Below are 71,867 nucleotides of genomic sequence, written 5' to 3' on the forward strand. Positions count from 1 at the left end.
AGGCAATTTTGCTTGAAATTGTCAATGGAGAGATCACAAACTGCTTCTCAAGCAGATTTGTGCAGCAATTTCCTGTGGGACAGGAGCAATACTACCAAATGAAAAGCTATTTCTTGTGTCCACAGAGCCAGCAGGAGGGAGCTCTCTGCAGGAGCAGCCCCTCATCTCTTCTTGGCTCATTCAGAGACCTGCCAGAATGCACCAAGTTCTAGATGCCTCCCCAGCAAGTGCTAAGCACCTAAACCTTTCACTGGTGGGAGGAGAACAGCACATGCCATGTTTTAAGATTAAGAGAACCCAGTGCAATGGGAAAGATTCTTAATCAGAGGAAAACAGCGGAAACACTAGAAACAGGAATGTTACCACCATGGGACGTGACAAAATCAAGTAAGAACCAAGCCATAAAAAGATGAAATCCTGGAACAGCCCAGGGAAGGAAGGGCTGGGTTTGTTCATGCTGCTTTAGGAACCAGTTTGAAACTGCATTTCTAGCACCAGAAATTATTATTTCTGCAGGATTTTACATTAAGGATACACGCATGCATTTTAATTCCAGGACTCTTGATTTTCCAGAGCAAAGGTAGAACTTCTCCCTCTTTGTGTTAAACTACAAGTATGCTGAAATATCAAAAATTGGATCACCCGGGAGAAATGGTAAAGCCTACAGAACAACTGGGGAATTCCCTGCAACCAGAACTTTCCTAGGGCCTGCATAACTAAGTTACCTGTTCCACTTTCACACTGAGATGCAAGGTGGGGGACTAATTTCCTCAGTTCTGTTCCTTTTAAAAAAAAAAAAAAAAAAAAAAAAAGCAGCTTACAGAGGCGCATCAACTTCATCTTTTGTTCCAGTTATTGGGATGCTTTTCTCCTTTTTCAGTGCCTGGTGCTTCAAAATCAGCAATTAAATAAAGAAGCAGGATTAGAAGGAATTACTTTACATATATGTTCTCCTTACCTGCACACATTTATCAACCTCAATATAAGCTTGGTGAGAGGATTGTATTGAGTAGCATGGTCATGGATACTTGAATGGCTGTGCTGGCAAAGAAACTACACCTCCACTGCAAGTTGGGCTTCAGTCCTGCCCCAGCCCCACAACCATCTGCACTGTTGCCCAGCTTTGGAACTGGACACACATTTAGTTCAGGCCAGCCTGAGCGATCCGTGCAGCAGTCACCTCCAGCTGGTAGGGATGGGGTCTCTGCACAGCACTGCTGGGTCCCAGAGCAGACATCGGTCTGCATCACAAGTCCCACGTGTCTGCTAATTGCAAATATCACCTAAGTGCAACTCAGTATTTGACACCTTTTTTTTTTTCTCTGCCTAAACAAAAACACAACTTCTCTGCTACCCACCCCGATAAATCCATCGCCAGCACCTTTCCTGTGTTTGTTCTCTAGCATAATCAGTGGAGATTTCTGACAAACACTGTAGTTTTGGCATGTCATGACTGTCATGAAGATGCACCATCTTCTCACAACTCGCAAATGTAATGCAATAATCACTTCTTAATCCTAGGAAACATCCATGTAGAGCCCCAAAAGCTTTGGACTCTAACTTGACCTTGCAGGAAAAGATGACACAGCCCTTATCCCTAGTGCGATGTATGATACAGCCCTTTACACAAGAATATCCGGCAGTCACAAAAATTAGAAGTAGAAAGATTCTTGGGAGTGAAGACAATCAGTAATTCCTTTCTAAAAGGGAGTTTGTCTCACTAAAAAAAGTGATTGGATTTAATAAATACTCACTTTTCAAATTATAAATAAGTTAAAAATTAACTTAAAATAAGCTAGTATTTGAATAAATATGTTTCAGTAAGTGCTTAAATACATACATGCTTTTCTTCTGAAGTTTTCAAGTTAGCTCACATTATAAAGACTTCTTTAATACTGCCATAAAACTTTGTGCCTTCAGGAAATAAAATATTGCTTTTCTTAGCCCTTTATAATTTGATTCAGTTCCCATCTACTCTGATGAGATGGGTCAGATCTACCTATTATTGCTTGTAAACCTGAGGAGGAAGGATAAATAGTCTATCTTTAAGAAAGATGCTGCTTACTTGAGGCAGGTTCTCTGCCTATACTTTCTAGAAAACAGTTTTGATTTTTGTGTCTCAGTGGGTTAAAAAAATCCAACACATTTCCTAATAGCATCCTGTCAGATCGGAAGAGGTTTTAGGTTTGACCTGGAACTAGTTTCTAAAATATCCTATCTGTATTAAGGTATTTACAGTTTGCTTCAAGTCCCTGCACCTGAAATGCCCGCTTTACTTTCTGATGGGTAAGTGGTACCCTGGGCACCCAGAAAACTAGATTAATTTTGCTACACGTGAATAATCTAGTCCTACAGATCAATCAGATAAGGCAACATCAGTCTCCTCTACCACACACAGGAAAAGGACTGATTGGAAAGAGCCCTTTAGAGTTCAGTAATAACGTGGGTTCATGCAAACTGACATTCATCCAAAAACATGACCTATGAAAAAGACTACTGGAGAAGTAGGCATCTGATACAGAAGTACTACACCTGCCATGTGAGTGCTAAGTCTTTGTCAAGAACAGCTCCCAGAAGTCACTCGCTGTCCAGCAGCTGCTGCCTGTGATCACACGAACGACTGCCTCAAGGCTCAGCCCCTGCAGGCTCTTTGGTTTGGTGCACAGAGCAGCTCTGGGGCAGCCAGGAAGCCCTGAGTGGTTTTTCCTTGTGGCGTAGCCTTGTCCTTGCTATCTGGAAAGATGGGAGCTGCTCTGGGACTGGTTCGAAGATGTCGTGGCTCCACTCAGCTGGGAAAACCCACTGTTGCAAGATTCCAGGCTTGACATGGATCCCCTGGGATGGGACAAAACAGATGTGCTTGTTAAGGCAGGCAGCTATTTCATGGATAACTTTATACGTCTGACAGGAGATCAACCTGCTCTTTATAACGCTTACAAAAGTATTTTATTTTGTCCCATCATTTTCATTGTGGTCTCTAAGAATCTCAAGGTTCCTCTGTGTCACAAGGAAAAGTTATCACAGACATCTTTTTGCTAGCAAAAGGCATTATGACTTGCTTCTTGCAGTAAACATCAGAGTACAATGCATCTGGTCTCTCTGTAGGGCTGCACACACAGGTGCTGAGCAGAAAGGAAAATGAGAGAGCATTCCAAACACAGCACAGCTCAGTGAATGCAGCCACTGCAGCCAACCTGGGACCTCCAGCCTGCTAAGCATCAGAATCACAGCTCCAGCACCATTCAGTCTTAGTCTGCAGTCACAGCTGTGGTGAATTGAGGCTGTGTTGGCAGGATCTGAAGACTGTTTCCAATGCAGTTTATGCAGGTAGGGCAAGGAGGAGCAGGTTTGAGTGACTGGAGTCAGGAATTTTCTGCTACTCTGAGTCAACAGGGTCTGGCCAGGCCACATTCTCAAGGTGACCTGCTCATCTGCAAGCCTGGTCTACCTAACCCTTCCTCTGGCTCCTAGGAAAGTACTTGTGAAGTATTCAAATTACTGGCTGATCTGAGAAGTACTTTTTGCATTAAAGGAGACTAGAGGCTACCCTGCAGAGGTTGATGTACACACTTATTGAGAAAGCATGCTTCAAGTCACAACAGACATCTTTGTCAAATGCCAAATGAGATATGAATGACATAGTTAAGTTACTCAAAAAGTATCAAAAAGTTAATCAGCCAAGCACCTCCCTCACTTCAAGTAGCTGTAATCAAGAACTGAAGCACAAATTCCACTGGTGGAGATCCAGCCAGTGGCCAGACATCCAGCAAAGAGGAACCTGCTACAAAAGAGAAACCTTATTACCCACCGCACTAAAGGAGACTCTTTCCATGTAATACCACCAAGTTGGTGTCCATCTAACTTCTTATCAATGAAATATGCACCCTATAGAGGTCACTGGTATCTGCACGTTTAAAGTCACACTCAGTCCTCTCATACGGCTTCTCTATTGCAGGTTGTACAGTAACACACACGTAAACCTACCTGAAGTCCTTGGATGCAAGCACTTCATAGTAGTATATAAGCTTGCACTTATGACTGGAAACTTGCAGAGAGGCAAGAACATCATCCACCCGAGGGAGGCTAGTGCCGGAACAGGGCAGAGGACCATGCATTTTCCACTGGAGAATGTAAAAGCCGGGCCAACGAGTCACATGAGATCCCTGGAAGGAAAAGAGCACTCCCAAGTGATTACCAGGCATCTTATGAAATAACTGAATGACTTGACAAAAGTCAAAAGAAACTACTGACCTGGAGGTGCGTACATCATTCAATTCATTTTACATACCTCAGCCACAGCTCTGTAATCCTAGGTGTGTTTTTTTCTTTTTCATTTTTAATGTTATCTTCAATTAGCTTTTTATGACAGCTTATGGAATCTCTTTCCAATGGCTCAGTCTAAACCAGAACCTCCGTAGCAGTCATTTTCACAGGGAGTTCAGAGAATGATTACCACAGCAACCGCTTCCAAGCTAGACATGATTTCCCATCCCATCGATTCCTTCCCCTCCCCACCACCAGATCATTTTGGAGCATACTAGGATTGTAAGACCCATGCCAGGGCCCAAACACATCTGACCTGGATGCTCTCTCCTTCCCGACAAACCAGCGGAGATTCCATACGACTGTAATCCACGCCAAGGACCCACGTCTTATCAATGAGCTGCACGTTGTCCCCAGCAGTAGAGGTACTTGGTAACGTGGCTTCTTTATGACTTGTTTCAGGAGCTCGTTTGGAGTGGAAGAGGCTGAACACCACATCTCCCTTCAGGATGTCAAAGTCCCAAGTGATCACAGACTCCCCTTCCAAAATCTCTACGACTATCTAAAAAGGAAATACAACAAGCACGTAGTAAAACATCAGGCATTCAGATGGCAGTCAGCATCTTCCTACCTGCTCTACAAACACGCTTTTTCCCTACAAAGGTTTGTACCTCATGTGGAGCTCCTCTGAGGACGCTCGCAGAATGATAGATAGTTTCTGTCCATAACCGGATGTGATCTGCATTTTCTGTCTCTTCATCTGTTTGATAAAGTGACTTAGGAACAAGCCCACCTTCCGGAACAGTACACTAGGAGAGAGAGAGACACAAGTAAGAGGGTTCATATTAATCCAGGGGTTAAAGTACTAAGTCATCTGAACTCTTGCCAGCTGTTGGACACTGAGAATAGGCACCTTAACTTCGTATAATGTTTCACAGTGGGGCTAAGTTTTACTTGAACTACGATCATTTCTCTAATCAGTCTTAGAGAAAATGAAAAACTTACCACTCACTTTACTGAAAAAGTTACCTGTACAATGGTTTGTGGTAACCAGAGCAGCGCTACCCCAACCAGAACAGAAATTCAAGAGTCTTTCAGAAGGAAGCAGGAGGCTGGTGGGGTGTGTGTGTAGGAAGAGGGGATTTGAGGGAGCTTGACCATTGCAGATTTCACCTTCACAACAGGAAGGAAAACTCACCATGCAGTCTCCTCCCAGGAAGTCTGGGATCACCTCTTTGTCCACATAATCTACCAGCCCTCCTGGACCCTGGTAGTTATTCCCACTGTAAATAAGGAACTTCTGCCTTGTGTTCTCATTGATAAAGGGACTGACCTGCAGTAAGTAGACAGAGGACATAACTGTCACCAAGTGAAGTTAGAGGTAATGTTGAGATACAAACTAGAAGACTGGAAGGCCTCATCAGTAGGAACACAGGCCAGCAGCAGGGTGGGGCTCTGCAACTCTGAAGTGCTCTCCCAAAGTAAGGGATAACAAATAAAATACTATATCCCCTGACATTTTCTGCTTCAGATGAAATAAGTTTGCAGTCATCACGTAACACACTAACCTCATGAGAAATTTATCAAGCACATTCTTACATTGCTATAACTGTCAGCAAGCACTAGGAAGAACCATATTCATTACTTTTCTCTTCAGTATCCTCCAACATAAGATTAAACGAATCATCTTTTCACATGAACATGAAAACCCACCCACCACAGGTTACCACTACTGCACCAGGATGAACAGTTTGGGTCCCAAGTCCTGCCCTGGTAGAATGACAACCACAGGATCAAATACACAGCCTGCTCTGTAGCAAAGCTGTGGCCTCTTCAGAAGATCAGGTACAAGCTGCTTGGAAGCTTGTACTTTTTTCACTCCCTAACCCTTTGAATAAGCAGAATTTACAATGACTGGATGATTGCTATTTGTACGTGTACAACTACTTATGATCCTGCAGTCCAGATTTCACTCACCAGAGTCCAGAGTACAGGAAAGACCCTGGGTGCTCGCACTATGAGGAGTCTGCCCAGAGTTTCGGGGTAGTTGTCCTCTACAACCTCAATGATTCGAAGCAGGGCCTTAACTCCAGGCCGCCAGAGATGCCGCATATTTAGGCCTTCCAAGTCCACCAGACATGTCCAGGATCTAAAATAAACATGAAGAAAAAGACCGGTCAGAATCTTTCTTACACAGTGGCTGCTTAAGAGCCACAAAACTTTTCAGTAACATCGTGGCTTTAACAAGATCTAAAGGCAGCTGAGATTTTTTTAAATTTATTTATTTTTTGGAGATTTCCCTCATTGGCTAAATGAGGAAAGCAAGCAGTTCCAGTAAAGAGTAGATCTCTACTCAGGCAGCAGACAGCCTGTATCCAGTGAGCTTCCAAGTACACTGGATCCAAGAAAAAAAAGATAAAACAGATATTCAACCCTGAAGGTAAAAGCTATCAGTGTGGAAGAGAGTGAAGGTATACAGATACATTGCTAAAAAAAAATATTAAAAAGTATATTTTAAGGTTCTGGATTAAAATCACTACTACAGCAAGGTTAAATTCATCTGAAGGGGGACAGGAAAAAAACAAAACAAAACAAAACAAAAAAAAAACAAACAAACAAACAAAAAAAAACAAAAAAAGAAAAAGAAGAAAGGAGCAATACTTGTTTTCAAATGAAGCTGTAGAATTTATCTGCATTTAAGTCTGCTATACAAGATACCCCAAAGCCCAAACAAGAACAGCCTGTAAGACATGCACAACACTGCTCTCTGCAGTTTAAACCTAAGAACATCATCTAAAACCTTCACAGAATCATCATCTTCACTACATTCATTCCAACTTGGTAAGAATACAAGAAAACTGACTATACTAACGTGATGGGGCGGCCAAATAGGTTGGTGTTTTCCTCACACCTCTTTTGTCCTTCCTCATTAATTGACAAAACCTGAAATTAAAGACAGTATAGACTGGGATTAGCCTGAATGTGACTGAGGAAGAAAGGAGAAACCCAAAAACCTGTAAAAATACGCACCCCAGAAATATACCAGTTTGAGAACTTGCAGTGTGCAAAACAGTAAGTCTCTATGTGTTTGGAAGAAAAAAAAAAAAAAAAAAAAAACTTCTTTACTGACAAGTTATGCTGGACATACAAGGTAGAGATGTTGACAATTTACAGTGAAGTATAAGAGCCTCAAGGTCAAATGTTATTAGCTAAGCTGCATGGAAAATGGTCGTGGAAAGCTTACTGTTGAACTGCAAACTATCAGAGAACATCCTTCTGGCCCATTCGTATGATTATAAAAATTTCACTTCTGTATCCACAGGAAGACAGAGAAGCTAGGACATGCCAAAGACACTAAGCCAAAGGTATAACTTTGGTTTGCCAGCTACGAAACACGGTGATCACATGTATCAAGCAGGTAGATTGCTGCTGCACTACAGCAAGACTTCTAAACACCCCAAGGGAAATACAGTTCCTCAAGTGAGAAATTAATGTAGATCTTACATGTCGCAGCAGTGATTCTTCTCCCAGGGCTTTCACCAAACCCTTTGTGTCCATCTGGCCAAGCCGAAGAATGTAAAGTGGTCGTCCATCTTCAAAACAAACATAAGGGTTTAAAAACAATAACTGAACTTGAAATGCCCAGAGATGTAAAGGTCTTTAGTGCATGCAGGAAAGCAGTATGCAGGTGATTATCCTAACATGCCTGTTGTGAGCATGTGTGTCATGTCCCTGTGAGAGAAACTGTTTAATGGGCTGCTAGGACCATTGACTAGGCAGAGAGTGTCCCGAGTGATAAGACACTGTTTTTGGTTTTGGTCATTGGTATTCTCAATTTAGTGAGGCCAAAGAGCAACACAGCCAGACTGTCTAGAGCTAGAATCTGCCCTCACATCAAGCACAGGAGAAGAAGCTTCCACTGCAGACAGAGCCATGTAGTCTCCCAGGCTGTCACTCTAGTACCTTTTACAAATGCCACATTAAATATTTCAACAGGATAAAAATCACATCCAAAATGCCATCCTATCAAGAATATGCTGCTTTGCACTAGTTCTAGTCTGCCTGATTTGCGCACAGAAAATAAGGTAACTACAGCAATAGAGAATGGCTTTTTACAGATGTTACAACTCCTTTGTTAATGTTTAAAGCATCAATACAATCTTCTCCAAAAACAGACAGGTTACTTATAAGGTCTCATAATGCAGCCACATTGTAGAATCAGTGTAAGTGATTCAAACCTCTGTCTTGATAATGCCATCCTCCAGTGTAGTATTCATCTAGGAGGGCTGGGGGTCTCCAGGACTGTAGGATGTAATCCACCTGGTATTGCTTTCTCCAGGACAGAGACTGACAGAGCATTTCTCGAGCTTTGTCAATGTTGAAGTCACGAGCCCGTAGAAATCGAAGGATATGCTCATCTTTGGGGATCTGAGAGAAAAGAGAAATTGTAAGGATCAGGACTTGTACCACTGCTCCATGAAGCCTGCAGAGCACGCACCAGTTTTAAGACAAAGATCAAACATACTTTCCTTCTCCCTCCCTAATCCAACCCAATGCAGCAGATAGTGATAGGAGCATGAAAGCAGTAACTAATTCATAGAATCATAGAATTCACGTCCCTTTGAGAGAGATGGGCTTATTAATTTATCAGAGCATTGCACATGCACATACACAGCCTGTGAGAATCCCCTGCATTAAGCAAGCTGATGGCCAGAAGCCCCAGCAAACTCCGGGCTGGCTAAAGTTTCCCTCAGCTACCTGTCCACAAGGACAAACAAAACACTGAATGGAAGTAATACAGCTGCAAGCTTACCTTCCTGTGGGGCAAATTAGCAAAGGGCGAAAAGCATTTGTAGGTAACACATTAACCAAATTAAGCACGTGCTGTTTGGAGGTGGGTCACCACTGTACAGTCTTCTAGTGATCACCCACTAGCACCACATTTGAGGCCTCTTCTCTGCTTTGCTGCTGGTGTTGTTTGAACAGAAAAGCTTTTGACTCCTTCCACAGGCTCACCCCATCCCGTTTCACTAACTCTTACCAAAAGAAACAAATCACTCAAAGTCACAATATACCCCCTCCCAGTTACTCATCCCAACACATTCAGGTCAGTAATTCTAGCACCACAGGCACAAAACCCTTCCCAAACCACAGCTGCAGAATGGATTATTCCAACCTCCTTCCAAATCCCTTATCCTTTTCCCTTAGCTGAAAACCAAAAGGAAACCAGGCAGTACCACTAGGTAGCAGGCAGTATAACAATAATTAACGGATCTCAGAAAATTGCCAAATCTGACTAAAAGCTTGTCAGGTGTGAAAACAGATGGATTCTAGTTGCATGTACTGTTGATTTCTCTTCTCAGTCCCTTCACCCCAACTCCCCCAAAAGTATTTGGCCTCATTTGCTACATCAAGTTTCCATTAAAAATTTAAGTTCTGTAGGGCTAGAATAGTCTCCGGAGCGTCTGTACCGTGCTTAGCACAATGCCAGCCATCTGAGCCCTGCTGTAACACAAAAAAGCGTGCGTTCAGGAGTCAAAGCTCTTTTGTTTGCTCACTGACAGGCTCATGAAAACAGAGAGCAAAGAAGAAAGCAAAGCTGCCAGCAGCGTTTCACAGGCTGATATGAAGCTGCAAGGGTTACTACGAACTGATTCTGTATAAAGGTGGGTAGAGCTCAGGCAGCCTAGAGCCAAGCCTAGAAGAGGAGATGGGAGCTCAGCGGTGGACTTGTCAGTACTAGGTCAGAGGTTGGACTAGGCAGTCTTAGTGGTCTTTTCCAATTTGAATGATTCTATGGTGAATGCTGTTCAGCACAATGCTCTATTTCAAACACTTTGCAAAACTGCGTTTGTATGTCATTGAGAGAAAAGGGGCATCTTTTCCAAATAGGATCTCAGATGTATTTAGAAGAACATCCCCCAAATTTTCTGCATCATTGTAAAATTAAAGACAGCAGAATTTTCCTTGGATAATTGACATTTGCATTTCTGCTGTTCAGAGAAAGCCATTACTCACAAGACAACAGACAAAAAAACCTTCTGTAACAGTCCTGCAAATCCTATAAGAGGAAGGAGAAGGGTTGGCAGTTACACAGACAGGTTTCTTACTTTCAGTGGTTTTCAAACCCAGTCTGCACATAACTACAGGTAAGAGGCAAATTCAGCACTTATGGAACAGAGGTAGGGATCTCTGAGGGGACTTAGCCTACTCATGATAGAATTAGTCTCTTAATTATCTTTGGCCAACCAAAGCAGCAACTCCCACCTGCAAGAAAACAAAGTTTTAATTTCAGCCTTTTGTTTTACTTACTAGCAAATTTATACATACTGATCCATATGGCACAAAGCTATTCATTAATAGCTTTAAGTAACTGCATTTTTAACACTATTTGAAGATTGTGTCTTCAAATATTCAGTTTTTTTTTTTTTTTTTTTAGAGCAATGATAAATCTGATTATGGGAAGGGACAAGGATCCAGATAGTGAAATAAAAAGATAGAAGAGGACAAAAATAAGAATAGACAGCTTCCAAGAAACAGGAGATCTACAAATACTTTTTGATAGAGCAGTAAGAAAATCTCTGCTCCAAATTAAAAAAAACAGGATGTCACAGCATGATAACAGCCTCTCCAGAGAAACTGCAAATGATGTAGGACGAGCTCCTGATTCTGTATTATTCTAACAGGCAATCTGTGATTTAAGAGAAGCACACAGGTGAGCAGGAAGGGGGTTTAAGAAAAAGCATAAATAGCCAGCAGGATCCTTCCCACTTGTTCAAGACCTCGTGGGGAACAAAGCCTACACAAAGGGTACAAGGCAGCTGCCGGCTGTCACAAAGAGCACTCAGCAATCAGCTGTACCTTGCTGAGGTACCGAACTCAACAAGCAGCTGTCAGGAGGAACAAGAGCTTGTGCAGTTCATGGAGCTCCAAGCTCCCCGAGAGGCTATTGTTTCACTTTACTCATGTGCTGTCGCTTTACCTTTTCCAGCTTCCATTCCTCAGCCTCTAAGAGGGGAAAAAAACACCCACAGAACAGAACAGGCAAACATTTAGAACATGCTTTGTCCATTTGAAACCGAGACCCTTTTAGATCACAGGCATGGATAAAGTCTCACAGTTGCTCTCATCTACGGCTCATTTTCAGCTGGATACCCAATAGCTGAGATATCTCCTACCAATCACACAGAAGTCCATGCTGTTTTACTAGACAGGTCACTGTAGACCTGAAAAAAACGTGTCCTATATTTCAGAGCACAGCTATGCCTGGGGATCCCTGCCCTTTGTTTTGTGTCTGCTTGTTGCCAATTCCCTTTCATCTGACAGCAGGTTGAACTGGGGGGAGACACAGATCACAACCAATATTTAGTAGAGCAGTAGTTAATTAAAGTTGTTATTAGCAGATGATAATTCACACAGATCACTCACACACTCGCAGTTACCTGGCTGGTTGGGACACCAACCCCAGCTGTTTACTGAGAGGCAGAGCATCCTATCAATGTGCTACCAACTTGCAGGTAGGTGTTCAGACAGTCCATTAAGGGGTCCTTTGTTCTACTGTGTGTGTATATACACACATACATATCTATACATTCATTCCCATAGTCTTTGATGATATCAACCACCAGTCTCCTGGACATGGCCCAAGTTATACAACCTGCTGTTGATGCTGCCATATTCCAGCGGCCTTAGATTTGACAGGTGCTTGCTGTTCTGAATGTATCAGCTCTCACACACTGAACAGCATTGCTAGTCCATGGAGACTTTCAGATACTCAGACTTTCACACTACCTCAACTGTTCTTCTCTTCTGTCTTTTGGTTAAACTGTTTTTCCATTCACAGGTACAAACAAAACCCATAAGCACGCTCACACAAAGGGATTTTGTGGCACACTGGATTCAACAATTTTTTTTTATTTTCTACGTGGGTGAGAGACAGGAGTCTTTTCAAAAGAAAACAGGGCCTTAATATCATGCTTAAATTCCCCATACTCAGATGAAATATGCTCTCTTTGCTTTGAGAAAGACACAGCAAAGCATTCAGAAGTGCTGGCAAAGCTCCTTGTAAACAATTGCTTCTCTTGGAAAGGCCAATTTGAAAAAATAAAGTCTTCCAAAGCCCATAAATGCAGAGTGGCACCTAACCCATTCTGTGTGACTGACTGAGTAGTTATCCTTTAGGCCAGAAAGCTATTACTACTGAAATCTCATCTAGCTGTACTCCATTTTTAAGGGGGATCACTTGCTCCAACTATCTTTTTCCTGTTTTCCCCTTTTCCTATGGGCTCATTATCTACTCTGCCCACCCAATTACTCTGTTGCTATTCTTGGTCCTTTCTTCCTTACCACACAATCTCTCTGCATCAGTAAAATCTGTGGTTACACCTCTCTAAAGACATTCAAGCTGCTCTGGGTCTTTTCTCAGCCACATGCCCCTTATTGTCTTGCCCAATACAGGGACCCCCTTTTGACTGAGAGGAGCCCAAGCAGCTGCTGAACATTACAGCTGCAGCAGAGATGCATCTACCCTACAACAGCCATGCTGCTTTTTTCAGGTAAAAACAAGTTTTCACCTATACTAGGTGGCCAATTCTAGCTGTACACACCTCAATCCAGTGACCTCAGCTCCTCTATTTTAGAGGCTTACACAACATACCTCACACCACAAGGTGAGATGGTCTCTGCGTCCTGAATTCCGTGTGGTTTTGAAATCGTACATTTTAATAGAGGAGATTAAAACAAGATCAGAACAAATTCTGCTCAGAAGAATTCAGCCCCTGGCTGTACAAGCTGACACAACCTACCTGACACAACACGCAGAGCAGACTGCTGACACGCAGTAACAGAGCTAGGTGTTACCAACTGCCTCACTGATCAGCATCTGAAGACGAAGGGAGAGGGGCTGCACGATCAGCACAGCTAGCCACATCTCCCACCCCACCCTGCAGGGCCTGGGGATGTGATGCACCCACACCGGCCGGTCTGGACAACCAAGCCCTGATCAGTGCCTACTCAAATACTCAGCTGAGCCACCGTACTCTGATACCACAGTGCAGCCTTTGCAGTACTGACAGCACTGCAGCTGTACAGCTGTAGTTCATGATGCTGCTGGATCCTGCTGCGAGATCACACAGGCTGTTCTCCACCCCATGCCTTTTACTCAACCTTGCCAAAACAGTCAAGTCTCAACACACAGATTATCCATGACCCTGAGTTTTACTGTAGGCCTTGAAGGCAAAACAAGCTATAAGAACAACTGCATTCAGGCTTCCAAAGGGGTGCTCTCTGCTCTATCCACCCACCTTGCCTTTGTGCGTTTCTTGAAGCCACTGACGAAGACGGATCAAGCAACTCTCTTGCATTGGAGTCAGCTGGCCCAGATATCGCTCAATGTAATCAGCATCCAATTTGTCAGCTGGAGAAAGAAAAAAGAGCAATTCAGAGGAGACTTGGCATAGCCAAAAAGGAGATAGGCAGTTATTTCTACACATCAGGTTGCTTATGACTTGCACCGGAAAAGCACGAATGCCCTCATTTTAGCTGCCTGAGGGAAGCAAGCAAGCGAGTCTCATGGTGATTAGGGCATAAGGACACAGACGGTGTGTGAGGAATCAAAGCCAGATCGCTCCACTTGTCTCTCAGAACACTGATTTCATTCAACCCTGACTACTCCAGCAGGAGCTTTTAAAGAAATATTGTGAGCTCTGGCACTCATCTCATTAAACACTCCAAGGCCTGGGTACTTAAATCCCCCCATGTCCTAAAGATCTCACTCACAATTTCAGTGACAAGAGGCTAAAAGGCAGCTATCTGAAAATTGAAATGTTATTCTGCTTATGGACACCAGAGGGAAAGGGAGAATAATGTTAACATTTCCAACAGCAAGGGTGGTTTTTGGCATGAGGATGCCCAGTGCGTACCAGTAGCTCAAGGTTCCTCCAGCTCTGAGAGACAAAGGACAAGGGCTTTGAGCCTGCCAGCATTCAGCGATAGCCACAGATGTGCTGTCCAAGGCTTATAAGTGCAGATAAGGCTTGTATGTGCAGATGCCAGGAAGGACAAGATGGCACCCAAAAGGGAGCAGCACAGGCCAGTGGCTGTGCTGGAGGCATGCAAGCACATGAGAAGGGCTAGGAGGAGGACCTCTGAGCTAGCTCTGCCTCATGCAGGATTTTTTGGTTTTGTTCTTTTTTTGCAGCAGATACCATTACGTGCAGAATAAGGACTGGACACCCACAGGATACGCTGCTTCTGACTGATAATACAGAAATTATACTTGGTAAGCACTACACACCCCCACAGAATCCACAGAGCTAGCAAGCTGAGGAGCAGACGCAGGGAAGTATATTCAAGTTCGTGAAGTGATTAAAGCAGAAATAGAGCTACGTTCCTCTTCTGCTAGACAGGATCTGCCACTCTTAGATTAACTTTAATCTCAAAGCACAGAAGCATTTCTCGTACTCAGCTTCCCTATGGATTTGTATCCTGTTTACAGAGGAATTCCAATAGAGAGAAGTCACAAGAGAAGGCCCAGTGAGACTAGAGCCCTGGAAGGTTCCAAATGCCAAGCTTTTTCTCTGAGTTACCTTCAGCTAAAGAAGCGCTGCCTGCTTCTGAGAAATAACAACTATTTCCAATATCACCAATCTAAATCAAAAGGCTCTCCTTTTTCTGTCAGAGAAGAACCTTCTTTAGTTTAGAAGATATCTTTTTGTGTGTTGATTTGGTGATAAAGTTTGTTTCAGACATTTTGGGTGAGAAATGAGTTGGGCAGTATCATTCCATGCATTTGTCTTGGATTAATATGGGGAGAAAAACAACAAAACCAACCCTCAAAAACATTCATTTTGAAACAGCCAAAGTATTTAACTACGAAGTCACTTACACTGTACTCATGATACCTTTAAATTTCTCCAATTTAAAGTATAAAATGTTTTCAAGATCAGACCAAGCTGATTTTTTTTCTGAACTCAAAAAATACCCGTACTGCCTATACAGTTTTTCTTGGCTTTTCAGTCTGGGAGGGGAAAAAAAAAACAACTCAATTGTTTGTTATTTTCTTGAAGAAAGAAAATAATTTTCTCTCCTCCCCACCAGCAACCCAGAAGAAAAGTCTCATGCCAAGAAAATAAAAATAAAAATAAACTCATTAGTCAGTGATGCTCGAGGCATTTAGATCGCCAGCAGCTGCTACTGCCAGGACACTGCATACCATCGGGGCTGACAGCCTCTGCTGGAGGGCAGGAGCTGCCAGTTTGCTCTTTGGTAGTTCCCCGAGCTCCAGTCTCAATGGGCACAGCATCAGCATCGTATCCAACTGCTGGTGCTTGCTCAGCCGCCTGTCCACACACAGCAGGAGGTGTCCAGCGAGGGATGAATGTGATCCCTTGGGAGATCAGCTCCTTCAGGTAATGCTCAATCACTTCCTTGCCCTGAAAGGGGAAAAGCTCACATTAGGAAAAATGCCCCATCTCCTTGAAACCAGCAAGGTGCAGCAGGGTCTTCCTCAGGATAGATGACTAATGGTGGTAAACAGAACGGAAAGAGTCGTCTCCTCCCACCTGCATGAACCTGTTGGAGAAATTTCAGAATGAAAGCACTGTACAAACAGTGAATTACAGCACTGGCCAGGTGCATTGCAATGCAGTGGATGCAACCACCTTTATGACATTTTTATCCTGTTTTCCTACTACCTATCAGCCAGCCACACTACTCCTCTGCAGCCCAGGGGAAACACCCACCAAAAAAAAGTACCTCTCCCACAAGAGGCTGGAGAGGCAGTGTGCTGACTTTTACCCAGAACTTTCTCTTCCTGCATGAGAACAGTGTCCTCAGTGTCTGAGGAGCCTGGCACCACAGCATCCACTGCAATCCTCCTCTGGCACAGCCTGCTCCTTCTCCTGCACAGAAACATTTCAGTGAACAGATTGTTTTTGCTCACCACACACTGTTTTTTTCTTTGTTTGTTCTACTGAGCAATTTCTGAGACATAAGCGAGGATATAAAACTCCAGCAGGTCTATTTTACAGAAAAGAAAACTGAGGCACACAGAGCAGGCTTTTTTTTTTTTTTTTTTTTTTAATAGCACAAAGGGAAGCTGGTCTTACCCGCTTGATGTTTGAAGTGTACTGTTTCATGGCAATTTTTTCCACTGTGCTTTCAAAGCCAAAAAATGACTTGATGTCGAGAGATGCAGACTGTTCAAAGCAAGTCCACTCTTCATTCTCAGGGTGAACCTAAGCCCAAAGACATACGCAGGGTTGGATGGCAGCAGGTACCTCACATTATGGCAGGGCCATTGCCCTAGTAATGAATAAGCTGTTTAATCTCCAGAGCTATGGAGGGAAGGGTCAAAAGAATCTTCCTACAGGGCACTGACAGACCCACATCTAACAGTCTGACCAATTCTTCCAGTGTAACAGAAACGGGTCACGAACTGGACTTGTGAACTTTTGTGCTTAGAGAAGTGGTCTTCACACACACAAGGAAAACAAGCTTAAAACCCAGCACACCTGAACAGTAACATTACCAGCAGAAGCTCTACTAAAACAGCTATATATATAAAAATATGTATTTTTTTCTGGTTTTGGACTGGGAACTCAGCCACTGAAAGTCAGTTTTGCTCCCCAAAACACACACGGCAGACTTGGGAGTTCCACTGTTGGTTCAATGTTCCCCTTCCCCTGGGTTACCCTTCCATATGGTTACAATCTACAAAATTGTAGACTTCTAAACTTAACCCTTTTCTGAGGGGCCCTCTTCTCTGTAGGTGCTGCTGTTCACAAACTGGCACGAAAAAAAAATCCAGTCCACTCTTAAATATACAGTGAGCTCTATAAAGGACAAATCCTCCAGGGAAAAATACTAAGCAGCTGCAAGAGAAGGATCAAATTTCTACAAGTTGCCTGAGAGAGCATTGCAGAAAAGGAAAGATGAGAATAAACCTGCTTCCGGTGCATTCTGGCAGGGAAAAGGGAACTGGTAAAAATAGAGCAGAGAACCATCTTGAGGATGCAGACAGCTAGCTCCTGCTCTGTTCCAGGAAAGCACTCCCCTCAAAGCCCAGCTGTTAACGTTTCCTTCCGAGGGACTCAAACCGGAGGCAACACAGCCAAAACCAGCAAGTGTGAGTGTCTGAGCAATTCCTGAGTTGACCTGGCATTGATTCAGAACTGTCAGTGCCTTCCACAATGATGGAAGTTTGATTTCCTATCATTTTTGGGAAGCCCCATGTAGCCACCAACTGATCTATGGCTCAGGACCTTTCCCCCCACCCAAAATGGGAATAACTTCTAAATTATTTGCCTTGCTTGAAACAGAAGCTACTTACAAGTTTTGCTTACTCCCAAGAAGCTGAGCTGTTATCCAGTTGCCAAGAGGGCAGGTAAGTAACAGGATCTGGACTTTTGTTTAGGGAACAAAAACCACTATCTGATTGCTTCCAGAAACAGGTGAAGCTATTTAATGGTGACTGATCCCTAATAGCACAATTAGGATGAAATGACACACTGTTGCTGAAGATACCGCCATAAAGCAAGACATCCCAGGCCACAAAAAACACTCGAGACCTTTCCCCAGATATTTAGGGCAAGAAGATCATGATAAGATGCTAAAACTTTGACTTACTTGCTGGCAAGAAGTTAATTACCAGACTTCTCTGGCAATTTAGGTTTCCTCTTAAACATCCAGATCTAAATATATGTCCAAGCTCCAGAAAATTTTTAGCAACCTGAATTTCAAGCTGAAAAACTCAGGGAACACTGTCAATTCTGAAGCACCAGCCATCTTTTCTACTCTCACTCTAGGGCTTAACACTCCAATCACAGAGTCAGTCAATTTTAGGAAGTTTCTCAAGCCCCACAAAAGCACTGGAAGAGGCTCTCTAAAACCTAGTGGCCTTACAGTATCTAACTGTTGTGTTACAGTCCAGTGTTCAAATTCACTCAAACAATTTCACCCTGTATGTTATCACATGACTTTCAACACCTTCTTCACAGGCAAACAGAAAAAAGGCACTTACTGAGTAGCTGCACGTCTCAAGGACGACAACACGGTTGGCAAAAGTCTCATTGTGGGCTTCAATGCGGAGAGTCCGCTCTTTCCAGTTCACTGTGTTTTTCTGTATGAAGAAAACATACTCCACGCCTGCAATCTGAGAAGGATGAAGAACCAAATATATTTAAAAAATGGAGAGAAAGGACAGCCTTAGGAATCAGTAACAATCTGAGCCAGCCAACAACATCTCCACCCCTTATGTTCAACTTGCCTTCTTTAGCAGCCTGGGAGCATCCACATTCAGTTTACAGCTCCGTTCAATGATATGTATAGCTCCATCGTCACTCTTGGATTCGTGCAGGATTTCACTCCCTAGGAAGACTGGAATCTCCGGACATGTAGGAAAGCGCTTTTCATATGCCTGGAAGTGAAAACCGTGTAAGTTGCATCTCCTGGCCAGATAAACTTTAACTCTCTCTGAATTACTTAATTCCCTTACAGTAAGAGTCCAACAGATGTCTTTCTTCTCTGAGAAAAAGGGAGGTAAGTTAAATCAAAACACATGTAAACAAAGCTGGCACCCACTTGTGTCAGTCATCTTGCTAAGCACATCTTAACATTTCTTTCTCAAATGAAGTGGAAATAAAAGCCTATCATTAAAAAGTAGTGGGAAGGCAATCCTAACTTGAACACTAGGAATCAAATCTTCAGTGATCATAAGCAAGGCCAACTATGCTGATTTCTGCTAGTTAAAGACCCAGAGATGACAGAAGTCAAGTCAGATATATTGCCTGTATGAAGAAGCTATTTAAAATATTTAATACTCCTGTGCCCTAAAAATGTGACGTGTTTTGTTTAATGGTTCTAGCAGCTCCAAACTACCAAGGGTAAGAACACCAATTATTGGCTACTCATTTGCCTTGATCTATCCATTTCTAAAGTAATTCTGTTCCTGATTCTGAAACCCTCCTTGATTTAATTGACTCACATCCATCTGAAACCTTTTATCCAAAGGTTCTTTAATAGCTCTAGCAAAAACAAAAAACAGTTTTCTATCGTACTTGCAGCAAATTAAGTTAACTTGCATAAACGTTACCTATTGTTCCTCCTCTTCCCCAACTTCTCTCTGCTTAGGAATCTCCTTATATGGCACGACTTTTGCAGGATGGAATATTTTACTTTGATTTAGAAAAAATGCCTTGCCTGTTGAACTGCTATCCTAAATGTAGAATTGAAGCAATACTGGTAGAAGCTGTAGAAGCAGCCCAGGATTCAGCTACAGCTGTGACTGGAGGAGAACCTGTGGTCTCTTTCCATGGCATTATCAACAGAGCTGGATCATTTTGGTCCTAAGATCTTTGATCATTCCACAGACGATGGAATAACCTCTATGAACTGCTGCCATCTTCCCATCTTCTGTAAGATGCAACTGTGTTATACAGCATGTAATTCTCTCATGAGTATTTATATTTTTATCTACCATACATGAAAAAAGCATTAACATGATAATGATTGAGATTGGCTCAGTTGTCAGCACACAGAGAACACAATGGGCACACTCTGGGGTGGCTGCATTCTCTATTACCACAGCACTCTGAAAGGCTGATTGCCCCAGTATGCATTCATGTACCCTGGTTCTGGGAATAATACCTGCTCTTAAAATAGCTCAGGCACTTAAGGACACATTCCACATCTCCTGATCCTAGACCTCTGAACAGAACAGAAGTTATTTAAGATTACCCAATCATGATAAAAGTACAAGCAAAATACTAGCTGAAGTTCTGGCCATAAACAAAGTACATACATATTTAAAATATCCTCTCCAATACACCAAGTAATATTCTGCTTCCTTTGCCATATCTGCTGAAGATCTTTCTCTGCATCTGTGAGACCTCCACCAGTGCTTTTCCCTTCTGATCTCCAGAAAAATGAAAGCTCTTTAGGTGAATATAAAACTTCCCATAGCAAGTGACTGTTTCCAACACCAGTCCAACTGGCTCCACGCAATGAAAGCAAACCCCGTGCTCTAAGGAGCTTAACTGGTTATGATGGAAATTCAGACGGACAAGATGGATGCTGGGCCCTGCCAAAGGATGCTTCCAGCTATCTGCTCCTGGTGTTCTGCCCTTCCATCACGGGTCAGAAAGGTGCACCCCTTATCACCTGCTCCCCAGTGCCTGCAGTCACCAGCACATTGATCTGCTCTGGCCAAATTCATACTTCCTACTTCTACTTCTGCATGCCTTCTCCCAACTTCCCATCCTCTGCACGCCTGCTATCCCAAGGTCAGTCTTTACCCTCTTTTCTAGCATGCAAAACGAGAGTCTCTTCAGGCCGCCCAGATGACCCATTTTTCATCACTAGAGTCTCAATATTCATACAGTGAAAGCTGTAAACACTTTTGTAGGCCACTGGGATACCAGAACATTTGGCAACTCGTTTTCAGTGACTGGAACTGAAACCTCCTTACGCGTGCCATTAAAGAAGTGTTGCTGAAAACCCCAGCCTACGAGGAGGCTGCCCCAGTTAACCCCATAATTTTGGGAACAGCAGCTAGTGCAGAGGCTAGAAAACACCTCGAGCACCAGGAGCTGACGTGGGAAGGGTTCAGGACTGTCGGGCCATCCAGAAGAGCCCTCATACTGCCCGCGGGGCCTACCACCTCCATCCACAGTCCAGCTCCTTGCCACCTCAGCTGGTGGCTGCGGGCACATGGGTGCCACGGGGTGGTGCAGCACTAACCCTAAGAAACAAGGGCTGGGCCAGCACCACACATTCCTGCAGGTCAGTGGTAAGGCTGGCCAAGGTTTTCTTGCCCCAGATATTCCAGATTTCTCACAAATTTAAGAAATGCAAAGCAGCTGGATTGGAAGAAAGGCTCAGGTATGGTGATCTCAGCTTCTCTTCCTCCAGTCTTTCAGGGCTGTGGCTGTGCCACAGACACGTGGGAAGGTGCATGCAGAGAACCAAGAGATGTTTTCCCACTAGGACAGCAAACAATCAAAGCACGGATAACCTCCAAAGGCCTCACTGCAGCAGTTTCACCAAGAACACAGAGCTGCAAGTGCCTCCTTGCCACTGAAAGACCATTATGGCAAATTGAAAGCTCCACAGAACACCTTTGAATCCAGGCACCTCTGGCTCTCTTTGAAGGATGAGGCCACTGGTTTCAACACACAGCTGTCACTTCTTCCACCAGGTATGCACTTGATCCCGCTGAAGACAAGCTTCCCAGTAAACCATCATTAAACCCAGCAAAACCAAAATCAGGCCAACTATTAACACAGTGCAGTCAGTCCCTGTCTCAGCTGAACATCTGGAGAATGAAAAAAGGTCAGGGAACAGACATCCATGCTGAGCCCTGGTGATATAACTAATTTAACAGTGCAAACCCATCACCTGCAGAGGTAGAACATGCCCATGTTTGAGAATGAATCCCCTTTACACATTGATATTAAGTCCTTTGCTAATCTTCTTTGCACAACAACAACTCTAAAAATACAACAGGCCAAAGATGCCTGAGATCACGTGAAGGACAGCTGAAGCACCATGCTTCAGTCACAAAACTTACACTGTTAACATGCTGAATCTTTCACCACTGAAGAGAGTGAGCTACCAAGAAAGAACTCCATCTCTGGCACCCAGCATCTTCTCAGCAAAATCAGCATCCATACACAACAGTATGTTTCTGCTCCAGCAGAGAAGTTGAGGGAAATCAAAGACATAGAAATATCTTAATTTTTTCTGGCAAGTACCAGAACTGGTCATTATTTTCTCCTCCTCCACAGTTGTGCAGAGTGCGAGGTGAATGACAGAAGATCCCAGTCAAATGAAAGGCACAGAAGACTTATTATTAGCTTGTTTTAATACCTCAGCTGCTGAGCTGCCCGCGCGTGCTCTCGCCTTCTTGCTGCTATAACTCTGTGCTGACTTGTATATAGGAGCTGTAACTTGTCTTTCCCTTCTTTGCTGAGGGAATTACAGCAGTATTGTGCCACTATTTTTTCCTAAGTGCATGCCCACTATATTTCTTTAAGACAGCCACCCCGATGACTGAAGTCTTGAACAGCAGCAAGTATATATTAAAAAAAAAAAAAAAAAAAAAAAAAAAAAAAAAAAGGCTCAGTGAAGCCATTCCCTCCCCTCTAAATCCTTCTGGGATTAGCGTTGATAGGCAGAACTAGTGAGCATTTTGCGTACCTCCTGCAAATCCTCCCACCCAGTCGAGCCAGCACATCAGCCCATCAGCCTGAATCCTGACTTGGGATTCTGGCACAATCACTCTCTTCTGTTGACTCCACACCAGACTGGGCTGAAGAAAGTCCCCAGGCACAGCCACAGGAGCTGTCTAGGCAAGCCAGAGCACAGCACACACCTGGTAATCCAAGCAAACTCCCTCAGCATCCCAGTTTACAGTAATTCTTTTTTTTACAGGTTCAGATTAGGACATTCTCCTAACCCCCGAAACAACCACTTCACAAGAGCTGGTGGATCAGGCCCACTGATGTCCTACTATAAATCAAGCTGTTTTCTTCCAGTTTTCTTGCAGAACTGTTTCAAAAACAGTGCAATGCTGCTCTTCCGTAGTGGACTGTATATATAATCCAACCATTCAAGTGTCATTTAAACCATTGTAGTCGCCTTCATCAGATTGAAATTACACATCATTAAATTTCACAAGAGGCTTGGTAAAGCAAAGGAATTTGGGATCTGTTTGAACTCTCATATTATGGGACCAATGGTGTGGCAGACAAAAATCACCTTCATAGTTTTTGTCATGAGAAGAGAACCTATGAGAACAACCCAAAGAAGTCACACTTAAGCGTCCTGAAGTGTTGGGCAAATACTCAACAACCAGTATAAAAAAAAGCATCTGTGAAAACAGATTGCCCTGGAGGTCAGCTGGACACCAAACGAGAACAAGTTACACATGAAAACAAGCATTAAAATCAAAAAACAACATTCTAAAGCCTCACCACCACAGAGAGAAGGGGAAATTTCCATTCTGGACTTCACTGGACTAATCCCCTCCTCCAGAGCATGTCCTCCACCTTTCTAGCACCAAGGTGTTAGAGACACCAACAGTGCAAGCACTGCTGCTCCCCTCTCCGGTTTAATCTCCAGTAGGTTGACAATGGCTATATCACTGCTGTTTCCTTTGTGATCCAGAGTACTACAGCACATAGCCAGAGGGTTAGATCTTTCATAACAGCTACTCCTGTTTCTCCTCTGCAGGTTTCAACAACCTTTTAGCAAGTGACCTTGAAATCAATTATACAACAGAGGCCTTAGGAATCAAAAACAACAGGAAGTCCAAGCACTGAATTACTGCATGAAACGAAACACCTTAGAAAACAAACTCTCCTGCACACCAACAGGCTCTTGCTAGTTTCTTCCAGCCCAGAGCCTGCTAGGCCCAGAGCAGTTCCCATGTGCTCCAGAACCACACAGCTGTTGTTAGATCTGGTTTCTTACCTTAATATCCTAAAGGAAACATTATCCTCTTAGTTTAGGAAAGAAAACTGAGGTGGATTACACAAGAAGTCAGGAGCAGGGTGTATACAAAGCTCTGACTTTCTCCCCACACCAGGCACCTCATAGAGCAGTGACTCTTCAGGCTTCTTGGCCATACATACCAAAGAGGTGACTGGTTTGGTTCCTCCCTATCAGCAGGCAGAGCCTTTAGCAGAGTAAATAAAATGCTTGCGTGCTAAATGCTGCTGTCCACAAAATCATACAGGAACATATCGAGTTATGTTGGAATAGCAGTTGGCAGGAAGATGTGCATCTTCTACTTGATAACTGGTGCTCTACACTGGCTAAATGGCTGTCTTTTTTTATTTTATTTTATTTTTTAAAAACTGGTGGGACTCCTTAGTGACAGCTTCATGGATATCTGCTCTTTCAGATTCAGGCAAGAGCACAGAATTGGAAAAACCACAGACTGACTCTTGTAGGCCAAGCTGAATCCAAGAGGGATCTTCAAGAATATAAAACCTCAGCTACTGGGGAAAATTATGTGGTATAGAATGCATGAAGGAACTAAGCTTTTATCCACTTGATGAAGACAGAACCTGCCACAGTCAATACCAAATGAATAGGTTACAAGTAAAAGATTTCCTCCTTGCATTAAGACCTAAAACACTTCAAACTTTCATGATCAGGGTTTACATTTGTATTACTGAGGTTCCTCAACATCATGTTGCAGCCATGTACAGTTTGCCAGGATAAAGTAAGAAAACGTGCATCTATGTTCAGATGAATGGGGAAAGAGAAGAAGACGTGACATCAAGCTTTGATCTACAGGCTTTGATCTACAGGTGTCCAGATTACCATCCTTTTGAAAAGAAATGCCAAGAGCAAGATAAGACCCCTTGTCACTTCTAATTTGAGCAGCTCTAATGGTACATAATTATCTCTCTCCAGATTCAGGTATTTTCAGATTATTGCCTTCTAGTAGAAAAAGCAATGATTTCATCCAACAAACCATCCTACTACTTAGCCTAAGTGCTGGAAGGAAAACAAAGGTCTGTCTGGTGAATACACACACAATAATCCATTTGCTTCTTAATCCCTAGAACAGATATGTGCTTCTTGCGAGCTACAGGCAGCACAAAAATCCCACAACACATGGAAACAACTGGGGGGATCAAATGGATATTTGGGGTACAGAAATGTGCTGAAGTCAGGGGAAAGGGGACCTCCCTTTGAAGAGGTGTAGAGCATCTGCAAAGTAGCATAAAAATCTTTTGGGGCTGATAGAAAGCAATTTTGCTAGAAAGAAATTTGCCACAAGTCCACTGGACCACAGTTACCCAGGCTATGAACATTGGCCCAGTGTTCTGTTTCCCTGGACTACAGCCAATGGTTTGCCTCATTTCTTCAGATTTTGCTGAAAGAAACAATTCAGGGAGCAGCAGCTGTCCATTACAATACAGACACAACCGAGTGACATGGCAAACCTACCGAAACCAGGACACACATTGCAGCTGCACAAAGCTCACTTGGGAAATTACCACCGTGCCCGACCTCCTGTCTGAGGAGGAGCAATATCCCATTGCTATTCTGCTATAGTGTTCTCCTCTGCTTACCAGGGAAGAAGGTTGGTGGTGGAGCACTTCAAGTCACAAAGAGCACAATGCACTGGCCTTTACAAACAGCCATGGAAGCAACGCCTTATCCAGGAATTCTTGCTAGCTGGCTGGACACGTTTGCCATAGTCCATTGTGGAAAGAGACAGATAGACTGAGCTAGGAAGGCAAGGAAGCAGACATCTCGGGTGACTAACACCTTAAAGAGCAAAGCAGAACAATCAAGTGTTACATCACACGCACGCTGCTCAGTGAATCACCCCAAATCAAAAAGGCTGGCTCGCAAAGCGATGCCTAATGGCTGGCAGGGCACTCTGTTGTTGCCAGAAGCTTCTGTAAGAATTTACATATATCAGCCATAATTCAGAGTCAAACTTGGACAGGTCATCATGCTTAACAATTAAAAAATTGCTGGCTGGGATTTAACAGTTCTAAATTTTCTCACCTATTTTAGTCCCTGCTCAAGAGTTTTAACTTCTGTACTTACACATTCAGAAGACAGAAGGGTCTTCTTGACACTGCTGTAATACAAGACAGTGGCGACACCTCTATCTGTGCTGTCCCCTTGTGCTATGCTGCAGTGCCATTGAACGACAGCTTAGTTTACAGACTGTGCTCATCAAATTAAGCTTGAGAAACCACTCATTCTTCTTCAAGGCAATAAGCCTCCATGTTGCAGTGGGAGAAGGTGATTAAACAAAAGAGGGACTACCCTGTTCAGATTCCTTGAATGATCGAATTACTTAAGTCATCTCTCCAAACCCATGCATGGTGCCAGCACCATCCATTCCTGTGCCATTCTTGCCAAGCAGACAGAGCCTTAGCACTGGCAGTGCAGATTTATCAAAAGGGACTTGCGTGACCCCCTCAACACACACTAAGCAGGCCAGGGTACACGGATGTTGCCAGCGGTTCTCCAGAAATCCAAATAAGCTCTTCTTCCACCCGCTTCCAGCAGCTGTGGTATACAGCATTCACCAAACATTCTCTACTTGCTCGAGGGGAAATGTCCCACACCATAATCTCAAGAGAAATGTCAGCTCTTTAAGTCAGCCTGACTATTGCTCACTCTCAGCCTGCTTAATAACAGGAGGAGGTGGTGGCAGGGCACAGGGACTGAACAAATGAATACAGCTGTGAAGAATCATCCCAGCTGACACAGGAATCATTACTTTCAGAATTCTTTTGCCAAATGCTTCTCAGCAGTAAGATGAGGGGTTATTTATAGTGCATCTTGACAGCATGGCTTCAAACCATCAAGTCACACTCAAGCATCGTGTCTTGAGTCAACACTAGATCCTCTGTAAGCACATAAAATGTTAACCCAGTAACTCCTGACAGTCACAACAAACCTACCTTCAGAACACAGCCAAAAAAAAAGGGAAGGAAAGCTGCCTTCCTTTAAAACATTGGCATGGACCATAGTTAGAGACAGACCATCCAGATCCAAAGATGATTTTGCCTGCACTCGATAGGCAAGCACTATGTACCTAACCATCCTGCTACAGTGAGTACATTTATCTTGAGAGGGGGGTATCCATTTCTTACTGACTGCCCAGATGGCTGTCGGGACATTTCATGGCATATACGACAGGGACTGAGCATCAAAGAGCAACTGTTTAAAAATATTTCCCACCTTGCACTTTTCTCAATCTCTAGGGTACCATCAACCAGAAATACTGTTTCCAACACTATCTGAAATCTGTGTCATTATCTATGGCAGCAGATTCAAAGGAGCCTTTGAGCACTGGGCACTCAGGCTACAGACTGCAAAGCTCTACCACGTGTTATCCGCAGCTACCCAAGGACACAGTGGGTAGCAGGCCGTTGCAGGCACTCCCACGGATGCTGTGCCTAGAGCTCCCCTCCAATCTTTTCAGCTCCTCTGCACAGCCCGCTGATCAGCTGCACCATCGCCATGGCTTCAGAGGGATGCCAGCTGCCAGAAGCCGCTCTGCACTCCCTGCAGCAAGCGCTCTTCTTTTTCCAGAGTTCACGCTTGAAAGCGGAGGCTACAAACTGGCATCACAGATTTTGGTTAAGATTCTACTTTTCTTTATTTAAATCAGCCTGTGGTGTTGCTGGATTAATGACAGTGTCTTGGAGCTCCAGATGGGGAGTCTGTAATTACAATTAAATATATAGGAAATCCCAGTGTATTCTGTGGTGCATCTGTGCTGCAGGCACTGTAAGACATTGCACTGTAGTTGACAGCCAGTCTGCACATCTGATGTGGCAGAGATGGCAGCAGCCTTTCTGAGACCTGGATGGGCTGCGAAGACACACATTGAACTTGTCACACTAAACAAACCCTCAGAGCTAGCATGATTCTTGCGAGACATCATTCTGCTTGTACGTTATACTGGTAACCAACGTGTACTGCAAGCTGTTTGGGCCACATTGTGGTGTCTACCTGGCACAACGATTCTGTAAGAGAATCACAGCATCAGTCAGTGAAATACTGGACCCTTTAAGACACCACAGCATTAGAGAGCAGAGCATCAACAATGTATTAGGATATAAACCATCTCTTTATACACTCGATGTGCTAAATGCGACAAGAGAACAGTCATTATATAACGCTACTTAAAGATCTAGCATCTTTAATGCAACACATTCATACTGAAAAGGTACAAATAAAAATAATTTCAAAAAGGTGTATGGAAAGGAATGGTAGCCATCAGGACCTTAATGGCTAGAACATTCGTACAACATTCAGTTTCCCCCCCACCCTTAATCCTGACAGCTAAAACAGCAAGGAGCTGCTTTCAATTAGGCAGCGTACACAAGCCTCCCATCACTGTTGGCACAAAAGAATATCAGAAAGTGAAATAAAGAATGATGCATTTTGGTTTTAGTTGTACTGGATGTTTGTTTCTTGCACATTACTGTGGGCCAGACCTTCAACTGGTGCAAATGAGCAAAGCTTCAGTGGCTGCAAAGCATCTTTGCCAACCTGTAGATAGCCAGTGTGGACAAAGCTGAACTGCTGGTGGATTATTTGGGGGCAAGAGCAAAGACCCTTGCCAGACCTAGTGAGTATCAGCAAAACTGGCCCAGCAGGGTTGGGCTTGTGAGAAAAACATCCCACACAAGGACCACAGATGATTGCTTTTGATGGGCCATGACCCTGTGCTAGAGGATGAGAGTAAAGATGATGGAGAAGGAAAGTTTCTGCTACTGATTCCATGTGAAATGGTTTCTGAGACTAAAACTGCAACTTTTGCAGCCTGCACTAAAATCACCAGCCAGCCAACACTCAAACCATACCAAGAAGTAACAGAAGCATACACCATCGTGGTTCCCTTAACTTGACCTGGAATTCTTTATTTTTCAGGTAAGATAAATTAAATGCAAAGAACGCTTCATTGCCACTAAAACTAGAAGACAAGCACAGAGCTGCTTGGAAGTACACGTGGCTAGACAACCAAGTTTCTACATGCAGACCAACACAGAAGGGAGATCAGGAGCTGCCACCTAACAGATTAACTTGAGAGATACCTGAGATAGCAAATGTCTGTGTGACAAATGCACTCACTGCTCTCCCATCCAAAACTAATGCTACACGCAGCTTTGTTGGAGACAGCAGAAGATGAGCCCTAGATGGAAGGGCACCACTCAACCTGTGGGATAAACACACCACTGCTGTCCACGAGCACGTTTTCCAGAGAGCAGGTTCTCAGCTGCTCGCATGTCCACACGTGCCGTGGTAGCCCCAAGAAACGAGGCCATACAGAAGGGAGCACTGACTTGCACCATGGGGCTCAAGAGCAGTTTGGTCCTAAGCACGGACCACAACTGGTGTAATGAGAGCAGATGCTACTGCCAGCTTCCAAACACGATCTTCGTTCTGTCTTTTCAAAACCATGACATTTTCAGTAAGAGTAATAAGCTACTCAAAGGTTGTAAACACAAAGCTGATATCCTGTATGCTTGAAGTGTGAATGTCAGATTACATGCGTACACCCACATATATACATACATACGGCCTTTTAGCTCTTAAATAAACCCAGTCTTTAACCTAGGAGTGTTCTGTGTTTTGCAGAGCTTTCATTTCACAGAAAAGATAGAATCTGAGATAATGAAGTGATAAAAGTGTGATTCGGTTGAGGCTGTAAAGTCTGCCAGCAGAACGTTACCTTTCCAGGACCTGCATCTTGCACTGTTCCCTTGGCAAACCACTGTGCAGAAAGAGCCCTCGCTCTGAGCAGAAACCATAGCCTGAATATGAAGTGCATCATAGATGAAGCAAGAGGAACAAATAATTGACAGAAGTGCTGTCGTGAAGCTTGTCATTTACAGCACTATTATGGCAATTCAAACTATACAGCAAGTGCAAGAGACCACATAAGAGTGGGCAGGTATTCCAGATCTGTAGCATTAGGAACTATCCTAAGCAAAATTAGGGTATGCTACAAAGTATTGAAAACCAGCAGTGTAATGGGCTGAGTGCAATACTAAAATTAATAAGAAAGAAATCCTACTGCTTTCAAAGTCTTAAGCTACCTTACCTGACCTAATAATTCATTGGCAACAAATATGAGAAATGCAATCTCTCTTAGCCTTGTTTCCTGTACAACTATGCATTTTAGACTTGCTCGCACAAATCAAACTCATCTCCACATGTCAGCGAGGGCTCACAACAATTTGCATCATCCAGATTAAGTTAACACTCATGAGCTATATGGCAGAAATACTTCTCCTTTTGGATCTTTCCCTCTTTATAAAATTCTAGTATAAAACGTTTAACATTAAAATTAGAACTACTACCCCAAGAAAACAAAGTGTGTTACACTTAGGGATTTTTCTGGCTCTAAAATGAAATCTGAGAAACACGCAAATTCAAACCTGCTGATCTAATTGAGGATAAGACAAGATCAAGTCCAAAGATGTGTGGACAGCCCTTTTGACAGAACAGCTCCATTTAAAATGAGAAACAATAGGGGAAAAAAAAAGAGAAAATGGAAATGAAAAACATGACAAGCTAACAAAACGTATCATGAGTCAAGGTACTTTTCAAGTATAAAGGATGAAGATGTCAGGCACTGGTTATAATTTGAAGAGCACAATGCTTGTGATCGTTTAACGCAAGTGCAGATTAGGAACAAAGCACACAAAAATGACTTCTGTGAATGACAGATGTGAAAGGATCATCCTTTGTTTAAGGAAGAAGAGAAGAGTCTTCCAGTAAGAGGAAGAAAAAAAGGTTCAGAACTCCTGAATGACCGGGAGACTCACTAGGCTGATTCCTCTTTATTTTCTTAGATGCACAAGACTGGCAAAGATAGCAAGAAGGGGAATGCAGTCTGAAGGACTTGGAAGATGTGTCAAATCTGCTGCCTGCAAATGCCCAAATGCAAGCTGCAGAAGGGTTAGTAACCAGCAAATGCAAATGTAAATCCATAGCCAATTATCCAGAGATACACAATAACACAGGTATTAACAAGTAAAAGCACTGGCTCTCCTGTCATGCACAGCCCCATGCTGTCTAGAGGATGAGCTGCACATACGTGCACCCTGAACAAGCCCCAGCAAGATAAATCATGTTCCTGATGGCAGGGCTCAACAAAAGGCATGGGAAATGCTATGCGTTTTAAGGGCAGGATGCAATGAATCATTTGGCTGCAACCACCTTATTTCTCAGAACCTCACAACTGAACGAAGCACACGCAGGCTGTTTACTACAGCAGTGCCCCAACGTCAGAGGCTCTGGGGGAAGAACACTTTTCCTAACAAACACTACTTAGCTCACAACACACCCTGTGCAGACCACCAGAAGCACGACCCTCCTGTTACACAGATCAAGCACAAACACCATCAGGTTGAAGAGTGCATGGGGACCCAGAAAATAAGGAGGTGAGCTGAGTTTCCCCACACCATCTTTGCTCTCTTGCCATTAACCACGTTATGACAGCACAGCACTCCAAAGGTTCGCAGGAAGCATTTGAGGGGAAAAGATGAAAGCAGCTGAATGTAAGGTTCCCAGCACCGAGGAAGCTGCTGTCAGATTTCTGGTGAGGCAGATTAACAGCAATGCCATGTGCCGAGGAGCAAAACAGCTTCACTGCACGCCCACACTCCCTGCAAAACTTCCAGCAACTGACAGCTAGCACCTGACAGCTCTGAAATCTGCACTGCCTCCACACAAAGGGAAGACTCCATCCAAACACATCTAATACAATAACGAAGGCTGCATCCAGTTCAGCCAGTGTGGACTGCCACTAGATTCAACCACTCTTTAGAGTTTTTATAATGCCAGTCTGCATAATAAAGCAGATCCTGCTGCAGACATGTGATTGTCACAGGAGATTAGAGTGGGACTAAGGGGTCTATACTCAGTATCCTACACTACCACAGTCCTTTGGGTGACCTTGGACAAGTAACTTAATCTTTATAAAGACAACTAATAACTTTGCTAAGGTAACAGGAATTTGAGTTTCTGTACTCCTCACAGATGACATTTACAATTCCATCTTTGAAATCCCAGGGAATTTTACATTCTGTCATGCTGAAAAACCAGGAGCAAATAAAACTAAACCACTTGAAAAATAAACCCATCAAACCCTGGCATTTTGCTAACAAGCTTACAAAGGATTTGTCTAGAGACAGCCCTCCTGTATTAGCAGCCAATCTATCGAGGGGCATCTGGTGTTAGGGTTATCCTGCTAAGACGGACAGTGAGAACATGGAGAGGTATACACAGAGCAGTCTACCAGCATCTCCGTAACAAGTGCTGGTATCTTATTCTAACACAGAATGCACTGGGAGAGCAAAAAGCACAGCCAGAATAGTTTCACTAAGATGAACATCAGCCCCAGCTGCAGCACTTCTAGAGCATGTGGCTGGCAGAGCTGCTAGCAGACACGGCAAACTTGGACAGGACTGGAAAGAGAAAAAAGGGGAGGAAACTGTGGTGTGGGAGCCCACCTGTCAGAAAGGAAGCATTTACTTTGATAACCAGGTAGCATTAAAGTGAACGGCACCTGCTCCCAGCTGAGAGACAGCTGCTGCCTTTGGGATATGTTATTCACACTTAGGACCAAGCAAAGAATCTCTCTTCCAGTTTTAACTATTGAATTTGAAGACTAGAGACTGTTTTGGATAGAAAAAAATCTTATTGCACTTATTTCCCAGGAACCCAAAAGAGGCAACACTGTCAAAAGGAACACAATGTGTTACACCAGGCTCTCCTTTCCATTCAGGGGAATGATTTCAGATACCCACAGGCTATACCTTCCTCTCTTCAAAACGGGATTCCTAGAAGACCAAAGAAAACTGGTATCCTTGCTCAGCAGGGAAGAAAAAAAAAGTGTCAAATACTAAGGCTCAGGGATCCATGCTCAGTGCAGCCCTTGAATTGCAAGGAGCAACCTTTCTGAAGTATATTTGACTCACAAACGAAAGAACGGTAGAAAAGTCCAAAACTTTAAATGCCACTGAAATCGTACCAAAGGAAGCTGCCATGGTCACGTTAGCTTTCTGCACAACTAACCAGAAAACTACAGCCCTCGAGCCCCTTCTGGAAATCACAAATCTTGGAGATCTCTCCCAACATTTCAGTGATGAGGTGAACAGGGAAGAACAATACGGAAGACCTTTTCCAAAGATTTCTAGTTTTTAAATCAAATCAGGAAGCTCATTGATTTAGAATGGATTTCTTCAATACATAAATCCTACAATACTGACTGGGTTCAGAACTAGGGAGATTCTGAACAGAATGGCATTTGGTGATAATGTAAAGGTATCTGGCAACAAACTGGCCACATCTACCTGAACATCACAATTTTTTCCTTTTGTGTGAAAGAGCAATTACAATAGTGGTTTTTTTGTTGTTGTTGCTTTCTCCAGTGACTAAAGTGTTTCTATTAAAATATTGAGATATAGATTATATAAAAAATCTCTATAAAAATAATTCTTATTCACAGAAAAATAAGAAGGGACAAAAGACTGAGAGCTAAGCCTCTGTTCCTGCAATGTACCCACATAAGGTTGCCACAAGGATACGCTGGCCAAAACTGCAGTTCCCCACCTCCCACCGGCCTGAGCTTGCAGCCCGTAACAGCTGGAGAAGTAAAAGTGCTGAGCGTTACTCACTGCCATGACGAGCTCAAAAGGATATTTGTAGACTCGAACTGGGGACTGGTATTTCTGCACCATTTTTACCACACACCTGTAAGACAAATAAAATTGGAGAATTTCAGATCCCTCACATCGAACACCACAATACATTGCAGCAGCTTGCACAACCGGACCTTATGAGAAACCTTAACTCTCCTGCAAGCAGGAGGAGGAGACACACTAGGTGGATGGGCTGCCCAGCCTCACTTTGCAGGTTGGTGGCAGACAGAGAAACAAAAGCCCCAGCACTGCATCCCACGGGCAGCAGCATCCTTTGCTGCTTCCCAGCACTACTGCAGTGACTTTGACAAACAAAACTTCAAATAACTAAAGCACAAACCAGAGGTGCAAAGCCAAGATCAGTTATGCTCTGGAGAAGGAAGCCTCTCTTTGGGGCCTTGCAGAAGCTAAACGGCAATTTTTCTCCTCCTTTCCCTTTTCTGCATTATGTGTGATATCATTATGCAAAATCCCTTTTGTTGAAAGTTTCCACGGCTTCCCGTATCTTGGCATTTTAAATGCTTTTATGCACAAAGTAGCATTCAGCTGTTTTAACCCGCTAAGAGAAAGGAAAAGGAAACAGCATGCTTAGAGAACACGCCTGACGCTAAGCTGGCAATCACATCCCACTGCCTGGATGCCCACTGCTTCCAGCTGAACCAAGGCAATAACTGCATGCATGGAAACAATTCAGTTCTCGGCATTTCATTTCTCCTAGCCACCCCTCACTGTTCTCATTAGGATTCCTCCCTCATACTCTTCTGCTGGGGTTTTAACCCTCCAATATGCATCAGTAACAAGCATCTCAAGGAAGTACATAAGTACAAATAACCTATAGGCTGCTTTCTGCAACTCCTTTAGGGTCCCTTCCACTGCTCCCATTAATGCCATCTACAAAATCCAAAACGCAAGAGGCCAGACAGCTGGTTTGAGACGCTGTGCTGCTTCCACCCCACTCAAATTCCACTGCTGAGCAGACACAGCCCTTGGCAACATGACGCAGTGTGGCTCTGAACTCGACAGTCCGAGCATAAGACAACTTATCCCTGACATTTAAAGCCAAAAACCGGAGGTGAAATATGACTTAAAAGGCAAATGGCAGTAGATTCTCCTCCAGTAAGACTGCTACAAAATGCTATTATACACTAGAATCTAAGCATTAAGCAAGGGAGAGAGGGAAAAGAGGCTTTAAAAAAAGTTTGGGTACCTGAGAATGGGGAATGTTTGTAGAAGCAGGGTCTCACAAGCGGACAGTTACTCTGCAGAGGATCGCGTTACCCAAGCAGCACTGATTGGCACTCGCTGGTCTCTGGGAGTCTTACCAATACCAAGCCGGTCCGTGCAGAACAAATAAATGCAGAGAGGAAGCATCAGCACAGCATCCACCTCCAACTGAAGCGAGCGGAGCAGGGGCAAGCAAACACCCAGGAAGCCCGGGCTGCTATCACGTATCAGACACCCGAGCCAAGAGAGGCACGGGGCACCTTGTAACGCAACGCTGTAATATGATTATGTAAGCGCGATACCTACGCTGTGCGGGAACCTTCTGAGTAAGTGCAAATATAGCAAGAGAAGCCTTGTCACAGGTATTTAGCTGTCATCTCGCTCCCCGTTCTGACCTCGCCTGCTAAACTGGGAGCTCCAGCAGCACTGCAGGAAGGGGTCAGAGAGTGGGGCAGGAAAAAGCCTCAGAACAGCCCAGAGCCACCCTCAGCCTGGAAACGGAGTCGCCAGCAGCGGGCCAGCAGGGTGGCACAAGCTGTCCTTGCACAGCCTTAACCACGCTGCTTGGCCCGTGCTGTTCCTCCAGCAGCTGCAGTACCGAACTGCCCCAGGTTTACCACCCCATGCTTCTCCAGCCGAGGGAGGTCTGAGCAAAGGGGTCAGTGAAAATTACACCCCAAAAAATAATGGAAGAAAGACAGCTGATAACTCATGCCTGCCCTAGAAGCCTTCCATACCTTAGGAAAGGTGCACTGGCAGACCTCCTATGCTCTCTCCTCAAAACAGAGCTGTGAGACAGTCATTCTGCTTCTCAAAGCAGGAGGGACCCTAGCTATAACTCCTGGAGGAAAAAAAAAATAAATAAAAAGGCAATGAAAGTGTGGAAGTTTGCCACCCCGTGCACAGGGATACAGGTAGATGATTAGCAGTGAAAATGACATAAGATTTTCAGGTGCTCCCAGTGGGTAGCTGAGTCAGACTCGCTAAAGACACGCTTCTTCCTAGAGCTTTTAGATCTGAAAGGAAGATATGTTTTAAAAGTCATTTTGAGTACTTCACTGAGATGATGAGCAGGTACGTTCAGCCACCTTGCAGAGAAGGCCAAAAAGCAGCTATGCAACTACAGAATACATCTGCTCCTTAAACGTCCATCCTGCCACTCCAGCCTCCCCAGCAGCCCAGGCCACCTGCTCTGTATTTACACCTGGCTAAAAGCACTGTTAGGAAACGTGGCTCAGCTAAAGAGCAGTGACTCCGTGAACCACAGCTCCATCACTTCCAACCGTCAGTCCACACCTAGACGCAGACCCGTGCCACACACTGGGCAGCACCAAGGAAGATCACGGTCTCAGCCAGCCGAGCCCAGCACAGTTTGGAAAACTCAGGCTGGAGCAGTCAATGCACGGAAACAACGCATCTAACCCACCTTCACCCACCTCAGTTAGACACTTGTAGTGTCTCTAGTGCTTCAGATATTGCACACCTGGACACACAGGACAGCGGCAGCGACCCCACTTCACAGAGCATCCTGTGACACTGTGACAGCGATGCCAGCAGCACGGGGACTCGGCAGCCTGGGGCTCCCCGCAGAGCCCAGCTGGCCCACATGCCCCTTTCGCTACAGCCCATGCAGCAATTCACAGATGAACCAAACCCTAGAAGGCAGCGAGTTAATTATAAGCTTGAGATGCACCAGCTGGCATTGCACCAGGGGAAGGAAGGCACGGATGGGAAGGACACAGCCCCTGACCGCACACACATTTCCCTGCTGTAACTGTGGCAGCGTTTCGGGGAAAAGGTGAGTTTCTAACATAGCACGCGAAGCCATCGCTACGAGTTAGCTGAGCCTGAAGACTGGGAGGGCTCCCATGAGGAACACGCACCACAACACACGCAGCTGAGGGAGGAGAGGCAGTGCCATAAGCTGCATGCTTCCACTTTATTTAGAATCATCCACTATGCACCTGAGGGATTTTCCATATGCTTAACTTTTATTCTGTTATTTGCAAGGGAAGCATACTTGACAGAGTATGGTCAAATGGTTGGCTGGAAATGACAAACTGGGTTTATATATTAAATATATGTAAAACCCCAAATCAAGCCCCCAACCCCTGCTTCTCACCAAGGCTACTACGAGGTCATTCAGCTCCTTCCACATTAGGACCGCCTGTTGGATGCTGAAATTCAGCAGCCAGGGACTTCACTAACTTCTCCCATCCATGGTGGCTTCTTTTCAGGTGGAGAACAACTCAGTAGGGTTGTTGTGGTTGTTTAGTTTTTTGTGTGCGCGTGTGTTGTTTTTCTCGTTGTTGTTGAGGGTTTTGTTTGTTCGCTTTGAAAAAAACCCTGCTGAAAATAGCAAGGGTTCCAGACTTCCTCAAATTGTATTCTGACATGCGAAAGGCAGCCGCAGCACCCAGCTGAGTTGACATTTACGGTTAGAGAAGTGGGGCTCAGTGGGGCTGTAGCCTTTTACCCCCCGCTTCTCGAGCAACACTGCGAGGAAGGCGTGCGTGACCCCTCTGTGCCTTGGCTGCCTCTCGCTTCGGTGGGTGCTGTCACCGCACCTTGTACCACAGCGGCTGTGATACGAGACGGCAGCAAGCTGCAGGATGGCTGTGGGAGCTCTTTGGCATGAGAGTAAGTTCTGCCCTTTGCAGCTTGAACCAGGGAAGCAGAACACGGAGCTGTGCTGTGGTACGCTTCCACTGCCTCTTAGAAGCCAGCACCTCCTCGGACAGGACCTCACCTTGCTGCCCCCCTTGCTGCTGCGGGGCTGCGCACCAGCAGCCTGGGCACCTCGCAGGGCAGCCCGGAGCCCTGCCAGGGGCTACGGCCAAGCACAGGCAAGGCGAGCATCCGAGGCGCACCCGCTCGTTGCTCACAGCACACCGAGGAGCGGCACCTTCGGCCGGGCAGGGGCGAAGGGAAGGGATGAGCGGCGGGCGCCCCGCTCCCGGAGCGCTGTGAAGTTGGCCGCCCCCTCCGCGCACGCAGCGGATCCGCTTCGAGCCCGGCACCTCCGCACCTCCCCCCCACCCCAGCGGCCGCCCGGCATCGGCATCGGCATCGGCATCGCCCCCGCTTACCGGCGGTCCCCCGGCGGTCCCGGCGCTGCCCGCAGCGCTACCGGCCCCGGCTGGCGGCGGCCTGCCGGCCCCGGGCGGGGCTGCGCGGCGGCGGCGGGGCTGCGCCCCTCGGGGCGGCTCCGTGGCCCCGGGGGGGCGGGCGGGGCAGGGCCGGCATCGCGGGGCGGGGCGGGGCGGGCGGCTCCGGGGCTGCCTCCCACCCGCGGGCGGCTGCGGCCCCGCTCCCCGCCCGGCGCCGGCACCGAGGGACCGAGCGCGGCCGCGCCTCGGCCCCCGCCTCCCCCTCGCGGCCCCGCCCCGCCGCGCGGCGCCGCAGAGCGCTGTCCATTGTGCTGCGCCCGGCCCCGCCCGTTCGGCCCCGCCCGTTCGGCCCCGCCCGTTCGGCCCCGCCCGTTCGGCCCCGCCCGTTCGGCCCCGCCCCTTCGCCGTGGCCCCGGGTTTCTCTTCCCCTCACGCCCCATTAAGGCTCGGGGCTGTGCGGTGCCCAGTGAGGGGTGTGCGCAGGGAGCCTGCCCTGAGCCGAGGGCAGTTGCCGCACGCTGCAGGCTACAGTCACGGTGCTGTGGGGGTGCGTTTGTAGCCTCCCTCATGCCCCAGGGCTGTGTGCTCAGAGCTAACATCCCCAGGGCTGGTTTCGCCCTGAGTTAAATGGTGCTCAGCCAAGTGCCCGTGGGCTCCGTTCCCACCTCCCAGCCTCTTTTCCTCAGTTGTTGCACACGAGGAGGCGTTCTGCCATGACCCTTGGGGAGGCTGCACACAGTGAGGGGCACCACGTACTGGGGTGCCTCAGGCACGGCACAGCTAGCAGGACAGCACGGCACAGGGGTGCTTGTCCCGCCCTGCTCTGCCTGGTGTGGCCTCACCTTGAGCACTGTGTGCAGGGTTGGGCTCCATGATGTGGGAGGGATGTAAAACTGTTAGAGAGTGTCAAAGGAGGGCTAAAACATGGTGAAAGGCCTACAGAGCAAGACCTGTGAGGAGCAGCTGAGGTCCCTGGGTTTGCTCAGCCCAGAGCAGAGCAGGCTGAGGGGAGGCCTCATGGCGGCCTGCAGCTCCCTCAGGAGGGGAGCGGAGGGGCAGGCGCTGAGCTCTGCTCTCTGGGGACAGCGACAGGACCCGAGGGAACGGCATGGAGCTGGGACAGGGGAGGGTCAGGCTGGGGGTTAGGGAAAGGTTCTGCACCCAGAGGTGGTCAGGCACTGGGACAGGCTCTCTAGGTCACAGCACTGTGCTGCTGGAGTTCAAGAAGCATTTGGATAGCACTGTCAAACGCTGGGTCTAGTTTTTGGGTGGTCCTGTGTGGAGCCAGGAGTTGGATTCGATGATCCCTGCGTGTCCCTTCCAACTTGGTGCCACGCTGGGATGGCAGCAGCAGCTGCTGAGCAGGCACATGGTCCTGGAGCAGGAGTGCAGGGCACCCAGAAGTGGAGGAGAGGATGTGGGAGACCATCCCAGGAATGTTTTGCACCTTCAGAAACCTCCTTTCAAGATCTCCCAAGGGACCAGCTGACACTTTGCAGATGTTACTAAAAACATCTCATCACATGTTTCTTTTCCTGCCTCCTTATCACTTCTAGCTGTAGAGCATCCCCTTATCTGGGCAGGCATTTCAGGAAGCTGCAGACCTATTTCTGATCAGTAATGTTTCCTGAAGCATTCTACTGTCTCAAGCTGGGGGGACCAGCCTGACACTGCTCTGTAAACAAAGATCCCACAGAGCCCTCAAATGGCAGAAGGCTCTGAAAGCTGCAGCCAGAGCAGCCAGCATCTCCTAGGGGCCTGTGCAGAAGGTCTGGGCATTGAAAGCCACAGAAGTCTTGGATAACTTTATAAAGTTATCCAAGACCTGTGACATCTACCTTCACTTTATGCTTTCATAAAGCTTTCCCATTCAGAATGTCACATGTTCAGAGAAATGGTATTCCTCTTCCACCTCTATTACTGTCAAATTTCCTTAGAGAAAACAGAGGAAACAAACAAACAAAAACCACAAACAAGTAACCAAACAAAAAATCTCCATTATTTCCACCCTCTTTCTACAACACCCCTGCCCATTGCTACTTCGTGGCTTAATAGCAGGGCATGTATGTTCTAGCCATAAAAACAGGTCAAGATTTCGGAGAGTAACTTCCTGCCCTCTCCCCTGCTGGGCAGCCTTAACTAGAATTCTGTTTTTCCAATGTGTGTTTGTCTCCTGGTGCTAGAAGGTCACCTTGGCATTTTGCAGTTTTGGTAGGCTACCTTTCTTCCAACATAGAGGCAAATCTCTGTTGGCATTCCTAAGTGCCCCGAAGCCTCCGCATGCCAGCTTGTCACCCTTTTACCTGCAGGGACGGGCTGCCTGCCTCAAGGGCTGGCATTCAGCCCTCAGTATTTCTCATGGGAGCTGCTCAGATAGAAGTTCTCACCCTCCAGCAGCCCAGCCCTGCCAGTCTCTGCGGTTAGAAATAAGAATGTCCCCCAGGAAGGACGTCTGGTCTGTAGATACCGTTCAGCCTCCACTTCTGCCATTACCGAGGGCTTTTCACTGCAAATTCTCTCTTCCTCTAAACTTTCCTGCCTCATCTGTGGGAGTAAGTTGGAAAAAAAAAAAAAAAAACTCAGCAGAAATTCAAATGAGGAGGTGCATTGTGTGAGGAAAAGAAGAATTTGCAGGGATTGTTTGTGGTATTGTTATTCCTATTTACTTTATTATGAAAGCAGCTGGTCTCTGAAGGAGCTGCAAAGGAGGTTTATGGCAGTGGTCTGCCTGGGAGGGGCTGGCTTAGACCACGGGTTACATGCAGGAGAAAGATCATGAAAAAGTGGCATATGACGGACAGCCCAGCCCTTTCTGCATTGGCGCACTAAGTCGCTTTCTAGCCCTCATTCACATGTGTTTAACAACCCTTAGAAAATCAGCATTGTTTAAACATTAAAGTGTCTCTTTAAAAATTCAGCAGCGAAGTTCACCTGTTTTTTAGAGCCATATTTACAGCAGCGTGGAAGTGCATCTCTCCTCTCTAGAACTGGGCTTCTGTCCAGCCCGTGTCACTGAGTGGAGTGAAAGAGGAGGCTCAGCAGCCTCCAGTGCTGGGCACCACCACGCCAGCCTCCCCAGCGGTGCTCAGAGTCAGTCTTCACCTTGCCGTGGGAAGCACATCTCTGCAGAGATGTCTTTTAGCACTTAGCCTGGCTCTGTTTCACAAAAACCAAGCAGAACTTGGGCATGTTGTTTTCAGAGTCAGCAGAAGTTAACATCTTGAGGCTTTATACACTAAAAGCACAGATCAGCAGGACATCATAGCACACCAGTTTCCAGATCCCTTTGTGCCACAGGGTCAAGCCCCATATTCTGTGGGGCCCTAGGGCTTTTCCTTCCTTATGCCACTCACATAAGCTGATGCTGCCAGCCCCATTTCCATCTGGTGCAAAACTGGGATGAAATGTGCTGCCCAAGGTCATGCAGTGAGGTGGCAGAGATCACTGGCAGAGATGAAACAGGAGATCTAATGAGATCCAGTCCAGCACATCTTACAGCAGATTCAGTTACCTTACCCATCAGACTGCAGATAAACGGTGTACTAATGGCTCTCAGCTACATTCACCTTTCAAGATAGTGCCTAGGTGGCCAGCTGCCCAACCTCCCCTTTTTCTGTAGCTGTTAAAATAGATGGTCAGATCTAGTTTGGGCTTATTTCATTAGGGAACAAGGGCTCCCAACTGCTGGCCCACCCTTGGGTAAGAACTGAACTTCTGCTTAACATAAGAAAAATGCAAAATAAAACCATCACATCAGGGATATTTAACACCCAGAGCTTCCAGGCTAACAGCTGACCCCACTGATATTCTTTAGGTCCATCTTTATGAGTTTATACACTTGCAGTGTATTGAATGTAGTCTGTTAGGCCTATGTACAGGGACAGCTTGCATTTCCCCTACTGGTTTATAAAATACTTGCCAGTTTACATTTTAACCACTCAGTAAGATCTGATACCATGCAGGAATCGTTTTTATCAATACTCCTCCTCACTGTTCGGTCATACTGGTGTCCTCTTCCACAGATACAGCATGCTGTGACTGCAGTAGATCTGCAGAACCTTACAAGCAAGTTATAATATTGCAAATGAAGAAATAATTCAGCTTTCTAAGAGTACCAGACAAGTCCTATGTAAATAAGATGAATCCTGTTTAAATGAAACATTCTGTGACTTCCCTTCCTGTGCTTTATTCCTTTCCATGTTTCCTTTTTGCCTCTTGGTAGCTCTGTGAAGAGGTGTCACACCGCTACTTGCTGAGTTCTGCCTGATCACACTTGCCTAGGAGTAAAGCATGACACAGGTTTGTTATTCTGGGTCACCAAAATCAGCATCACCTCCAGGAGCACAGCTCTCGTCACATCTTAGCTTTCAACATTTCTCTGAAAAGGTAGCAGTTAGCAACAACGCTATTAATAGGAGTTTGGAAAGATTTCTGTGCTTGAAGCAATGGCAAAAGGAACGTGGTGAGTTCAAAGGAAATAATGGAAAGCAGCTAAACAGTATGGCTGCTTTGCCAAGCACACTCGATGCCAGGATCTCTAGTGGCCGATAGGAACATGGGTGACTTCTTTTCCAAAGAGATTGCCAGTAGGCTGTGGACACAGGATTATCTGGGCTTTGTAAAAGGTTAATATCTTCACAGCTCTTTTGCTAGCAGACAGCTGAGGATACACAAAATGCCCTGGGTCAGCTTCACACTGTTCCCAACCTTTGCCATGTGTGAGCATCAACTGAATTATGTTTGGGCTATGTCAGGCTTACCTCTGCAAGGCCAAAACTCAGCACAAAAATTTTATACAAAATCTTCTTTCTTGGGTGATTAAAACATGAATCACTTGACTATGGAAGGAGCATCAAGTACATTCTCTTTCAGACCACAAAACTGAGCCCTGCTGGGACAGGATTGGCTGGGCGGTTCCAGCCCTCAGCTCAATACTCATATTTTGGGAAAATCCCATGATCATTGGGATCAGTAGCAAAATTCCTGTTGAGTTCCACAAAACTAAGGTTAGGCCTAAATAACTCTGTTTTTCCCATAACTTGCTTCTTTCCCACTAGGATTCTCAGGTGCCGTTGGGTGTATGTAATGACACAACACAACTGAAGACCTGCTACTTCCGAAAATCTCGTTTGTGCTGTGCTCTGGCAAGCATGGTGAGCAGTGGCTGGAGACATCACCCTGGAACGGAGCCTCCAGCCAAACTTTTGCAGCTTTTGAAGACATGTTGCTATCAGCAGATCAGTATCTGCCACACAAACCCCAGGGGAACTGGAGATGCTTTTCCAGAGACAGGGTAGACCAAACTGGTGAGACTGGGTTTGGCTCTGTGCACCTCTTACCTGTCTTCTTGCAGCTTTGCCCTACCTGTACAGCATGGGATGAGAACAAGGCCGTAGGGGCTGAACCCACAGGTAACACCAGTAATCGCTACCGTTCCACTGAAAAAGAGCACTGGGGAACAAGCTGTTAACCACAGGCTATCCTAAAAGATTCATATCCTTTAAAAACATCTCCTTCCTGGGAATATTCTTGTGAATGGTCCAAAGAATTATGTTCCCTTTTAAAAGACGTCCTATAATTTATTTTCTGAAGCATTTCTTCAAAAGATTTAATAAATCATGAGCCATTATATCAAATTTGACCAAAATTTCAGACTAGTTAGTTATGTGACTGTGAGATTCCATCACACAGGTAATGTTTTAGCAGTGAGGTGATAAGAGTATAGTAGATATTAACATTTTAGGCTATAAAGGACCCACATGCCTTGAACTCCCACAAAGGAAAGCTGAAGTAATTGTAAAGAGTCCTGTGTAAGAGCTAGAATGCATCCCATTTTCCTGCAACTTCTAAATGCACTTTGCTGTCAGCTGCCAGAGTAAGAGGGAATTAGAAATGGGTATTCCGCTCAGAGGCACTGGACACAGGGACTGCAATCAGAACCCAGCTCAGAAAGCCAACACCTTGCAAGCAGTGTGATCATTTTATTTGCCAGACCTTGTGTTTGCCTCAGATCTCTACCGCATTCTTTGCTAACCACATACAAGCTTGCATCGCACGTATCTAATTTCCAAGTGATGCCGCGGGCCGTTACTGAAGTCTGTTCACTGTGTCCTCCCCGGCGCTGCGGGGAGCGCTCGGTGTTCGGCAGAACGTGGGCACCAGTAGCACGCAGCCATCTCCAGCAGCTAGCTGGGACGGTGCTTTCCAGTTCAAGCATTGAAGCTGAGATAAGCTATACAAAAAGAATGAAAAGAGAAGTACCTATCCTGAGACAGCTAGGACACTACAGATTAAGCTGCTTTGATTATAGTCACTAAATGTACTTTGGTTTTTTGTATGAAATACCAAAAGGAATCTGAGTCCCTTGGGTAAGTCCATGCTCCTCTTACTACCCAGGATCCAAGCTCTAAAAGGCTGCCAGTGAAATCCAGGCCTGTGTAACCTCTTGAGAATATTTTTTTTCTATAAAGCTGCAAAACCAAGAGCAAATAGCCTTGTACAATAGCTCAGAGGTAGACGCGCAGGGGAGGATGCTGAAAAAGTCTTGGGCGGTTAGTCAGGAAGAATCAGTCTTGCATTAGAAAGCTTGTTTCTTTCTCTGCTTTGCCTGGAAGCTGAAGCACCCATCTCGTGTCCTTGCCATGTCCCAGCGCAGCAGCCGCGTTACGAGCGGTCGCAGATCTGAGCACGAGCAGGTCACGGGAGATCTATGTCGGCTTCTCAGGCAGCTCCTTGGTGGGACTCGGTGACTGCGGCTGGTCAGCCTTGTTCTGGCTCGGAGGGGGGGGCCACGTGGTCTTCTGATGAAGATGGCTGAAACAGAAACGTATGCTTCTGTAAACTGGGGGAGGGATACAGAAGATAACATGAAGACAAGACTTGTCATTGAGTAGAGAAGAGAGGCGGCCATGGATCTCTCATGGCTCTTTGATTGTACTGGCCGTCTGTTTTGCCTGAAAACGCTTTTCCTGACTTGAAATGAAGGCTTGCAAATGTCTGCTTTATAGCTAACAAACCCTGCCTGCAGATTCTAAGGTTCAGTTAAGGCAATCAGCTAAGACAGTGGTCAAGCCTCAAAGGTATACTCTTTCAGCAGATATTTTCAGGGCATGGCTCTGTTAAACATAATTCACTTAAGAGGTTCCAGAAACAATCTTAGAAGACTGGAGACCCAAACAGAGCCATGCTTGTCCCACTCTCCTGGGCTTGGACCTCATGGCATCCTAACACCATGACAAAAAAGTCTAACACATTCATTGAGGATTTTTCCCATGCTGAGAACTCAGTGGTCTTGAAAAGTGCCAGTTAGACAAGCCACAGAACCATAAATTCCCATCTGGCCTGAAGAAAAAAAAAATCACACTTTAGAAAACAAAACAAAGATCCACAAATTCACACTGTACTTCATTGTGCTGGGCAGGAAGGCTCTTGCTGTCTAGGAAATGACTTCTTTCTCTGACATGACCATCTGGAGGCCTTGACTAGATTATCTGGTTAAAGGTTGTCAAGCAAAAAATTTGATTAAAAAAATAAAAAATAAAATAAAAAAAACACACACACAGGAATTCTTACTGTGTCAAAATTACAGAGCAAGACAGTTTTGACACCTACTCCTTGTAATTTGGGATTCCTTCAGCAGGCAGGCACTGGTCCCTGTCACATGGCGAAGCTGCAAATGTAAGCACACAACCAAGTGAAGGGTTAGAAAACATACCCAGTGCAAGTATCACAGCTACATTATGATAACATGCATTTAAATAATGCAGACACACTGGAAATGCTGACACATTCATCTATTAGGTTTAATCCTTATAGGCTACAATTATTTTCCTCGTGTCTTGTGTTCTGAGAAGTGGCAACGCTGGACTGCAGCGCAGGAAAGGCCACGGCAGTATGTCTGGGTGATGAATAGCATCAAAGAGTAAAGGCTGGGCATATATTAGGGGCTGTATGTTCATCCTGTGATGAGAAGAAGGAGAAGATAAGCTCTTCTTTTGCAGTGAAAGAGACAAGTGGGGTCGAATAACTGCTGCAAGAAACTCTTACGGGTCACAGAATAGTCTGAGAATCCCAGACTGGGAGGTTATTCATACTGCCATGGATGCTATGTGCCTGATTTCCTCCCATCCACAGCCACGGGAGTGGGAGGCTGCCTAGGCTGATGGATTTGTACACCAAGGAAATGGGGAGATTACCATGCCCCTCTGCTCAGCGCTGCTGCTCTCGTACCTGGATGGTGAATGCAGGTTTGGATCCCCAGTTCAAAGCTATTGAGAAGCTGGATAAGGGCCAGCAAAGGCAGCCCTAGGGCTCATAACCTGCAAGGGGAGCCTGGGGAGGGCTGAGGGAGCCTGGCAAAGGGGAGGCTGAAAGGCAGTCTTGCACCACCCGCTCCTACTTCAAGGGCAATTACAAAGACGTTGGAGCCAAACTCTTGTTGGCAATGCAGACAACATAACTGGGGGCAACAGCCACAGATCGCACCTTGGGGAGTTCAGACTAGACGTTAGGAAAATCTGTTTCTACATGGAGCATAATGCAGCTCGGGAACACATTATCCAGAGAGGCTGTCAAGATGCGGCTGGCTAAAAACCACTGTAGATCTAATCTAGTGTGGGTGATGGTCCTACAAGGAGCAGATTTGACTATTGTTCTCCAGCAGTCCCTTTCGTAGCGTTTCTGTGATTCTTTAAACCATTCCTCTTAGTTTCTCCTGGGTAAATGCCTTTCCTCTGGCCCTTTTGACTCCTTATACCATGAGTCTACTTGTCAGATTCAACTACAAGTCGTATGGGAACATCTCAGCATGAGAGAATTAGGAGGCTTCTTGGGAGGCTTAGCTGGTATAGCAAACAAGTACGGCGGGTGGCAGAAGCTGTAAATAACACTAAGCAAGCATCCTTCAGACTTGCTTGGATTCAGGTTGCTCTAGTTAGTTTAGTGCTTACCATCCTTGTTGGAGAGGATTGGTGCTAGCAGTTCTTTAGCTTCTGACAACAAGAGGTCAACAAGATCTGAAGATGGAAGAGATGTATCTGAGACTGCGTCTGTTTTATCCTCTTCTGTTTCACTGTTGACTCTTATAAATATGGAAAGTGCCATCAATACTTCTATCATGGAACGGTCATTGAAAATCCTGGCCAGCTTCTTCTGAAGGATACTCTACGTAAATTCTGTGCATTCAGAGGGGAATTGCATCTCGATCTCACGGCATCACTGAAGAGTCTATTTTAGGCACACTTGCATTGTTGTGTTAGACAGAAATATAAGATATACTATCAACGTTTTTTGATTGTTTGTTTGGTTTTAGAATTTCTATTTCTTTTTAGAATTCTTCAAAAAATTTTTTTTTCTTTCATTATCACAGAAATAACCATCTTGGAAACCTAACCATTAAAAAAATTGTTTTCCCTTACCATCATTCTTAAAAATCAGCATTTTTTAAGAGTCAAGTCATTATCAACAATACTGTGACTTTTCAACAAATCAACCAATTTTACAAAAACAAACGAAATACCACCAGAGTTCTCACAACAGAGTTCTGATACAGTTTTTGCAAGTGATAGGAGATAGTTTGAAGGGGAGTCCAAAATCCTGAACTTTATTTCTGTAACCAGTCATGTACTTAAGAGTCATGTTAGTTCTTTGCTTACACTATTAGTTTCTGTAACTGCTGACAAACAAGGCCATGGTCCTAAAGCCAAAGACTGACTTCTAGTAGGAAAAGCAGGTGAGTCACAACTCTGCTTCTTTGAAACAGCTTGCTTAGGGGCTCTGCTAACAAGAGCAGCTTAATCAAAGGAGTGCTTCACCTACTCATTCCCCAGAACAGCCTGAAACAGAGGTGAAATGTTCCCAAATACCAATTGACCTGTAGCATCCTGATCATCTTTTCCCAATAGTTTCATTCCCAAAGTGACAGTATTTTTAGAAACTCCAGGCAGGTTATGTGTGAATCACCTTCCCCTGAGAAAGGTCAGGAAAGGAAATGTTCCTGTTTGCAGTTCCCAGAAGCCATCTCCTACCTTTTCTCATCTGGTAAATGACTGGGTGTGCTCAAGACCTTGTGAACGTTCTGCCATAAAAGAAAAAAAAAAAAGGGGGGGAAAAAAGGTTTCAAACTTGTAGGAATGAATAATTCCTGAGAACAAACCTCATGGATTTTTGCTGCTGATCAGATTTAATATGACAGTAATCAGCTTCTGCTTATTCATTGCCCTTGAAGCGAATATCTCAAGGCCTTTTGCAACACAGGCAACATGCACAGCCTATGCAAATATACAGACACATCTGAGTTATGCATTTTAATACCAACATTAAAGTATACCAAATGCACCATAAAAATACTCTTCCAAAGAATAGTTTTGCAGGCTACATTTCAGCAACTCCATGGTTTCTGGATTGTACTTGCACATGTAATGTCTCATAATGGTTAGTGAATGCTCAATCACTACTGAGGGGTGTATAAAAAGAAGACATTTTATCCCAGTAGCCAAAATCCTGTGATGTTTGCCCCGGGGACCAAGCCAAATCCATTTGCAAAGTCCAGCCCCAGACTGCATACACCCCAGTGAACACGCCTAGTGCTGCAGGTCTAGAGGCATTTTAATTCTTCCTTCTCTGAGGCAGGGGGCACAGAATCTATGCTTCCTTTCTCTCCACTGTTTTCTATTGATCTCAAGATCTCCTGGGACAGGTTACTAGTAGCTGTAGCAGATACCAGAATCCTAGTGCTTCCCATGCCGGCCAGTTTACTAACTACATAAGCTTTGTACAGGCAATAAAGTGGAAGAACAGACAATTAAAAGGCTAAAGCAATTCTGTATGTAATTTTGCAGGAAATCTAGGTGAGGGGAAAGCACTGAAAGAGCAAAACTACTCCTTGAGTTCACATTGGCTGTGCAGAGAAGCAACTGGCCAGCCATACAAAGGGAAGGACAAAATGCACGATTTTGACTGTCGTGTCCAGAGGAGTTCCCGGAGCAGCAGGGAAGAGTCGGTGAGCTGGGGACAGCAGAGCCACAGGGCAAAAGCTGCACCACACTGTTTACATGGCTCATGGGTAAAGGAACATGCATGAGCTTGTTCCCTGGTTTCTCCTAACCAACAGACAGTGCCTTGTTAGCATGAGAAAGAATAAAAATAAATAAATTTCTTGCTTCTGGACCAGGAAATCAGTTGGACTTGCAAAATCCTTGTTAAGGTAAGAGGCCACAGTGCTGCCACCAGCACCAGAGGCATCTGAGTACATCACCTGCACAAACAGGAGCAGTTTCCTATTGCAGATCTCCAGGCGCTTCCGTGAGACTTCTGATTTCCGTAACTGGCCGTCAGCCAGGGACAACTGTCTTTTCAGTTCCAGGATGTCTTCCTAAGACAGGGCCAGAGAAGAACAAAAAGGAGATGATGACACTCCAGCCTTGGCTTTTGGAAACATCATCTTATGGCATTTGCTACAAGCAGAAAACCACAGTCCTCTTGGAATGGCCGGTGGTAATTGCACAAATTATAACACATACACAAAGACTGTGCTGGCCTTGTTGTCATACATGACAAATAACATATATGCTACGGTCATTTTCACCTTTAAATGAAGGAGATAGAACCCCCAGAAGAAGGGTCAGCAGGGTAGGCTTTTTCCCCTCCCACCGGACTTTTCTTCGCAGACGCAGGGGTTGCATTACCTCTATTTCAGCCACATGTTTTGCTTTCTTCCCTGCCAGCTGCATCTTCAGTTCTGCAATTTCGGCTTCCAGCAAGTGGATCACTTCCTCGTAGTCCTGCTCTGCGCTGTGAGCCTGCCTCTGCACAACCTCAGCCATCTGCAGCTTGCTGTGCAGCGTTCGGTTCTCGGAGAGGAAGCCCAGGGCTTTCTGGAAGCAGCGAGAAGTTGCGGTGTATGCGCCACGTCCCCCTTGGCCGCCGAGCACCAAACCCACCCCGGCAGCCTTTGTGTCCCAGGGGTGGGTCCCAGCTGGAGGCTGGGACACAGGCAGGAAGAGCCCCCACAGCTCAGCCTTTCCAGGTCAGGGACAGCCCAAGGGTGTTGAATTAAAACCAACATCATGAGACACATCCAACAACCAGCTCTGCACTAACCTGGTTCAGCCGCTGAAGCTCATCTTCCATTGACTTCTTACTGTTTTCCACCTCTTTCAGGAGAGCCTAGGGAAAATATTGTCACCAGATTAGAAGCAACAAGCATCAGGACATCCTCTAGAAGATGCCCTGCTCTTTCGTCTCCTACCCCCAGAGCAATACAGACGGCAGCAGCCATGTGTGCTCTTGCCCTGTTGCCGCAATTGGTGGGCTGCAACCTGCATGTGTGCGGGGTCCCTGCTGCACCCAACCACAGTGCTGGCAGCTGTGCAGCCAGGTGCATCTGTCAGCCATGGGCTTGAATTATTTGCATTATAAGGTGTCACAGCTTTAAATGTACTTCCTCAGTCTCAAAAAAAAAAAAAATAGTGGCTGCATACTCTTTAAGTTATAAGCTTTTGTTTGAGCTTGAGAGAAAGCTGGAGGTAAGGAGAGGAGTGGGTGGGAGCCTGCTTGGTGCAGAGGAGACCCCTCAGTAAGGACAGGCCACCCCACAGCCCTCTCATACGACCAGAGTGCCAGCAGAAGGCACCAGCTGAGGGGTCTGCGGGGAGGAGAGGATCCACCTTTAGCCGTCGGACTTCTTGCCGCAGATCTGTCATCTCCAGCTGCAGCTGCTCCAGCTCCTCGCTGCCATTGCAGCTGAGCGAGTCGAGGGTCTGTGGGGCAGAAGGCAGCATTAGCACCACTCGTGTGCTACCAAAACCATGGGGCTAGATCACAGGTGTACTGCTTTCCATACCCAGAATAACTATTAATCTTGGTAAAGGTGTTGGCATTTTTAGGATTGGAAGGCACACTGAATAATTCAGCTGAAGGATTCCCTCCCCTCACCCACCAGAATTTCTGCCTCTGATCCCTGACATAGCTGGAATAGCTGTGCTGCAGTGAATTTTCATTTTGAGCCAAGTGAAGTTAGTTGGGATTGATTAATTATGGCTAATTCTCCTGCATCACTCTGAGTGACATAGGCTGTTTCCTTCACATCACCCCATAGGTGGTGGTGTTGCTTTATTAAAACAGAGGACTCTTTTACATAATTTCCTATAATAAGAATGATTAAGGGATCCTTCTCCCTTCTTCGTATAACTCAAGAACAACCAGAACATGAGAATATAGCTTTTCCCTTAGAATCCCATGAATTTATGTATAAAGAAAAATAGTGTTCTAAGCAACCCTGCACACCTGCCCCTGCACAGCCACACAAAAATCTGCTTCCCCCGGGGACGGTGCAGCCAGGTCTGCCTGAGAGCCAGCCCGACTCACCGGGGAGTGAAATGCCGACGTGTCCAGCAGAGTGGCCACCTCATGCTGGGTGAAGAGCACAGAGCTGGAATCCAGGCCGGCCTCATCCAGCTCGTCCTGCATCACGTCCCTGAGCGCTTGGAGGAGATCTGCGAGAAAGAGGTGGCTTTTGCAGGGAGGGGAGAGAAAAGCACTGCTTTGGGGGGAGAAAATGCCATAGGTTTGGGGAAATCCCGACCGACAGGCAGAGCAAGTTTAGAGATACCAAAGAATCTTCTCTCAGTTCTTTGATGGTCCCAGCAAGCTTAAGTAAGTTCACTGAATGATAGAATCACAGAATGCTTTGGGTGGGAAGGGACCTTAAAGCCCATCTGGTTCCAACCCCTGCCATGGGCAGGGGCACCTCGCAGCACACCAGGTCGCTCAAAGCCCCATCCAGCCTGGCCTCGGGCACTGCCAGGGGTGGGGCATCCACAGCTCCTCTGGGCAGCCTGGGCCAGTGCCTCACCACCCTCATAGGGAAGAATTTCTTCCTAATACCCAATCTAAATGTACCCTCTTTTACTTTAAAGCCATTGCTCCTACATTGCTGATAACCATTACCAGACCGTTTTTTTTTTTTTTTTTTTTTAATAGTGAAAAAATGTCAAATTGAAAAAAAAATTGTACTTCTAAATAACAAACCAAACAAACAAAAGACAACCTCCCCCACATATTTGCAGTTTTCACTGTTGTTCTCAGAGTTCTAAAATTTCAATCCCTAGCGCCATTTCTCTGACCCATGTCACCCACCTGCCTGCTGGCATTTCTCATATTTTTGACTTAAACCAAACAATCCAAATCAATGGCTTCAGCACTGCAGGGGGGTATTAAATGGACAAGTCTGAACATCAGGATTTGTTCCGTATGGAGGAGAGCCTGGTGCAAGGGGCCGCATGGGACACACGCAGCCTGCACCGAGGACGGGAGGTGTTTGTGACTTCCCCTAACTGCCTGTGAGCAGTGCCCAGCAGGGAGCTTCTGGCCGAGCTGCTGCCTTTCAGCAGGTGCCTCTCAGCCATCAGGAAAGCTGCACAACAGCTCAGAGCCTGCTGGCAGCTGCCTGCTCACCTCCATAGGCCACCGTCCCCTGCGAGTCCGTGGTCAAAGTTTGCCGCAGCTGCCTCTTCTTCTCCTCCGTCACCTCCAGACCGAGGTACTGCAGAACCTGCAGCAGGAACAATGAACGTTTAATAAAAATAATAAAAATAACTGCCTGAAAAACACCGCTGGGAAAGCACTGCTGTGGAATAGAAAGCGACGCTTTCTCCTGGAATCGACTCTGCAGGCATCACCTGCTGGAGGAGCAGGCTTGGGCTGGACTTCCAGGCTCTCCTTTCCCACAGCTGCACAGAAATGCCTGTTCCTGAAGCCAGGGACACGTTCGTGGCCCTCCAAGAACATTTTGTACAGGCGGCAAACAGATTTGCAGCTATTACAAATGGGCAGGAGCTTTATCAAAGCCTGTGGAGCTGCAGCAATGCTCAGCTGCCAGGAGCTCGGCCTCTCTTCTTTCTGCCCAGGAACCGTGCTTGGGACCGAGCAGATAAAAGCTGTTCACGGGGTATTTCCTGCGGCAACGGGAGACATTCAAACATTTTGTCTCTCACTGTACCTTTTGCTCCCTTACTATGCATGATGCGCTGACTTCTGATACGTATCAGCTCAGCCCCTGGGCGCTGCACAGAAGTGGCTAAACCTGTGCAAACGCCACTTGGTGCCGGCGGCAGCAAGGAAAAGGCTTTAAAAGCCAATGTCAGGCTCGGCAGAGAACCTGGGAACGGGCCAAAGCTAAAGGTAGAGCTCTTTCTCTCAGCTGCCGCAGGCTGCACCCACAGCTCCCCCTCACAGGGGTCCCCCCTGTGTGTCACCCCCCACCCAGGCCCAGGGGAAGGGAAGGGAAGGGAAGGGAAGGGAAGGGAAGGGAAGGGAAGGGAAGGGAAGGGAAGGGAAGGGAAGGGAAGGGAAGGGAAGGGAAGGGAAGGGAAGGGAAGGGAAGGGAAGGGAAGGGAAGGGAAGGGAAGGGAAGGGAAGGGAAGGGAAGGGAAGGGAAGGGAAGGGAAGGGAAGGGAAGGGAAGGGAAGGGAACCGCCGCAGGGTGGCAGCAGATGCCCGCCTGTGCCCCGCACCGGGCCGTGGCCGTGCCCCCGCTCCCCCAAAGCCCGCAGCACCCCGGGGTGGGGGTACCCCACGCACCCCACAGCCAGAGCGGGGAGCGCGGCCCCCTGCGGGCGCTCTGCCTTTCACCGGGGCTTTGGGTGAGCAAGTGGGCAGCTCTGCTCCTGCCCTCGGACAGTGCCCTCGTACTGCGTTTTCCTCCAAAAGCTGGCAGCCCTGCCTGGAGCCCAGCACTGCGGCCACCCCCGGGAGCCTTCGGCCTCTCCTCTGCCCGAGGTCACCCAGCAGTGAGAGCAGAGCCGGGGGCTGGGGGGCTGCTGCCCCCCCAGAGCTCCCCGCATACACGGTGCAGCCCCCGGGGCTTCTGAGCTGCCTGCAGCACCCACAGGTGGCCGAGGGGAGCCGTAACTCCCCCAGACACCCCTCGATGCCACGGTGGGGATGTTTCACTACGCCCTGTTCTCCCTTTGGAGTTCCTGAGGCTGGACACATCCTCCAGCAAACTCAGCTGAGACTTGGTGATAAACACAGCTTGGGCTCAGCTGCGATGCCTCCGTCTCAATGATTACATGCAGTAACTGCAGTGTGTGAGCAGTGTGATGCCAGGAGGGAAATCAGCGCTCAGGGCACTACACAAGGAGCCCCCGCTGCCCCCAGCACGGCCCGCCCGGACTCGTGGTGAGGAACTGGGCAGCTGCAGGCCCTGCTCGGTGTAGGGCACTGTGCACAAATTAGAGCACCGAGCAAGTGCAGTAGCTTTATTCAGCCAGGCTGATTCCCTTGGACTATTTCTATTCAGTTTTGCACTTTGTAATCCCTCCGGAAAGCAAGTGACCCAGTGACCCCAATGCTAATACCTGGCGCTGCCCTCCCACGCTCCACTGAGCCACCGGGGCAAGTGGAAAGGTCTCGACCTGCTCCCGGCTCAGGCCTCCAGCAGGACCCAGCACCCCGGGCTGCCTGCGGGTGCTGCTCCACCAGCGAGACCCCCGGGGGTCCTGGTCTCTTTGTGGGGGCACAGCCACAGCAGTGGCAGTCACAACCCAACAGACAGCCACCCCTGCTGGCGCACAGCCCCCCAGGTCCTTCATCTGGTGAACACGCTGCACATTGCTCCCCAGTGCCCTCCTGCTGGCCTTCCTTGGTGGCCCCGCAGCTCTTCCACGGCAAAAACAAGGCGAGGAGACCACTGGGGGAGCACCCTGAGGAGAAGAGGCCACTCACCAGGTCCAGCTTGCCGTCCTTGAGGCGGATGTGGGGGTCCAGCGCTACTCTGGGCTTGGTGCCTGCAGCCACCCCCTGGCTGGGGGCTGAAGTGGGCGCTGAAAAGCCAGGAGGAAATATTAATGGAAGAGTACTTGGGTAAAGGAAAGAGGGCAATTTGGGGCAGAATATATCTGCATAAAATACATTTCTGTGCAACAGAGCAAAATCAAAGAGCAGGATTTTTTTAAATCCGCGCCTGGAAGCCCAAAGCAGGCCACCATGGAAAAGACTGGACACTGGGGGAATGACAAACCCATGCTGAAACTGGGCTTCCTCCTGGCTTAAAATGGGGAGTTTCACCTGGGGGCCTAGGAATGCCGAAAGGCCACTGTGGAAATTTCCAGTCAAGTTTTTTGGGGTCTTGGAGTCTGTACTTAAGGTGATCTATTTAAAAGAAAACATATATCTGCTTCTATCCTGTCTACTTTAATTGATTGAGCAAAACTGAAAGCCAAGTAGCAACATCTTATAAAATACAGCCTTGGCCTTTCACAACACCTGTGGAATAGAGAACTGAAGCATTAAGAGCAATGAGGAAAAACATTGGTGCAAGACTTCTTCCCTCCCTGAGACTGCGAAAAGCCTTGAACCCTTTTCCCCAGCTGTTGGGGCAGATTATTGGGGTAGGAGCTGCATGCACTGCGAGCCACAGAGGGAGCCTGCAACAAGCACAGCTGCAAGGTTTTGGTGAGGGGAGGAAGGGCAGCTGCTGCACGGGCTGAAGGCTGTTACAAGAGGGGAAGAACCAGGTGCTGACAGCTGGCTCCTCCTTGCTGTCGCTGCCCTCAGAGCTCGGTGGTGCAAAGTGCAAATCCCACTGCCATGCCCTGGTGCTTGTGCTCCTCCATCCCTGGAGGAAACCCGCAATTAAGTCACGTCCATAACAAACCGTGCCATGCCCTGGGAAAAGGGCTGGCTCTGGAGGTACGGGACGGCTCCGCTCACCCAGCAGCCACCAGCCCAGCACAATCCCTCCCTCTTTGTGCCAGTGGCACAGGACTGGCCCAAGGATCAACTCCTTTCCCCTGCTTGGGTTCTGCTCTACAGCCTGGGAACCCCAGTCCTGCTGAATGAGCCTGCCTCTGGCCCACCCCAGCACCTCTCACCCTCCTTGGCCGCCGGGCAGGAGCACGGTGAGCAGCAGTGAGGTGCTGCAGAAGCGTAATCCTCCTAATCCTGGCATTCATCCGCTCTGCTAATGCCAGCAGCTGGGAAGCAGGAAGAGGTAATAAATGGGGCTGCTGGATTGGCCACCAACACTTCGCTCCCCACGTTCAAGGGCAGAGCTGTTACCCTTCAGTGCATGGCTAATCAGGATTAGATCCACGAGGCTCTGCTGTCAGCTCTGGGCACGCAGATATCCAGGGCATCCGCTGGGCACCCACCGACAGGCAGTCCCTGGCCCAGGCTCCAAGCCTGGCTGCTGCTCTTTCAAAGCCGGCTGTCTGCTTTCATGGATGACAACACCGACACAAAGCCTCCCCAGCATCTCACATTAAAACAACAACCAAAAAAAAAAAAGTGTAATAAAATCCCTCAGCTAAGTCAGGAAGCAATTAGATCATTGCTATATTGCCTCAGTGGCCCAGGGCCCATCACTGGGTGCTCTGGCTGTCTGTCGGTGGTGGCCACCTAAAAGCCTCCCTGAAACCAAGGCTTGCTGGGGACTCACTGACATGGTAAGGAAGATCCTCCAGGCAGAAGCAATGACATCTATAAACAATTCTCCAGTTTGAACAACTGAGAACAAACTTAATGCCTGTACAATGCCCGGGGCTGCCATGCACAGTACAACCATCAGGAACTCACTTTTTTCCATACTGTGTCTCCAAGGGCCCCTTGTTGCCAGCAGATGGGAACGTTACATGCAAGGAGACCTGCTGGATGTAAGTCTCACTGGATCTTTGCACGTGGGCAAAGATGCTGCTCCAAATGAACTACACACTGAGCATGGAAAAAGTGCTGTTTCCTATTTCCAGTCCTCCAAATACCTTAGTAAAGAATTTTGCTATTATGGACAAACCAACACGGACATAATTATTACCTGTTGAGTAAACCACCTTCCCTCTCTCCCAGTGGGTTGAATGTCTTAATCACACAAGTAGATTCCACTAAAGTGGTATAAATACTGATCAAAATTAATTTCAGGATCCTCAGCACTGAGGAGCCAAGGCTGTGTTGGCCACCTACACAGACAGAACCATTAGCAGGACTCTTACCTGAGACAGTAAGCTCTGGTGGGCAAATGTCTGGTGACAAAGAAGGCACAGGAAAATGATTTTCATGTCTATTCTAGAAAAAGAAGACAAAAGGACACAGAATCTAAGCAGAAACTGTTGGTGTAAATATAGAGCAGAGCACAGGAGATCAGGAGAGAGCAACCCAACTGGCCTGCAGGAAGCAAGAGCACCCCATGTCCCCGTCCTGGCTCAGGGACAGGCCAAAAGAGGCTCTCAAGGGACTTCCCGCAGCTCTGGGTGCAGGTCTGTCCCTGAGCCAGCTCCAGATATCTGGCAGACAGAAAACCTGAGTTCATTGTTACTCTGAGAGCGCGGGTGAGTTTGACTTTGTGAGCTCTATCTGTAGAGGTCCTCTCTAAACCTCTGTGTCCAAAACACCAGTGAGTTCCTGGTTCTGACCATGGCCAGTTGAGTTATTTACCGAAAACACCTCATTATCAGAATGAGAATGACTGGAAGCAGAGATGGGTGCCCACCCTTTCTGAAGTACCAGGTCATGGGCTGAAGCACAAGTGAAAGGGGAAAAGGGTCACAGTGTAGATAAACTGAGCCCACTGAGACAGTGTGTCCATAGCTGGAATCTCAGAAAGAGAGGCACGGAGCTGATGCTGAGGACAGACGGGTGGATAACATGGGAACCTAAACATTCTTTCCCTGATGTGGAGCCCTGACCTCAGTACAAGTTAAATTCTTCAACAACAAAGTGAGGAAAGGAAAAATTTAATTCCAGTCAGCTGTGTGATTTCGTATAGGTACACAGCACTACACAAACACACCTTTCTGCTGGATGATGAACGATCTCTCCATACTACTCACATATACATGTATATGAGTAGCCTATGTATGTATAGGCTAAGGCTGACTTTCATAAACATGTCTGCAGCCTGGCACACCCAAAGGCAACATGTACTTGCCATTTCTGCAAGTCAGTGTCTTCACAGGGTCTGGAAAGAAAAACCTTTTTTGGAATGATGCTTGTACAAAAGCAAACTCCATCCAGCCTTGTCCTATGGAAGCTTATGGGGAAAAGGGCAGAACACACACCAGGCATTGCAGCAATCCAGGAAGTGAATGACAAAGGCACGAAACCCGATCACAGGCCTAAATTATTGTGGGAGTTGTGTGGTTAAATCCTGTCTCACCACGCACAGCTCAAGCCCTCGCCTCTGCAAACACAACATGGAGCTAGGCTACACAGGAAGAATGAGCCTGTCTTATCATTAGGCTGGTGAGGAGCAGACACGGGCTGCTCAGGAATGCTGTGGATTCATCCTCATCAGAGGTCTTTAAGAACAAAGAGTCATTCCTGCCTTTGGGTAGGAGACTAGATCAAACCGACTCCTGCGATCCCTTCCAGCCCTGTGGCTGTGTTGAATGAGATGCAGGTTGCTATCCACAGATTATTTTTTTTAACCTGAAACGTCTGAAACGTCTGAATGCAGGCCCTGGAGATGAAACTCCTGTCATTTAGCTCCACCGATTCTTCGCTGTCTCAAACCCAGGACAGAAAAAACAGTATTCCAGATTTAAAACACCTGGCTGTAAAATGAGGCGACATTCATCAACATTGCAGACTTTCCACAGCCCAGAAAGACTACTACAGGGTCCCTAAAAAAGAGTTTTCTGATCAAAGAGAGATCACAGGACTCATGTCTGTGGTCTTAGACATGAATTTCAGCCTACCTCTGGGGGCCTCACGTGGACCTTCAGTCTGCAGGAACTCAAACCATTTCCCACAGCCTTTGGCGGTGGCGACGGGATGTTGTTATGAACTGACAGTCCGGGATGTAACCGTCCCCGTCCAGGAATAAAGGCCACTTCTGTGTTTCCCTCGTGTCTTAAATGAACAATAAATACAGGACATTTGATTAACCAAGAAAGTATAACTTAAATTTGCAAAATGTTCATTCCCACGGTTCTTTCTCCAGGACAATCTCACTTAAGGCCATGGAACCTGCACCAGCATGGCTGGATTACCACCAGCTGGGTTGCTTGTTTGGACTTCAGCTCTTTTGTGGAACTCTGGTAGACAGTGATAGCGGATGTATGTGAGGACCAGAACAATGTGAAGGTCTTCATTACGCTTCAGGATAATCCAGGCATTCAATATTTCCTCGTATCACAGCCATCTCAAAGTGCCATTCAAAACTAACATGCCTCGTGCCTCCTGAAGCGAAACTTTGGTATGACACAAAGGGTTTCTGCCTAAGATTCAACATCACTGTGATGATGACAGGAAATACACTACACGCCTACCTGAATTTGGCTTTTGTAATGATTTTTCTGGCCTCTTCAAGTGTGCTGCCCACCAGGGAATCTCTATTGATAGCAATTAGTTGGTCACCAGGTCGGAGCCGGCCATCCTAAACAAAGAGGGAGAAAGTCAGAGCACTGGAAATGAATATCCCTCTGCCCTACACCTTCTGCAACAAAAATCTTTGTTAGTCCATATAATGCATTATTCATCTATTCTTAGAAAAGCTGCTTCAGAAGAACTACAACTTCTAGGAGAAGTCCCCATTGCAAAGTCACTGGGGGTTTCTCCACTGACTTACCTTGTAACAGTCACCATCTGGCATAAGCTCTTGAATGTAAACCATGGGACCATCAGGTCTGTTGGATCCACCACTGATTGTCAGCCCTAAGCCAGAAGACTTTGCTATAGAAATGCTCTGGATTCCTGATTCAGTAGAGTAGCTGCAAGGGAGAGACGTTAGCAGGTGACTCGAGGTGACCTGGTTTATTTTGCCATATCTCTGAGCAATCTCTCCTTGATTTTCTTTCCCTGTATGATCTTCCTAATTTCTCCTAGTCTTTTTTGCCTCTGCATATCTTCTTCCACCCAACCTGTGAAGGAGAAGGTGAGGACTACAGTTTCTTAGCAGACATTGTTTGTCATTAGGAAGATAATTGGCTTGCTTAATCCCAAATGTTGGGGAATACTTGTTTTCATTTAGGAAATAAGAAAGAAGAAACTAAAGTCTTAGCTAGTATATATTTGGCATCCTTGTCTCTACAACAAAAGGAAAAAAAAGGGCTGATGTAGTTATTATTCCAAACCCAGCCTAAATCACTAGAGAGCAATTTACAGATTGGTCTACTATTAAATAGCCAATAGCAAAAGTCAAAGTGAAGCTCAGGGTACACAGCTGACTTTTCATCTCAACCAGGGTTTGGACTCAAAACATTGCAAAATGCCCTGAGAATCAAGCCTGTAAACTTCCTTATAACAATAACTACCACACTGAGATCTACTTTTATGGCAGTGGCACAAATGCCTCACCCAGCGAAGGCCGTGCTGAGAATGGGGCAAGAGCGAGGAAATTGGAGCCTGCCCCAAGGAGCTGCCTGCTGAGCAGGACCCAGCAGGGCACTGAGATGGTGACTGCTCGTGACTGTGCAGGGAGGGGGAGCTGGCACTTACAGCAAGAGTTTGTGGGCACCGGGATTTTACTGACACCCTGTGGATTGGGGGAGTGACTGGGCGGCACCACACCAGGGAGGCTTTGGGAAGGATTCGGTTGTGTCTGAAGGTCATTAAGCCTTTTCTTTGTTATGAGCCAGGTGCAGGTGGCATCTCTCCTTTTCAGTTTATCTCCACAGCAGCCACTCACCAAGCGATCTGTGGTTTCTGGTCCTCTGTGTGTCAGCTGGTAGCTTCAGACACAAAGATATTCCTGGGCATTGCTGGCACAGAGCTGCCCCGTGCTGCTCAGCAGTGCCATCCCCAGCGCTCAGCACCCCAGCGAAAGAGCGGTGTGCTGCCCGTGCCCTGCCACACCGACAGCAGGCCACGCATTTATGCACCATGTGTCTTAGGCTTATTAAAAAACAGAAATACGGACCCCCCCGGAGGGGGTTAACCATAGAGCGAGGATGCCTGATTTATCCAAACCAGCTGCCAAGGAGATGAGCTGGCCTCTCCTCCGTAAGGGTCTCTCACTCTGTGCAAGCAGCTTAAACCTCTGGTGCCAAATATTTGTCCTTTGCAAATCCCTAATAAAGAGCTGATATTTAGCAAGAGGATTTACTGGTTCTGCAGTGAGGCCTGATTCTCTTTAGCAGAGCCTTGGCTTGTTTACACTGGCAAAGGAAGAGAAGCTGTGGGCCCTGGGGATGAATGGTCCCAGCTCCAGTGCCGTTAACACCCTTCACGTCGTCCCTCTTGCAAAGGGCAACCCCGCGCACCCTGGAGACGAGACTCTGTGGAAAACAAGCTCTGCCTGCCCAAACCTCTGACCCTGCGAAATATGAAAGGGCTGGATGACCACATGAAAACACATACTTCATGAGCCATGGTGTCTGCAGGCAGCCACGGCTCACACCAACGCAAAGGGCATCGGGAAACGTGCTCCTGAGTCACCTTCTGGTGGCACCAGTGACCTTGCAAAGGCACCCAGCTCGTGATGTGGTCTGTGGAGGTGGGGGAGCACCCTCCTTGCAGCTGGTGGCATAAAGCCATGTTGCAGAGGGCAGGGAGAGGAGCAGCTGCGTGGCTGACCACCACCCGCACACACCGACTGTCCCAGAGGGGGAGATTTCAGCTTCTGGGGGGCGGGCTTATCCATCACAGCAAACTGCTGCTGTGATGAGGACACACAGGGGACACTCTGGAGCGGACACATTAACAGTGAGCCATTGTGTTGATGCCATGGTATAGAAGAGGTCAGGATGATCAAAGCAGTCCTTCAGACCAGTATTCACTGTTTTTCTCCCTGAGACAGTGTTAAGACATTTGGTGACATCTTCCTAACAGACCAGTGGTCTGGAACACCTCGCTGTTTGCCACACACACAAACTCCTTAAAGAGGACACGTTTTAGAGGGGCACCCCCTGCTTTATGAAGAGCAAAAATTCGGAAGCCAAGCACGGAAAGGGCCCAACAATTGGCTACTAGCTGCTCACCAAACCTGTTGGATACAAGCCTTTGACAAAGCGCGACAGGCAGCTTGCCTTGCTGGCTGCTGAGGGCAGGTCTCAGCAATTCCTGGGGCACGACACCGCGGCACAAGGGGGCCCGGCCGGCACGGCTGTACGTACTGCGTGTGGGGTGTGTGCGCTGGGTTGCCGATGAAGGGGCCATGGGAGCTGGCCGGGCTCAGCAGCAGCGGGCTCTGGGAGCGCGAGGAGGAGCCTGAGGATGTGCTTTCCAGGTATCGACCTGAACAGCAAGGTCAGAGTCAGTCCAGAGAGCATGCACACTCCAGCACCACCCTCCTGCTCTGCTCTGCCATCAACAGCTGACACCGGCTTCCTAGCTTTTTGGGGAAAGACCATGTGTGAAAGGCATCAGCATGTAATTCACGGAGAGGACACCATTAGCATCCTCAGCACATGTCCAGCACATTGCCACCCCTCTGCCACAGGGGAAGGGCTGGCAGCTTTCTGGGTTGCTGACCCAGACCTTCTTTCCCCATGCACAGGTGCTTTGGCATTCTGGTATCTGGCTTAGGTTAACCTTGTTGTGTCTCACTAAGCATTTCCCTTTTTTAAATGAAAATAATGATAATCAAATGAACGATAGCTGAAATGCTTTGAAATGCACTGTAGAAAGCTGCATCTGCAGAGATGGGTATTGCTGGCAGCCCTGTATGTTAAAGTGGAGTCTGGGTATCTGGAAGTCTGTTCTGGCCCCAGCTCAATTCTCCCTAAATTCCCCAGGTGGATGCTGGCTCACTGCCTCGCTCTGCGCAGGCACTACCAGCCGTGTTGGCTGCTCCATGCCTGTAAATGCACTCAATGCTTTCAGTAAAGAGCAGGACATTGCTTCCTTCAACCCAAACCAAATTAAATCAAATCAGAACTCCTTCAAAATAACAGTGGGATAAAGAAAACTCTCTTGGCAGTGGGATAAAGGGGGTTTCGGTTTTCCCCAAGCACCTCCACCAGTGACCAGTACTCACTGCTGCCATGCAGCACTGGTGAGCTCCGTGCAGAGCCGGTGTTGCTCTGGGAGCCAAACTTCTCCAGCAGCTCTGAGAACTCTCTCCTGGAAAGGAAAACACGGGATGGTCACCAGCTGCTGCACAAAACCATTCCCCACCCCACTGTGTGACAGCAGCGCCTTGATGGCTGTGACTTATTACTGAGTCTGTAGGGCTGGCTCCCTCCAGCAATGGGGAGCAGACAGGAGCTTTCTCACGCCTGAACCCTGCAATCTCAACAGGTTGTGCAAGGCTTAAGGTCAATGATCAATCTCATGACTGAGGATGCTGAACCAGCAGAGACATGCTAAGTTTACAGATACTGAGAGCAGAGGGGCTTCTTAGTAAATTCAAGTACAGGGAGGAGTCACAGAATCACAGAATATCTCAAGTTGGAACGGACACACAAGGATCATTGAGTCCAACTGCTGGCTCCACACAGGACCACCTGAAAAAAACAAACCCGATGTCTGACAGCATTGTCCAAATGCTTGTTGAACTCCAGCAGCTCGGTGCTGTGACCACATCCCTGGGGAGCCTGTCCCAGTGCCTGACCGCCTCTGGGTGCAGAACCTTTCCCTAACCCCCAGCCTGACCCTCCCCTGTCCCAACTCCATGCTGTCCTCTTGGGTCCTGTCGCTGTCCCCAGAGAGCAGAGCTCAGTGCCTGCCCCTCTGCTCCCCTCCTGAGGGAGCTGCAGGCTGCCATGAGGCCTCCCCTCGGCCTGCTCTGCTCTGGGCTGAACAAACCCAGGGACCTCAGCTGCTCCTCGTATGCCTTCCTCTCTAGACTCTTCACCATCTTTGTAGCCCGCATTTGCTCAGTCTCTAACAATTTTGTGGACATTTGATAATGTGGTGCCCAAACCTGCATTCAGGACTCAAAGTGAGGCCACACCAGCACAGAAGAGAGTGGGAACGGTGGCCCACAAAAGTTTAGCATTATCCCTCTGTCTTGATGTAACCCCCCGCTTCATATATTACCTCACGGCAAAGGAGCCACATCCACAACATCTGGAAGCTGCTGTGATACTCAGGAGCTTTCATTAATGCTTTGCTCCCAGGTTGAGTTTGATTACCGTGTAACAACCCAGAGGTGTTTAGTCCTCCCTAAGCCGTAATCACTAGCACACAAGAGGTGTTGCTTCACGACCTTCCTCACCAAGTGAAACACGCTGAGTTCTTAAGCCATTAAGAACCACCATTAGCCATGTTTACCAGCTCCTGCATCATTTCTGTAATCCTTCTTTGAGCTGCTGTGAGCCTCTCACATCCGTTTGGATGAGGAGGCACGGAAAGGGGATGCCACGGTCAAGCACCAGCCTCACGCGCCCATCCCTGCCATGCTGGCTCTTTGGGCAATGCAGCTACCACTCCTCTGCATATGTGCAGCCCTCTCCCTTCATAACCCAACGCTTCCAAATCAAGCCAACCTTCAGGCAGAGAAGTCCCAAGGATGACTAATTTCTTACAGGTGTCATTACGGGAGAGACCCTGAAATTGCTGCTTCTCTGGCAGCAGCAGCATTAGCTGTCCACTTTGAAGGCAGGCGGGAATTCCCATGGGAAGGTGCCCTGTCGATGCCACAGCCACATGAAAAGCCTGGCTACGAGGGCTAGCTCTCACACTTGACAGTCGGTCAAGCCCAAGACAAACCTGCAGGAAACCAGCCGCAGCAGTTTCCTCACTGAGGAGCCTGCTACTGCACACCAGCAGACATTGTGTCATCTGCATACTTTACTGGGACAGATGTTATATATTATTGGCTAGATTAGAGTCAACAATATTAAATGATGAGTGAATCATCAGCTCCTTGGGTTCCTGCTGGAAGTGCTCTCAGTAATTTACGTCTTCCCATTTGCAACCAGCTCATTAACTAACTTCAAAGAATTATGCCTGCCTTATCTAATATTGCCATCAAATGTATGCCTTATTTATTCGATTTAATGCTAATTTTAAATCCATGTATCACACAACACTTAGTGGAATGCCTTGGTGAATCCAAATATTTTGCATTGACATTGTTGTCTCTATCAACTAAACCTATGTCCTTAAAAAAAGACAACAGCTTTGTTCAAAAACCCCACCATCTACAAAGATATTCCAGCTGACAGCTTCATAGCACTAGACACTGGAATATGTCTGAGCACTGGAAAAAAATTAAGCTTAGAAAGATCCCATAGCAATAGGGTGCAGTTTCCTGTCCCATGGTTTCCTTGGGTTAAGACTTGGATGGCTCATCAGAGTTTTCCCAATTTGCCAGTGAAATTTCTACAGGTCATTCAGACTCCCATTTCACTGGTAACTCACGTGGTGATGGAGTTATCCCTCCATAACCTATTGCAATGGCAGGGCTGACTTGCTGGAAGCTAATACGTTATTTCCAGTGATTACCTAGCCATCCGCAGCTGGGTTTTTGTTTTGGGCTGGGTGTTTCTGTGGTCATCTATTGTTACATTTTCCACAGATAATAATTCGTCAGAGCATGGAACAGGTTATGAACTTAAAACAATGGTTAAAAAATTCTTAGTCAATGCAAATGCAACTAGTCCAGCAGCTCCTGTGTTCTTTAACCCTGCTAAACAATGCAGCCCCAATCACCAACCCATGCTGTCAAACCTTTTGCTACAAGCAAGGGCAGGCAAGGCTTGGGCATTCTTTGTTGTTGTTTATTTTGAGTTGTTAAGGTCATCCACAAAGCGAGGCGGCGTTCATCATTGTTTGCTGCGCACCGCGACTGCTCGGCGAGGGACAGGGTGATGACCTGCGTCACACGCTGCCCTTCTGGCTCCTGCTTTGTTGGTCAATACTGCAAGCAACAATTCCACCGAGGACATAAACACATGACTAACTTGAAGCTTATCCCAGCAGCAAGCAAGACACTTTCTGGTGTGAATCTCCCAAGAATTAATTTTGTGCTCAGTGTTGTATTTGAAGGAATTTGCGAATGGGCAGATGATGCCCAAACATTACTGATTAATGAACAAGTGCACTGGAAGAATGCTAACAAGCTTTGCTTTGTGCTTTCAGACGCTAAGAGACTTCAGAAGTCATCTTTAATATTTAAAATTTGTCCCTTATTAAAATATTCTGAATTCTCAGGTCTCTACAAGTCTAAAATGCCCAGCTTTATTTCAAAAAAAAAAAAAAAAAAAAAAAGTCATGGGGCTGTATAAGGCAGAAAGTTCATCTTGACAATCCCTTCTCCAGCTCTTTTTCATTAAAGTAAAGCAGTGCAAGGGCTGGAGCATCCCTGCAGCAGAGCTCAGCCCTGCGGTGTAGGGTCAGATAATGGGGCTTGCCAGCAGTAGCCAGCTGCGGCCGACTTTGCTACAGATTAAGCAGTAGGAGGGGGTCAATCTTCCTGCAGAATATTGTTGTTTTATCTCATAATACCTTTTTGTCCTGCCCTTTTGTTCTTGGGAGAACAAAGGGCGAGTCTGACATCAAAGGTTATGCGACAGCACCGCGTCTGGAAACCTCAGCCCTGTACCGCGGCTGGGGAGAGAGGAGCCTGTGACACCGGGTGAATTAATAGCGTGCCTCAATAAACAAAGCCTGCAGGGCAGCGGGAACCCCGAACCCCAACCACTGCAAGCCTGATGCAAGCAGCAAGCGCAGCAGAGACAGATTTTCTCACACCCAGCCCACAGCAGATGCATCGTTTACAGCTCCTGGGTGGGCGACACTCCACAGTGGTGGCCACAGGCACGGAGCCTGAGCCCATTCCTCCTCTGCACCCCAACACCGCTGCTGGGCTGGACTTTGCCATAAATGCCTGGGAAGCAGCAACCTGCACACGTGCATCACAGCTCAGGGGTGAGTGGGTCCAGGTTTTCTCTCCAGGAGCAGCTAAAGACCCAAGGATACTAGGCCTGCAGGAGTCAGTGCTCGAACAAAGCAGGCGCTGAAGCTGCTTCCTATCTGTGGTGGCCCATGGACATCACCCAAAGTGACACAGCAGTATTGCTTGGCAGGCTGGATGAAGGGATTGCCTTGCACCAGGCTGGGCAACAGCTTCAGGAACTGCCTCTTCCTGCATATCAGCTGTGTGCTTGCACACAGGCAACCTTCCTTGACTTCTTTGGGTGCAGGATTATGAATTGGCAATGTTGCAATGATTGTACGTGTAGATGTATGATTAATGCAGCAGCCCAGTTTTGACAAGATGACTGTGCGTGCCGTGCACAGATGCGTGATAAAATGCTAAATACGTTGCGAGTGCGAGGAGGTGCAGCGCAGGCAGGCTTTCTCACAGCGACAAACCTGAAAGACCAGGACAATATCTGCGCAGCCCATGGAAACAAGGCACTATTGTAACTTTCAGGCTGAGAATGAATAAACAATAATTACGCGTATGCAATAAAATTATCCTCATTAGCCAAAGATGAGCACAGATGAAATCGGATCTTCCAAACCCAGCGTGTCCAGCTCTGAATCTGAATTTTCTGCTTTAAGCCCTAGCATTACTGCAGCGCTCTGCAGCATGTCTGATGTGCCAGGCTGAAAGCATGCATCTTATACATGCCAGGACTGAGTTCCATTAACAGCGCAGGTAATTGGGGCCTATAATTAACATCAGGGACAAATAATAGCCTTTATAAGTCAAATTCACCCAAGGGCAACCACAACAAAATGCTACTCAGCTGAGTCATTGGGAAAATTGGCAGGCAGGGTGAATCTTCTTCCAAACCCAGAGCCATCGCCTTTCCTCCCCAGCGTGCCTCGTCCACACGGGGCTCATGCAGAAAACCTGCACGCAAACAGCTGCCAGGAGGCTGGATCGTGCCCAGCACCCTGGGCAGGGGGCTGTCTGCTCACCCACCTGCTGGAAAGATGGTCTGGCATCATAAAATAAAGACAAACATAAGGGGGAAAAAAAGAAAGAAAAAAAAAAAAAAAAAAAAATAGATAGAAAGATATAAAAAAAAAAAAGTAAAAAAAAAAAAAAAGTAAAATAAAAAAAAAAAAGTAAGAAAAAAAAAAGTAGGAAGCAGAAAAATCCTTCCTCCTTTTTCCACAGCCCTTCATCCTGGAAATATGTATTCATGTATTAAAGGCTGCCAGAAGATTGGGTAAGTAAAATCTCTGCAAATCTTAATAATAATAATAATAATAAACTCATTACTTCTCCACTGTCCCTCCAGGTAACCTTCTGCAGATTTAACAGATAAGCAAATGGAGGCCAAGCAAATTGCTGAAGGTCTGCTGGTCCTCGGTCAGGTTCTGTGCTGCCTTGCAGGGAGGCTGGGGGCTGCCAACGGATGCACGTGAGCCACAGCCGCAGCCAAAGCCACGCGTGCAGATATTTTAACAACCATCTGTTGCAGTTTAAGATGTTGGGAGGCGAGGTCGAGGTGCCTGAGCAGCTTGGAGCAGGCAGACACGGGTGAAGGCAGGACGCCAGGTGAGCAGCGAGCTGTGCGTCCTTCCTCACGCCAGAGCTGGGCGACCTGCTGGCTTCACCCAGAACTTCCTCAGCAGCTGCTGAGGGACTCACAGCTAATATAATAATTTGAGATGCAATTTCCACTTGAAGAGCACAATATGGGTAGGTAAAAAGCATCATTAATACCAAATACTTCTTCCACCAGAATATTACTGCGTTAAAATGAGCCTCATCCCTGTCATTACAGTACGCTCACCAGCCCGCTAAGGCAGTGACGCTCCACAGCTGTTGGTGGATAAGAAATGAAACCATCATCCCTGACCCTAACGGGATGCAGGTACATTGAGCAAGTGACCGCAGGATCTGCAGCCACCCACGGCAGCACCAAGCCTCACGCCACCAGCCCTCCCACCTACCACGGCGCCTGGGCTTCACCCACTCTCATTTCAGTGGTTCCTGGTGCACCTCAGCTTTCCAGAGGTGTGCTTCTAGCCAAAGGAGGAGGGGAGATCCAGCACATTGCAGCGAGTCTCCCTGGGGATGGGAGCATCTAATCCCATACCTTAGCTTCCACAACCCTGCCCTCTCCTGTGAGAACATCATTGTCCCACAGCTAACTCCAGCCACGACCAAACTGAACACTTTTCTTCTCCTTTCAATGCCCCCAACCACCTCTGAAGAAAGCAAGACCTTACAGGGAGCAACCACCCATCTTCCTTAGGAGGAAGAAATCCATATAAGGCAGCTTGAAGGAGACCTTATCTCCCATCTAGCTGGAAAAGAAAGGGAAGATCCTGCTGTCTCTGCACATCTCCATCCAGAGCTTTATGTAGGACATGATAAGCCATAGGCAACTCAACACCACCCAGCAGTGCTGAAGGAGTCTTCCCATGCCTGTGCCACCCTAGGCCAAAGACCCTTGGCCACGTCTGTCTCCACCATGGGCTTTGAGCCCGGTCAGCTCAAACGCTGTCCAGTTGTAGAGGTGCCAATGAGTGCCACCACCACCACCACCCTTCCTGGTGTGAGAAGCCTTACCTGGCATCATCGTCACGGGCTATAAGAAGGCGCATGTGGCTGGTGGCTGACGCCGTCCGCAGGATGTCCACGGCCCTGCAGGACAAGAACACAACGTGTCAACGCCAAGGGGCTTTTTTTTGGGGTGGGGACCATTACTGGGCTGGATGGCTGTGGGGCAACCCTTGCTGTTAGTGTGCAGCCTTAGCACACTGTGTGGCGGTGCAACGCGTAGCGCCCTATTTAAGAGAAGGTTTCTCACAGATACAGGTGGGTTTGCTGCTCTGTTTTCAGAGAGAAACTTCTCATCGATAATTTCATCAATAATTTCCATGTTGGCCCTTGCAAACAGTGCTGGATGCAGAAACCCTTTGTTTGCACCAGGGCACAGACAAAGCAACACCCCAGTATCCTCCATTCAACCTGCGGCCCAAACCACTTCACAGAATTATACAAAACCGAGAGGAATGCGAGATTTCCGTCCGGATACGGTACCTCTCGCTGGTAACCCCAATTAGGGAATCTCCATTGACCTCCAGGATCTGGTCTCCTGGCTGCAGGCGCCCTAGAAAAGAAAACTAATGGATAAAAACTGCAGAAAATACAGCTTGGAGGGACTTGGAGAGGTTGGGCTGTTCCTGCCTTTGCCCAGAGACAGGATGAAATATGCATGGGTTGTTCTGAGATGCTCATCAGACCTGTTTTTCAAGATGTCCGTAGATGAAGTATCTACCACGGCCCTGAACACGCTCTGCCAACGTCAGAGGCCTCCCATGCTATAGGAAGTTACGAAAGTAAACACAAAAATACCATAAAACTTCTGCTTCATTCAGTTTGAGGTCAAGTAGGAAAAACCACGAGTGGTTCCACCTGCTCTGGATTTATTTTTTCTTCATCAGATGGAAAAATAATGTTGTAACATTTGGAAAAAAAAAAAAAAAAAAAAAAAAGGCTTAAGTTCCAGAAGGTGAACTCTGCGGACCCTTGCCTAATGCCTGCTGGTAAGTCGCTTTGGGGCTGCACGCGATCCTGTGCGGCTGCTGCAGGCAGCAGAGCGCAGCGAGCTCTTTGTGCAGCAGGGATGGAGCTGGGGTTAAAGCCACAAAGCAATCCTCTAAGTGCTGTGGAGCCCAGGGGCAATGCAGCCCTTCATCATTACAGTGATTATCACAGTAAAAACCAGCCCCGCTGCTGGAAAATCTGGGAGGAAGCACCCAAATGCCCCAAAAAGCAATGTATGGAAGTACCCTGTCTTCTGGCTTTTCTGCTGATCCCCCTCCACGTTTCACTCACCGTCAGCATAAGCAACACCCCCTGGCAGGATCCTCTTGACATAGACTCCATATTCTTCTCCGGTGAGCTCCTTGATGCCGCCGATCACCTTAATACCTGGGGGAGGAGAAACGCCCGTGGCACAAAGGCACGAACCAGGCAGATTTGGGATCTAAGGCTTGTTGTAAACCGCTTTTGTGGCAGGTCCTGCGTGCCTCCTGTGCTACACCCGCGGCAGAAACAGGACGAGGCTGCTGACGCAGCACAGAGGCCAGAAACATCTGATAACACCTGCTCCAAGTTACAGTGATGGAGAACAAGCTTTGGGGAATGCACAGGCAGGGAGTGACTGCCTTCCCACAACCCAAAAAATTCATCGTTTGCACTTAAATTGGTCCGTGCTGGGAAAGGAGGCAATTCTGCTGGAGAAGCTTCAGCTGCCATGATGAGCCCCATTAGATGTTGTTGTGGGAAGGCGATGCTCCACTACATCCCCTGCAGCAGCCACTTCTGAGCACCATCTGAGCAGCTCAGAGGCAGGGATGTCCCTTGGTGCCCTGCAGCTCCCCAAACCCCACGGGTGCCTTCACCAGGGGCTGCGTCCCTGCTGCCGTGCATAAGCTGGCTGGGAAAGGCGCAAGAGACTTATTTGCCCGCTGTCATTAAATCCCACTTCGAGGATGCAGGCTGCAGACAGAAGGATTAAAAAGCCTGGCTTTAATTAACAAATCTCTCCCGGGACCCGCCAGTCAGGCATTTTGCTGCTGTGGCTGGGAGGGCAGGCTGAGGACAGTTGGCACCGCACTGGGGACATGCCCCAGGGCTGGCCCTAGCTCAGGACCACTGGGGACAGTGGCACAATCTCCATCCGCTGCTCCCCTTCCAATATAACCTAAGCCCTGGGCTAAGGACTCTTGTGGTTTTCAGCTATCCTAGGGAAAGGCTTCGTCTCTCAAGTTGCCTCGTGTTAAACTCACTGCGGCGGGTGGCAGAGAGCCCCCGGGATGAGGATCGCAGCGGGAGGGACTGGGGGCCCTGCACCACGAGCACAGGCCCTGCACAAGGCACAGCCCCAGGAGCTCCCCCAGTGCATGAAGGGGTGGGGAGTGATGGCGTGGGTCAGGCACATCCCTTGAAGGTCTGCACCTCGGGGGGGGGCCAGCAGGGACAGCACCCAACAGCACCGTGACGTCTGTCGGTGCCGGGCTCCTGGGCATCAAGTGAATAATGACTCATTTCCCTTTTGTGTCCGCACATCAATTGTAATAATGGCTTAATATAGCCGAAGTATCTACAAATCCTCCTTCATCCCCAACAATGTCAGGAGAAAATCCGATCTTGTTATTAAAATCAGCGATTACTCACAGCATCGCTCCCAGCCACACTCAAACTTTGACGGGGGGACAAAACCAACGAGCTCCTTCTCTCCCCTGTTGGCAATCCCGGCAGGCACTGCTG

General features: G+C 47.0%; 1 protein-coding gene across 2 annotated transcripts; it reads right to left on the bottom strand.

The window, feature by feature from the left end:
• Positions 1-1,321: 1,321 nt before the first annotated feature.
• SEC14L5 (SEC14 like lipid binding 5) lies at positions 1,322-37,834 on the bottom strand. Of its 2 annotated transcripts, none has more exons than XM_032197715.1 (16): positions 37,781-37,834; positions 33,444-33,519; positions 18,530-18,679; positions 18,284-18,415; positions 16,371-16,499; positions 15,476-15,695; positions 13,566-13,678; positions 8,502-8,691; positions 7,768-7,856; positions 7,136-7,206; positions 6,241-6,412; positions 5,462-5,596; positions 4,935-5,072; positions 4,580-4,825; positions 3,985-4,163; positions 1,322-2,835 (listed from the first exon to the last, which is right to left on the bottom strand). In XM_032197715.1, exons 2-16 carry the CDS (start codon positions 33,504-33,506, stop codon positions 2,730-2,732), a joined length of 2,133 nt encoding a protein of 710 aa, XP_032053606.1. In that variant the 5' UTR covers positions 33,507-33,519; positions 37,781-37,834; the 3' UTR covers positions 1,322-2,729. The 2 variants fall into 2 exon arrangements, with proteins under 2 accessions (XP_032053606.1, XP_032053607.1); XM_032197716.1 differs by lacking the exon at positions 37,781-37,834 and adding an exon at positions 33,808-33,825.
• Between the last annotated feature and the right edge of the window lie 34,033 nt (positions 37,835-71,867).

This window comes from Aythya fuligula, chromosome 15 (genome assembly GCF_009819795.1).
Source record: "Aythya fuligula isolate bAytFul2 chromosome 15, bAytFul2.pri, whole genome shotgun sequence".
Classification (NCBI taxonomy): domain Eukaryota; kingdom Metazoa; phylum Chordata; class Aves; order Anseriformes; family Anatidae; genus Aythya; species Aythya fuligula.

Coding starts and splice junctions, on each gene's coding strand:
- SEC14L5 (XM_032197715.1), bottom strand. CDS start 33,506: ATGGTGCAGAAATACCAGTCCCCAGTTCGAGTCTACAAATATCCTTTT. Junction 7,207..7,767: donor AAGAATCACTGCTGCGACAT/GTAAGATCTACA, acceptor CTTTAATTTCAG/GTTTTGTCAATTAATGAGGA. Junction 5,073..5,461: donor TCCTGGGAGGAGACTGCATG/GTGAGTTTTCCT, acceptor TCTCTCTCCTAG/TGTACTGTTCCGGAAGGTGG.